The sequence below is a fragment of the Dermochelys coriacea genome, chromosome 8, assembly GCF_009764565.3.
Source record: "Dermochelys coriacea isolate rDerCor1 chromosome 8, rDerCor1.pri.v4, whole genome shotgun sequence".
NCBI classification, from domain to species: Eukaryota; Metazoa; Chordata; order Testudines; family Dermochelyidae; genus Dermochelys; species Dermochelys coriacea.
This window is the reverse complement of record NC_050075.1, coordinates 102,744,353-102,816,441: the sequence shown is the minus strand read 5'-3', so window position 1 is coordinate 102,816,441 and position 72,089 is coordinate 102,744,353. Positions and strand designations below refer to the sequence as shown.

The window sequence follows — 72,089 nt, the reverse complement described above, 5'->3', positions numbered from 1 at the left end:
ATCTAGAAACAAGTTGCAAAATTTCTTTAAATTCATGTCACTGATCTCTGCGGTGGTAAGTGATTTTTCCTTGGCTGCTAACTAGAACACGTCTGAGTACCACTGCTGTATTGTGGGCATGGGCAGAGGGTATCATAGGCTGAGGGAGGCTGTGCAGTTCCCGGCATTCTGCCCTGGCCCTGGCTGGCTGGGGCTTAGGGTGGGTTGCCAGGCACTGGGGGCCGTGGTGTGGGTGCTTTGAGCTCCTGCGGGGGGGGGGGGGAGGGAGAAGGTGAAGGGGGTGCCTCAGGCACAAGGGAAGGGGTCAGGGGCTAGCCTCCCCCAATGGCCAGGTCACCGGCCATCCATGACTCTGGGCATAAGTATACTCTTCAACATTTGTAACCTCATGGGCTTGGTGATCATTGCAGCCGTCAAGAAACAAGTCTTTGAGGCAGAGTAAAACCCAGCTCAGCCAGCACATGTCCTAGGATACAAGTTCCAGAAAAGGTTTGGCTGCTGAAGTTGAGTACCATTTGAACTCTCATATCCACCTCTTTCTGTAGCTTCCTGGTGGTTGAACAGTCCCATAACATATGCACCAGGGTCCATTTTTCCTTATTAAGCACCACAGACATCAGAAGATAAGGACTTACATTGTGTGACCTCAGTGGCATCCAGTTGTGGTATCAAGTATAGCCTGAGATCCACAGAGGCATTTTTAACATTATGTGACGTGCACCGTGGCAGGAAGTTAGACTAGATGACCTATGTGGTCCCTTCTATGATTCTACCATTGGGGTTCTTTCACATACAACTGAAGACTAATGGACTTCCTCTTAATTCATAAATCATAGAATGGGCATGAGCCTGGGGAGTTTATGAAGCATTTCTAAGGTTCTTGGTAGTTCTGGGGCCTTGGGCAGTGTCCAGATCAAATTGATCTGTCAGCATTTGTTTTAGCTGTAAGTACTGCCTCTCTGCTGAGGGTAGCAGGTCATAGTTTTGCTTCAGCAAATCCCTCATCATTCACTAATCCTTATGATGGCCCTACTCAGTCAATTCTTCCAAATTATAGACTCCCCTCCCCGCAATTTGTAAGTCTGGGTTTTCCCATACAGGTGCTTTTGCAGGAAGGTTAGGCTGAAATTGGTACCTCTTAGCTAGGATAGATCAAACTCTTCTAAAGGCAGCTACCCCACTTCAGGCTCTTAAGTGAATTTTTGAAAAATATAGCAAAAGAGTTAGCCCATTCTTTGATATCTACCAGTCCTCATGTTCTCTCTTCTCAGTAATACCCTGGTAAATTGTTTTCTTGTCTTTTGTCTCATGGACCACATATGACAATTTTGGATCTTTTCAATACTGCACAAGCTGCTGCTTGAGTATGAAGAAGCTGAATATGAATGTCTGAAAGTGAGTTCACGCCCATGACACCAGTCTCCATTTCCCTCTTGTTGCACTTTCAAAAAAGCACCTTCATGCTTGTCTCCCATGCTGGCCCTCATGGTTGGGAGGAGTTCCCCATTAACACCAACCCATTATCCTGCTTCAAACTTTCCTTGGCTGTGATGCCTTCAAAATACGTGACTGATGGTGTACTGAAATCACAACCTATCATGCTGACTAATATTGTCTTATTGTTTCCTTGTACACCCCCATCTATCTGCATACATCTGTTGTCTCTTGTCTGATACTTAGACTGTAAGACATTTGGTGCAGGGACCGTTGTTTTGTTCTGTGTCCATGCAGCACCTAGCATGATGGGGTCCTGGCCTGTGACTGGAGTGCCTTGGTGCTCCACTAAAACAAATAATAACTAATGATCATTAAAAAGACTGTTGGAGTTGATTAAAAATGCCAAGTGGCACCGTAATACTCTCATGCCAGCTGGCATTTCAGCCCTGACACGGAGACATATTTGGATAGATCATAAACACATAACACCATATATATACTTATTATTAAATAATTCCAGAACAAAACACCTCACTGCAAACAATTCTGCCCCTGAAGAGCCAATGAGAGACCAAACACAAGACAGGTGTTAGTCATGCTGCTTAATGCACTACAGAATAGTCATTTTATTCTATTTACATTTTTTATACTTCACCCATCAATTTGGTCTCTGAATGACTAATGAGCCATTGCTAGTTTGTAATAGTCTCTGGCGATCATTTTTTGACTCTGGAAAGACTCTTGCACTCTGTAGGAAGGAGGTTTTGTCAACAATCTTATTTTCCTCTGCTGTCCCCACCGACCCCCTTATTGCCGCCATTTCAGCAAGATGAAAATGATGTAGGCAAGGTGGTGATTTGGAACCATAAATACTTCTATGACTTTCCTGTTGGGTGGAGAGTTTCTTGGTGTATTTAAGGATCAGCTGCCCTGATTATGCTCAGGCCATATCATATCAGAGAAGGGAAGAATTATTGCATTTTATTTCTGAATGGTCACAAAAATGCCAAGTGTAGTACAGATCCATCCCTTCATAGGACAGCCTGGTTCTCCAAATCTATTACAAAGAGCTCACCGTTCCCTATAGCCAGCTGTGTGAAGTTGTTTGATAACAACCACTGACTGTTATAAGCTCAGTACTGTTAGCATGGAAGAGCCCATGGTCTTTCAAGGAAAGATACCAGTCACCCCTTCCATTGCAGTAGCAGCCATAGCTTTGTTGCAAACCTCATTTTCTAGAATGCTACATACAGATATGTCCCTAAACAGGAATCTTCACTCCAGACCTTTGAACTTGATCTGTTTGGGTAAAATGGAACCCAGAACCAAACCAGCCCCCATTTGGGGTTTATTAAACCAACCAATGACATTTTGAAAAACATAAAGCAAACCCACACTCAGTTTGCCCATGATGATCTTTCATCCTCCACCCTCAAACTGCGCTGGGTCAATTAAAAAGAAACCCAGCTCTGAATCAACTCTGGTTTTCGCTCTGAGGGTGCAAAACCTAAGCCCAGCTTCCCAAGACAACTAGGAACGTTGGAACTGCCAGAGAGGGTCAGACCGCAGGTCCATGTAGGCCAGCGTCCTGTCTGAGAGTGGCCTGCACCAGATGAAGGTGCAAAAATCCTCACATCGGGCCGATGTGGGATAATTTGTCTTCCATTTTAGGTCTTAGCCACTGTGATGATTAGAGCTTGTTGCTCCTAGTGCCTTCAGAGAGGGATTGGTTTAAATCCTGAAGTGATTGGTTTAATTCTAATTTGGATTTAGCCACTATCTAAATCATTGATGAAGATATTGAGCAGAACGAGACCCAGAACTGATCCCTGCAGGACCCCACTCGATATGCCCTTCCAGTTTGACTGTGAACCGCTGATAACTACCCTCTGGGAACGGTTTTCCAACCAGTTACGCACCCACCTTAGAATAGCTCCATCTAGGTTGTATTTCCCTAGTTTGTTTATGAGAAGGTTATGCGAGACAGTATCAAAAGCCTTACTAAAGTCGAGATAAAATATATCTACCGCTTTTCCCCTATCCACAGGACTTGTTCCCTGTCAAAGAAAACTATTAGGTTGGTTTAACATGATTTGTTCTTAATAAATCCATGGTGACTGTTACTTACCACCTTATTATCTTTTTGGTGTTCACAAACTGATTGCTTAATTATTTGCTCTATTATCTTTCTGGATGCTGAAGTGAAGCTGACTAGTCTATAATTCCTCGGGTTGTCCTTATTTCCTTTTTTATAGATTGGCACTATATTTGCCCTTTTCCAGTCCTCTGGAATCTCTCAATAGGTAGCTTTGTACTTCTAGACCCTCTTGATGGCTCCATCACAAATTTGCTCAAATTGAAATTTATTTTTGTAACTCGCTAGTGATGTGGGAATCGAAAAAAAATAATCAGGCACCAGTAATAGGGATTATGCAAGCAGACCTTAGCTAGTAATTTTATTGCCGATGGATGAGGCAGAATGGGATTCAACTCATTCTTCCACTGCTGCATGGACTCTACAGGGATAAGGGAAGGTAAAAATTATTTCAGTCATAAAGGGTCAAATTTCCAAAAGCGCTTAAGTAACTTAGAATCATAGGTGCCTATGGGACTTTTGAAACTGGGACTTAGTGCTTTTGAAAATGCTGCCCAAAGTCACTAAGTAAATGGCTAAAAGAAAAGGAGTACTTGTGGCACCTTAGAGACTAACAAATTTATTAGAGCATAAGCTTTCGTGAGCTACTCACGAAAGCTTATGCTCTAATAAATTTGTTAGTCTCTAAGGTGCCACAAGTACTCCTTTTCTTTTTGCGAATACAGACTAACACGGCTGCTACTCTGAAATAAGTAAATGGCTGTGACCCTAAGGCTCCATCTATATTATGAGCTAGGGGTGTGATTGCCCTGCTTGCATCAGCATTCTTGCACCAGCTCTCATCATGCTAGCGCGACTATAAATAGCAGTGTAGCCAAGGTGGCACATTTAATGACAGAGGAAGCACTATCTAGCTGTGCTGAGTACACACCCACTGGTTTCAGGGGGGGTTGTACGCAGCATGGCTAAGTGATGTCTCTGCTGATTCTACCTGTGCTACCTTGGCTACACTGCTACTTATACTCATGGTAGTTTGACGAGAGCTAGCGCGGGTATGTATACAAGAGCAGGGGAATCACCCCTCAAACTCATAGTGTAGATGTAGCCTTAGACACACAAGATCTATAAAGTAAGAAGGAGTCACTTTTCTGGTCATAACTACACTTTAATCTAACTATTAAAGTAGCTGGAATTTAACTCAGGCACAGAAAGAAAAATTACTTTGGGCCTCTACCATAAATGAAAGGTGCAATCACATATCTTGTTCTTATTTTAAAGATGGCATCTCTAAAATGTAAATAACCAGGCATCATTTTCCTTTCTGCCCAATTTTGTTGCATAAACATTGAAGGTACCTTGGGTATATTTTAAAAATGAAAGGACGACATCTCACCAAATCATCTTGTTCCCTCTTATCCCTGTCTCCTTTTTTAGGTTAAATGGGAAGACCTGATCACAGAGGAGAAGCTGGAGGAAATCTCTGAGCCAGTTACCAGGAGGCAGTATTCCGGGGCAGGTCTAGGTGGGTGAGGGGGCATGTCTAGGGCGGGAGGGGATGTGTGAGGGCAATGCTGCATGTTGGCCCATTCCCCAGCTCATAGAGAAACAGTCCCCACCCCCATGCAGTTCCAGGAAGTCACCTGCACCCCATCCCAGCCCTGGGATGAACTTGGCCCTAGGTCATAGAATTTAAGGCCAGAAGGGACTGTTACAACTATGTAGTCAGGAGAATTTAGGTTTGAGTCAAATCTGAAGTGAAATTCTTGGCTGTTTCTTACTTTACTCAGCCCTTGTCCCCCTCATGACTGGTGCAGTGAGATCCAGCAAGATCTGTGAACATAATGTCCAATGGCTGGCTGATTTGCACCCCTGAGCAGTATCCTGGCTTTACCAGGATAAAAATGGAGCTGGATTATCCAATGAAGATCTACGTGCCGAGGTGGACAATTTCATGTGTGAGGGGCCCGATACCATGGCCAGTTGGATCTCCTGGCTTGTACATTGCCTGGCCCTGCACCCAGAGCACCAGCGGAGATGCAGGGAAGAGATCAAGCAAGTTCTGGGAGACCGGGATACAGTTCAGTGGTAAGATGTCACATTGTATTTGATGACTTTCCCTCTCAAGATCATTTTCAGGGGACTGATCTATTCTTGAGAGCATTATTCACAAAACCAAGAAGCTCGGCGTCTCTTTGGACACTTTATGTCATTGTGCATCTTGAAGGGCTGTATGTTGTTATCAGTTTCATAGGACTTTCATCTTCCTAATTATGAGTGCTAGTAGAATCATTTCAGGAACAAACGGTTTAAGTCAAATAGCGGAGGCCCAGAGTTTATCCTACATTAAAAATACCAATCAGAGAGGTGCATTCCCTGGATTTTGTGTATCTGTCTTTAAAATCCCACTATCCCACCAATGAGAAATTAAACAAAAAACAGCTACTAATTCAATGAAACTCGTACACTATTATTTGTGTGCTCTATGCACCCTCTGCTGGACCTGTAGAAGCATTTACCAAACACTGTTCCCCAAACAGTGCTCATACTATCAGCAGCACTGGGGTACAAATAGGGGAGCAAATGGTAAATCTGTTTAAAACATAGTCGGCAGGTGGAGAGGGGGAAACATTTTCCAGACAGAAAACGACAATCTCGCTGGCACTGAAATTAATGGCAGTATTCCTCTTGCTTCCGAGATCAGGATAGGGCTCAGAATGGGTAAAGGGAAAGAAATTGTACTGTGAGGCTTCTACATAACAGTCAGAATAATAGAACCTCCCCTGAGAACGAAGCACATAGGAATTGTCACACCGGCTAGGTCAGCTGCTTGCAAGAGTAGACACACCAACATCAGTGGGGTGCGCTCACCAATGTGAGTAAGACTGTGGTTCCCAAACTTTTGGGCCTTGAGTCTCCTTCAGGAGAACAGAACCAACCATGCCCCCCTGCAAACCCGCCGTAGGGTGACCCCTCCTGGGGCACCCTCCAGCCTCAAGCCACAGAACGAGAGGTGTGCCCAGCCTCACTTTCCCTTTGTTGTCCGACCATGAAAGGAACATCATCTCTCAGACCCAGGTTTTTAAAGGTATTTAGGTGTCGCTGCACAGCGTTGCAACACCTAAGTCATTTAAGAGCCTACCTCTTATTCTGAAAAGTGATTTAGGCGCTTAGCAATCTAAATCCTACTGAGGCCTGGTCTATACTACAGAGTTAGGTTGATGCAAAGCAGCTTATGTCCAACTAACTCTGCAAGTGTCTACATTCAAATTTCTCTCCTCCACTATACCGATTTACTAACTTCACCTCCACGAGCAGCATAGAGACAAGGTCAATGTAATTAGGTTGTCAGTGTCCGTGTAGAGACCATGTTGCTTTCATTAACTGTCGCTGGAGATCAGAAGCTGTCCCACAATGCCACTCACTGACAGTTCAATTGGTGCAAGTGCTCCTGGTGAGGATGCGCACCGGTGCCCTCTCTTAAGCCCAGCTGGGGTCAGATGACCAGTCACAGGTAGACTGGCCTCTTTTCTCTTAAAGGGCCCATGTCAGCCCCAGACAGTTATTAACGGCTTGCACATTGAAATTATATATCTCCCATGTACCTCTCTCCTCCTTCCATACAATTTGAGCAACAGAGCTTTATGCTATGACCCTTCCTCTCCTTTTTTACATGAGCACTGAAATAGTTAACTGTGCTGACATTTAAAGTATCACCTTCCGCATCAGTGAGACACATGGAGCAGTTCACACCTCTCAGAGCTGTTCTTTCCGGGGCTCTCTGCTGCATCAGTCACTCTCACTTCACATTTTGAAGGTTCCCTCCTCTATAATAGCTAGAGACTTACCTAAGAAATAGAACCGGATGGGACCTGCTGGGTCATGGAGTCCAGTCCCCTGATGTCACAGGCAACCCCATCACACAATTCCTTTGCTTTTAAACAGAAGCTGAGACTCTGGAGGACAACTGAGGGTTAAGCCACACCCTTCCTTCTCCCCCCAGCTAGTCCCTACTGCCCCCCATCCTCTACAAAACACTGGAGAAAGCGGGGCCCAATCTTGCCCTTACCTAAGTTTGAATATGTAAAATCCTATATAAAATATTGAATATGTAAAATCCTATATTTCCAGATTCCCATACTCCCCACATTCATCATATTGATCTCCTCTCTCACCTCTCCACACAGTACCATGATATTTTCACTAACTGTTGTTCAATATTAGAGCTTTTTACAGGCTTCCAGCCCATCCTGGATCATGGGACAAAAAGGCTGGCATGTGATCAAGCAGCACTTTCTGGGTCTTTTACTCCAAATTCTTTCCCTAAAAAATGAGATTAGGAAGGTTCTTAGTTTGTAATGTGGGTTGCTCCTTGGGCAGGTTGTTGGCACATAAATCAGCAAATGACAGGACTCCATAACAAAGGAGCATATTGATTTTCCCGCACACAGTTCACTTAAAAACCATGAGCCAGATCCTCAGATGGTGTATATCGACGCCACTCTGTTGGCATCAATGGAGCGCCACCATTCTAGATGAGCTATAGATTTGGCCAAAGTAATTTCCAGAAGCTGAGAAGGGAGCTACTAAAAAATGAATTCAAAAGAATTTTAAAAAAATATATTTTAAAAACCCATGTGAAGATGTTGAGTGCCACATTTTCAGAGCACCTCCATCTCTGCTTCTAAATTTGCACACCCCAAAATGTGCGTGATGCAGGCTCCAAATCTGGACTGCGATCACAAATGCTGTTTGGCCATGTGACCTGGAGAATTAGATATCTAATCATCATTGTTCTCTTTGTGGAATTTTTATCTGAATCTGAGTTCAGATATTGAATAACCCCAAGATTTGGTGGCATTTGGAGATGGGGTTTTAATTAGGGGCCCAACCTCAGATGTGAAGAAGAGACAGAAGTGCAGTATTGTATTTTATAGTCTTTAAAATTGTTTGGGAGAAAAATAAATTATTGTGGTGTACCAGAGAGACAAAGTGGATGAGGCAATATCTTTTATTGGACCAGCTTCTGGTGCTGAAAGAGACAAGTTTTTGAGCTTAGACAGAGCTCTTCATCAGGTGTGCCCGTCGTTTGAATAGATCCCATATCAATATAGAGATTTGCAACTTGCAAATGGCATTGCACTCTGTGTACCGGTGTTGGGTATGTGTTGCCTACTCGACTTTCTGTACCAAGGGGTAGGTGCCACTCATTCACAGTCTCTGTCTTTGGTTCATTTTAAGAGTGACTGTGTCAAGATGCCCTACACCGCTATGTGCATTAAGAAGAACCTTCATCTTCATCCTCCAGTACCTTTTGTGTTCCGACAGCTCAGCAAACCCGACACACTGCATGATGGACATTCATTATCAAAAGTTCTGCTTATTCCATTGCCCCTTTTTCATTAAACCTTGGGAGATGGAGCCTGTGATGATTGAAATGTGGACATGTGGAATGACCCAGACTAATAATCATCAGGTAGTCCCTGGGTGGGGCCTCTGCACACCAACTGCCACCTTATGATGAGAGTCAGCAATTTCTGGCAAATCCTAAATTGAAACCTAGAATGGTACCTGTTGGAATGGGAAAAGTGAGTGCACAGGAGGAAGAAGTAGCAAACAATATTGTCACTGCCTTGGTAAGTCAGGTGGAGGAGGGTATGGAACAGTTAGCAGTGCACATTAGGGGCTGTGACTTGATCGCGGGGGAGTGGATAGAAAAGAATTTTAAAGTGAAAAGCCAAGAGTGAGAGAGTGAGTGAGTTAGCCCCTAGAACTGAGGCAGTGTGGTGCCCAGAAATGGTTAACTGCAGCAGGGAAGGGCACTCCATTTGGCAGGCAGACAAAAGCAACAGATGCTGAGGGGAACAAATTCAGGTTTTTCAGGAGCAGGTAGCAACCCCCACTCTCCTCTGAGAGTCAGGATAAAAACTAGGAGTCCGGATTTCCAGCCCTCTGCTCTAATCCATGGAGGCCCCCTCAGAGCTATTAATATAACCATTTTTCTCAAATAGTTTTGCATACCACTTTCCTTCTAATCCTCTGGGAGTTTGCTAAAATTCACGGCTACAGCTGCCGCTGCATCTCTCACCCTTCCCAGGCTGCTCTCCACCCCCTCTCCTCACTGCTGCCCTCTCTTTGTTTTAAATATTAAAAGTCATAGTTATTACAGAAACCCCCATCACAGAAAGAAATGGAGCAACTGAAAAAACCATAAGAAATAATCAAAATGCTTAAGATGGTAACATTACTTTAAATAGTCCAGTAAATTCATTATTTTAAGAGTATTTCCAGCTGTTGCATTCCTGAAGTGTTAACTTTCTTGACCATATGGTTGCCAAACAACAGAAATGTTAACTCTGCTTCTAATCTTACTCATTAACTAGTATTTGAAACATGGGTTTCCTTATTTCCACATAGTAGCGTTTTTACAATAAAAGGCATGTGAAGCAATGGAAACTGCCATACGTTAACGAAATTAATATAACAAAGTGGGCAAATAACTTTATAGGAATTTGTATCAATTCTTATTAAAAGTTTTAAATAAAAAGGGAATAACTTGCCTATTTAAATATTTAACTCTTTTGTTTACCTATCTGCTTTCTAAAATGCATTGCCTTAATAACTTTAAGCTCGTAATGCTTTATCTTGTACAGATATAAATGCAATTCTGGCACCATTCATCTTTAATTGTAAATTTGTTCTGTATGTTGTCCTCTCTCGTCATATGTTACGGGTGTGACATGACTAATTTTTTGTTTGTTTTAATTCTGTTGCAACAAAAGCCAATTTGATACCCATTTTTAATATAAGTGGTATCACACTATTTTAATATTATGGTTGGATTATAACCATCATAATGGTTTTTAGATACATTGGTGGCATAATGGTGAGCATAGCTGCCTTCCAAGCAGTTGACTGGGGTTCAATTCCCAGCCAATGCAGGGATATGAGGTTTGCAGGGAGGGATAGCTCAGGGGTTTGAGCATTAGCCTGCTAAACCTAAGGTTGTGAGTTCAATCCTTGAGGGGGCCATTTAGGCATCTGGGGCCAAAAATGGGGATTGGCCCTGGGGTTGGAGTAAGATGATCTGCTGAGGTCCCTTCCAACTCTGATATTCTATGATAATACCAATTAATTTTTGCAAAGCCTAAAAAGGCCTCAGTTATCGATATATGTACATAGATTTTTGCCTCAGTTACTATTGTAATTACAAACCAAAAGGTTTCTCTTTTATTAATCAAACGCTTTTTATTCAAATTAAAAACCTCAACATTAATGCAAAGTCATATTAACAAAATGTCAATTCCTTTTGGGGGTTTTGATAAACTTGTTTGTGCCGTTATTGAATATTAAACTATAATTATAGGAATGTTATAGCAAAAATGTCAAAAAATATAATGATATTTACTAGGACTGGTTATGTTGCAAAATGTTAAAGTGAACCAAACAATTTCAACAGGTTTCCACATTTGTCTCCCAAACAGAACCAAGTGTCATGAAAATTTAATAGCTTCAAGGAGTTTGCATTTAAAATGAATTTGGGTTTAATTTTTATGTTATGTTAAAAAGAAGTAGTGGTTATTAAAGCTTGTGCTTTCAAGCAGTTAACAAAAGGGGATTGCTATCATAAACAAATAACTACAAAATTCTGTTACTAACTCTTCTCCTAAAACAGAAAACTCAGCAGGGGAAAGCAATACACCCTCTCACAGAAGATAAAAAGAAAAGGAATACTTGTGGCACCTTAGAGACTAACAAATTTATTAGAGCATAAGCTTTCGTGAGCTACAGCTCACTTCATCGGATGCATTTGGTGGAAAAAACAGAGGAGAGATTTATATACACACACACAGAGAACATGAAACAATGGGTTTATCATACACACTGTAAGGAGAGTGATCACTTAAGATAAGCCATCACCAGCAGCAGGGGGGGGAAAGGAGGAAAACCTTTCATGGTGACAAGCAAGGTAGGCTAATTCCAGCAGTTAACAAGAATATCAGAAAAAGAAAAGGAGTACTTGTGGCACCTTAGAGACTAACAAATTTATTAGAGCATAAGCTTTCGTGAGCTACAGCTCACTTCATCGGATGCATTTGGTGGAAAAAACAGAGGAGAGATTTATATACACACACACAGAGAACATGAAACAATGGGTTTATCATACACACTGTAAGGAGAGGTTTCAGAGTAGCAGCCGTGTTAGTCTGTATTCGCAAAAAGAAAAGAAGTACTTGTGGCACCTTAGAGACTAACAAATTTATTAGAGCATAAGCTTTCGTGAGCTACCGATGAAGTGAGCTGTAGCTCACGAAAGCTTATGCTCTAATAAATTTGTTAGTCTCTAAGGTGCCACAAGTACTTCTTTTCTTTTTACTGTAAGGAGAGTGATCACTTAAGATAAGCCATCACCAACAGCAGGGGGGGGAAAAGGAGGAAAACCTTTCATGGTGACAAGCAAGGTAGGCTAATTCCAGCAGTTAACAAGAATATCAGAGGAACAGTGGGGGGTGGGGTGGGAGGGAGAAATACCATGGGGAAATAGTTTTACTTTGTGTAATGACTCATCCATTCCCAGTCTCTATTCAAGCCTAAGTTAATTGTATCCAGTTTGCAAATTAATTCCAATTCAGCAGTCTCTCGTTGGAGTCTGTTTTTGAAGCTTTTTTGTTGAAGGATAGCCACTCTTAGGTCTGTGATCGAGTGACCAGAGAGATTGAAGTGTTCTCCAACTGGTTTTTGAATGTTATAATTCTTGACGTCTGATTTGTGACCATTCATTCTTTTACATAGATACTGTCCAGTTTGACCAATGTACATGGCAGAGGGGCATTGCTGGCACATGATGGCATATATCACATTGGTAGATGCGCAGGTGAACGAGCCTCTGATAGTGTGGCTGATGTGATTAGGCCCTGTGATGGTATCCCCTGAATAGATATGTGGACAGAGTTGGCAACAGGCTTTGTTGCAAGGATAGGTTCCTGGGTTAGTGGTTCTGTTGTGTGGTGTGTGGTTGCTGGTGAGTATTTGCTTCAGATTGGGGGGCTGTCTGTAAGAAAGGACTGGTCTGTCTCCCAAGATCTGTGAGAGTGATGGGTCGTCCTTCGGGATAGGTTGCCATGTACATTGGTCAAACTGGACAGTCTCTACGTAAAAGAATGAATGGACACATTCTACCTTGCTTGTCACCATGAAAGGTTTTCCTCCTTTCCCCCCCCTGCTGCTGGTGATGGCTTATCTTAAGTGATCACTCTCCTTACAGTGTGTATGATAAACACATTGTTTCATGTTCTCTGTGTGTGTGTGTGTGTGTGTATATAAATCTCTCCTTTGTTTTTTCCACCAAATGCATCCGATGAAGTGAGCTGTAGCTCACGAAAGCTTATGCTCTAATAAATTTGTTAGTCTCTAAGGTGCCACAAGTACTCCTTTTCTTTTTGCGAATACAGACTAACACAGCTGCTACTCTGAAACCTGTCACAGAAGATAGTGAGCATCTATTTTAGCAGTCAAGCACACTATTTATTATCAAAAAATTAATAAAGCACATGTTAAGTGAAAATGACTGCTTAAGCAACAACTGTAAGAGCATCTAAAACAGATATAGTTAAGCTAAAGAATTGGGAAAATCAGAACAAAAGCACAGCTTGCACTATAGAAGATTTGATTCCTATTATATTGTAAACAAGCTAAGTTAATGTATTAAATTTGGGTTATTGAAAACAAGAGAAATGTAAAACGAAAAGACTTGATTGTTTTAACCAAATTAAGCTGTTTAAGGGTGTATCTGAAATATTGAAGACACCAAAAGATATCAGTGCACAGTGAAGAAACCCCGAGGTGTCAGAAGAAGAAAAGATAAAGTGCTTTATAAACAACAGACTGGTCAACCACATCTTAACCTACCATATATGGACAATGTCTGAGTTGTATTCCTAGATCAGCCATTGATTCACTGGGCAACTCCTGGGTGAGTCACTAGAGACCTCTCTTCTTTAGTTTGCCCCAGTGCAAAATTGGTCCAATGACACCATAGCAAAGGTGGAGGAAAAGGGAAGGGTGGGGAAAGAATGACTGAAAAAAGAGAGCAGAAGAGAGAGACGGGTGGGGTAATGAAAGAAATAGAACGAGATATGGTGCTGTCTGGAATTAATAAGAGGGCAACTGTATCTCTCTACAAATTCATGACCAATACCAATATTTAGATCAAACCCCTTTTCCTCCCAGTGCCGTTTTACAAAACATCGTCCTGGGGAACTGGAAGGAGAAATAGAATTGCCCCTGGAGTGCATCATCACACAGTGAGACTGTCAGTAGCTTCCTAGACCTTTAGGCAGAACAGACCATTCTAAACATCTAGTCTGACTTTAGTCATGCCAGGTCACCTGTCCAATCAGAACTTTCCTTACTAAGGAAAGTAGCAGGGTCCAGAAGCTTAGTCCCACTCAAAGCCAGCACATAGGAAGTAAGAAGTGTGGTCTTCTGATGAAGCCACTGGCCTGAGATTCAGGAAACCTGGGTGTAATTCCCAGCTCTTCCCCCTGGTTTCTTATGAAACCTTCAGGAAATCACTTAATCTCTCAGTGTCTCAGTTTCCTCTCAAAGAAAAGGTGGACTTGTGGCACCTTACAGACTAACGAATTTATTTGAGCATAAGCTTTCGTGAGCTACAGCTCACTTCATTGGATGCATGTAGCTCACGAAAGCTTATGCTCAAATAAATGTGTTAGTCTCTAAGGTGCCACAAGTCCTCCTTTTCTTTTTGCGGATACAGACTAACACGGCTGCTACTCTGAAACCTGTCAGTTTCCTCTCAGTGAGCGGGATGTAATAGCACTACCTTCCCCAGTCTTTGTTTGTCTTGTCTGTTTAGACTGGAAGCTTTTTGGGACAGGGACTGTCACTTACTATGTGAACATCAGATAACACAACGGGGTCTTGATCTCGGATGAGTTGTTGCAGTTGCTACCAGAATACAAAGAAGTAATAGTAAGAAAAGTCTTCGGGAAAACTCTCTCCTTTATGCCCGGCTCTCACTGCGGCATCTGATTGGTGGCTTTACAATGCTATAATCCCAGTTATACAGCCAGTAGGCAGCAGTTTACTAAACCACAAGAAGACTAGAGTGAGTTGTGAAGCCAAACAATCACTTTAGAGTGAAATGCTCCTTTTAGTTTACAATGGAACTGACTATTTCTGTTTCAGGTGTTTGACCCATTGAGGATTTTCTCCACAGAGCCCACCCCTCAGACATTCTCATGCCTTCCGACCTTTGGCATCTCTGACTTAAAAAGAAAGGAAAGAATCCCTATAGAATCAGTCTTCCCTGCACTTTGATTAATACAATTTGGAATGAAAACATCACAGAGGTCTCTGTGACTTCTGTAGCCTCTATGATGTAATATTAGTCTTAATTATCAGCATAAGAAACAACCTAGATGACTTTCTAAAACCCTTTGTTCTATTTAAATAATATGCTAAAACCTTTCTAACATTTGAGGTATGTGACACAGATTCCCTTTTATTAGTATGCAGTTTTGGGAAAAATACCAGTAAATTTAGTCTGACATGAACTCAGATACTATTTTTGGTTACAGAGTAGCAGCCGTGTTAATCTGTATTCGCAAAAAGAAAAGGAGTACCCGTGACACCTTAGAGACTAACAAATTTATTAGAGCATAAGCTTTCGTGAGCTACAGCTCACTTCATCGGATGCATTCCGATGAAGTGAGCTGTAGCTCACGAAAGCTTATGCTCTAATAAATTTGTTAGTCTCTAAGGTGCCACGGGTACTCCTTTTATTTTTGGTTAAAAACCCAGGATCAGGCCTAAGATCCACTTTCACTTTGTGAAGGCTTATCGGCCATCAAAGCAAGCAATTCACTCACCCTTCTGGCTGATGGTTATAGCAGTAATAAACAGTTCTGATAGATAAATAAAACAAAGAATACTGTGCTAACACTATGCAAATAGTGGCTTCATAAGCACTGATAAGATTAGTTTAGGTCCCTTTGTGGAACCAGATCCCTCAAAGGAGAATACATATTATACAACTCCTTCATAAACCTTTAACTGTATTCTGCACAAATAATGATCTACCATCAATCAAAGCATGCTAAGCTGAGATAGCTGCCCAGTGGACTCTTAGGAGAGGAAATAAATACCCTTCAAACTTTCAGTACACTAAATTCTCTAAAACACAAGGAATAGAAGCTCTAACTGCTGAATGAGATCTTCCCACATCCAAGAAACAAATCTAGTCCATTTCAAACAATGAGGCTGGGTCAGCTCATCCTGTTCCAAGTAGGCATAGACAACCTGTTGGTTATAAACAATTGGGGTGGTCATGCCTACACAAGTGCTCCCACTGCCCCCATTGGAGCTGTACTAGGAGTATCTACAATAGGAAATTTCTAAGAGGAAAATGAGACTGTATCAAAGGCCTAAGAGATCTTAACCCTAGATCTGTGGAGGATGTAAAGCATCTTCCCACTGAGTTCAGGGCTAGGTCCCTGCATCTAGATGAACTGCACTTAAAGAACCCAGGGCAGGGGAAGAAATGCTATCTATATGAAATTTCCACTGCCTTGAGCAGCCTAAGGGCTGCTTTAAATTATTCTGGCAAGAGCAGTCCCATAGGGATTTCCCTACGGACTGGGAATCACTGGAAGACAGAGTACAAAGAAGTAATAGTAAAAATAGTTTAGTTCTGCCCCTCATGCTTCTGGCCGTCCCAGAAAAGTCCCATCCAGCTTTGGGTGAGCAGGTGGCATAGAAGTGTTTATGCCAGGTTTGCTGTACCCAGGGACTCATCATGTGTCAGAGCCAACACGTTGGGAGAGATGTCTGTGCCCTTTTTACCACCAGGCAAACACAAAGTGACCAGGAACTGGCTCTGAGGTTGCCCGGTCATTTACAAGATGCCCATGGACTCTCACAGGATCTAGCCTTTTGTAAAACAGAAGCACATACTTTGTCTAGGCTTCAATGAATTCGAACACAAACACTCACCTCTTCTTTAAGGTTAAGTAAGTAACAGCTGTAAATTCCTGCAGTTCCATTAGCCTTAAAAGACAGCAAATAACAGATGGATGGGACAGTTCCCTAGCTGATACAGCTGCATTGAAGTCAATGGAGCCACTCTGATTTACATCAGTTGAGTGTCTGGCCCAGATGACCTTGGGACTCAGAAGGACAAAGAATTTTAACTCAATTCTTAATTGCTCGTTTGTTCTAAGCTGAGGAATGCACTGGGGCCTAGAGACCTTTGAGCTACTGGACTGGTTACATGACCATGGGCAAGTCCGTAGGTCAAGTTTTCGAAATTGGGGGCTTGTTTCTGATCTCACTTACGACAGAGTAAGTCTGGTGTAATCTCCACTGAAGCCAATAGGGTCACACTGCTATATGCCTGGTGAAAGCGACTGGAGAATTTGGCCCTTGGCATCTAAGGTTAGGCACCCGATTACAGTTTTAGTCTCCTTGCCCAGCCAGTCCCAGTATCCTCTCATGACCACTCATAGTCCTGTGACTTTATTAATATAACCTCAGGTTTCAGAGTAGCAGCCGTGTTAGTCTGTATTCGCAAAAAGAAAAGGAGTACTTGTGGCACCTTAGAGACTAACAAATTTATTAGAGCATAAGCTTTCGTGAGCTACAGCTCACTTCATCGGATGCATAAGTGAGCTGTAGCTCACGAAAGCTTATGCTCTAATAAATTTGTTAGTCTCTAAGGTGCCACAAGTACTCCTTTTCTTTTAATATAACCTGTGACTGTATAGATCATTGGTGCAACCACTGTTATATATTTGCAGCAAATATTGTACAAAGGTTGTTGTGTAAGGTGTCTATGGAAAGGTTATGATTTGCTAATTATGGTTATGCTATCTGTGTGTGTATCATTTTTGTAGTTGAAGTTATGAATATTGGCTATGTACTTGTATATCAATGTCTTTTGATTCTGAAGTAACCTTAGTGAAGCATTTGGTCAGCTTCTTGAGAAAGGAATTTGCAAGTTAAGTGCCCAATCAAGAAACACTTAACTGACAAAAGACCTTGGAAGACTCCAATCCACATAAGAAATCTTCCTGGGGACGTTCAAGGTAGCATGTGAGCAATGGCTGCCACCTGTAAAGAACTGCGTCATGCATGGACATGTGGCTTGCCCATGTGACTCCAGGCTCCATCTTGCTGCTGTGGTCTTTCACAGGGCAGAGGATATAAAAAGCCCTGGAAACATTTTGTCCATTTTGTCTTCAATCCTGCTTCTTGCCTCAAGAGGGACTTTGCTACAAACTGATGTTCTGAGCAAAGGACTGAATGACTCATCCCAGCTGTGGATGTGCTCCAGAGACTTGATATGAACCTGCAGTTTATTCTATCACTGCTACAAGCCTGAACCAAGACCTTTGCCATTACTGTATGTAATTGATTCCTTTTAACCATTTCTAGCTCTCATCTCTATCTTTTTCCTTTAATGAATAAACCTTTAGATTTTAGATTCTAAAGGATTGGCAACAGCATGATTTGTGGGTAAGAGCTGATTTGTATATTGACCTGGGTCTGGGGCTTGGACCTTTGGAATCGAGAAAATATTTTTTATTTATGGGGTATTGGTTTTATTTATGGGGTATTGGTTTTGTCCCCATAACAAGTGGCACTGGTGGTATACTGGAAAACTGGAGTGTCCAAGGGAATTGCTTCTGTGACTTATGGTTAGCCAGTGGGGTAAAACCAAAGTCTTCTCTGTTTGGCTGGTTTGGTTTGCCTTGGTGTTCAAAGGAACCCCAGCCTTGGGCTGTAACTGCCCTGCTTTAAGCAATTTGTCCTGAATGGGCAGTTTTAATTGGGGCCCACCAGAACCAACATTGTTACAAGTCCATGTTTCTCTTCCTCCTCCTCTTGGTTCCTTGTTCCAAACTGCTCCCCTCTCTCTAGGATCTGAGTCTTGTTCCCTGATTCTAAACATGGAGGTCACTCCCCCACAGTGCCTGCATTCAGCGGGCAGACACCGGCATGGCGAATGTCAGCCCGAACAGTTTAAGAAGAGCAACTGAAAATGGTCTGATAATGGGAAGTGTTGGATAGCACCCCTATGACTGAGGTTATCAGCCCCCCCCTCCGATATTATATATATACATGTCTATATGTGTGTGTGTATAAATACATACAAAGGTCTCTGTCTATATATGTAAAAAGTACTTCCCCTGCTGGTTTAACAGGGTATGAATATACTGATCTTCAGACCATGGTGCAAAGTCCATCTGTTTTCTTGTGTGTTGTGTGGAGGGGCTCAGCACTGGACTGATATCAGTTTACCTCTGGCCACTGAGCATTTCTCCTCATGCCTGTGTGATCACTGATAGGTCGCACTATATTTACAGTTTCCATCTGGGCGGTTTAGCTCTGTAACAGGATATCTCAGAGCCAGTCCAGCTCTGGCTCTTCACTCCAGCTCCCACTGCACAGAGGGATAGGGGCGTGTGTGTAGATTGTGAATTCTGTGTATATGCAAGAGAGACAAAGGCTGACAGCACCATGACATCTGTGCTGGACAGCCTGGGGCCCTCTTGGGCCTGGCTGCATGTGGACATCTATCAGATCTTTTACCTGGCTGCTGTTTTTTGCCTGATCTATGTGCTGCTGAAAGTGATCCAGTTGTGTCGGAGGAGACAGCAACTGCTCAAAGCCCTCGATTGTTTCCCAGGCCCACCGAGGCACTGGCTGTACGGCCATGCCCATGAGGTACAGTCTACTTATGATACTACTTGATAATGTATTAGGGAGCCTGTTGGAGTGTGTGTTACAAACGAATGAAGTCTTGGTAATCTCAGCACACTTCCCTGCTGTCCTGTACTTGCAGAGAAATGGGGAGATGTCATTGGTTTTGTGTGTGAACGGCAAAGGACACCATTACCATTGGAGGGGGGGCTGCATTTTTCAGTGCCCAACCTTCAATACCTATGGCTAGATTTCTTCAGAGGTGCTGAGCACCCTCAACTCCAATTCAACCAGGCTCAAGGTACCTTACTTGGGCACCCAAAAATGGAGGTACCCCCAAAATAGAGGCCACTTTTGAAAACTTGGGCCAAAATATTGTAAGGCTCTGCTGTAAGAAGGATCAGTGCCAATTCTCACAGACACATCAGCAGCTGCCAGTGGCTTCCTGGCGGGTCTTACATCAGAGGGGAGCTATCCCAGCTGGAATTTTACCTCCTGGGTTTTGGAATTCATACCTCTCTCTATTTTACTGTTCATACTGATCTCGCTATATTTAATGCTTTGAATATTTTGTACTTCTGTGTGTGTGTGTGTGTGTGTGTGTGTGTGTGTGTGTGTGAAATGTACTAGACAGTCTCTGCCTTCCTCGATGTGGGATGGACTGTTCCTTTCAATGGAGGCTGCTTATCTTTGGGAACCCACTCACTTTTTTTCTATGCCAAGTCCAAGCAGAGAGGAGAAGGGAGAGTCTCTTGCTAAACAAATGTACCCAAGATATTTACCTCCTAAATATATTTATCCAGTTTGAGAAAAGAGCCACTTCTTTTGAGTCTTTTTCTCTTTGCCCTGGAAGTGTTTTCTCCTTGAGGGCTGTATTTATTTGTTGAATCATCAGAACTTTTGAGTGGACTTGGTAACACTTGTATTTGCCATCCTAAGCATGATGAGGCTGCTTTAGACTCTACAGAATAGGGTTGTGAGGTGTCCGGTTTTTTACCAGAACAACTAGTTGTCAGGGGACCTTGGTAGATCCTGGCAGCATTGCTGACCGGGCTGTTAAAAGTCCAGTCGGTGGCACAGTGGGGCTAAGGCAGGCTCCCTGCCTGCTGTGGGTCCGTGTGGCTCCTGGAAGCAGCAGCATGTCCCTCCCTCTGGCTCCTATGCATAGGGGCAGCCAGGGGGCTCCACGCACTGCATCCCCAAGCACCAGCTCTGCAGCTCCCATTGGCCAGGAACCGCAGCCAATGGAACTGTGGGGGCGGTGCTTGCAGACAAGGCACAGAGCTACCTGGCCATGCCTTCATGTAGGATCTGGAGTGGGGGCACGCAGCTGCTTCCGGGAGCTTCATGAGGTAAGCACCGCCTGGAACCTGCCCCCCTCACCCTGTCCCATGCCCCAACCTCCTGCCCCAGTCCTGATCCCCCTCCCATCCTCAGAACCCCTCAACCCCAGCCCAGAGCGCCCTCCTGCACCCCAAATCCCTCATCCCCAGCCCCACACCAGAGCCTGCACCCCCAGCTGGAGCCCTCACCCTCCATACCCCAACCCTTGCTCCAGCCCAGAGCTCTCTCCCACACCATGAACCCCTAATTTCTGGCCCCAGTCTGGAACCTGCAACCCCAGCCCAGAGCCCGGACTCCTCCACACCCCAGCCCCCGCCTCAGCCCAGAGGCCCCTCCCATACTCCGAACTCCTCAGCTCCACCCCCCAGCCCAGAACCTCCTCCATCACCCCAAACCTCTCATCCCCAGCCCTACCCCAGAGCCTGCACCCCCAGCCAGAGCCTTCCCCCACCCCATCCCAACCCACTGCCTCAGCCCGGAGTCCCCTCCCACACCCTGAATTCCTCACTTCTGGCCCCACCTCAGAGCCCGCACCCTCAGCCAGAGCCCTCAACCCCTCCCGCAGCACAGCTCCCTGAACAGCCCAGTGAAAGTGAGCAAGCAAATGGGGGTGCGGGAGAGCGAGTGATTGGAGGGGGGATGAAGTGAGCCTGGGGTGGGGCATTGAAGAAGGGGCAGGGCCTCAGAGGAGGGGCGGGGCAGGGGCAGAGCAAGGGTGTTTGGTTTTGTGCGAGTTGAAAGTTGGCAACCCTAGATGTGAATCATACTAATTAATACTTGTATTTATTGTTTCTCTTATAGTGGCACCCATAGACCTCTCTTTAGTTCAGGGTCCCATTGTGCTAGGCACTGCCAAGAGTTTACAATCTAAGTAGATGAGACAGGCAAACAGTAGGAGAAAGGAAATCATATTATCCCCCTTTGAGACACAGAGGTCCAGACTGGAATGATCTTTCCTATGTAGGCTAATGACTTTATCACAAGTACAGCAACTGAAATCAATGGGACTATTTGGTGGGCTGGGGAAAGGTGCTACTCAGACTATCACAAACTGAGCAAGGGGAGTTAACTGATTTGTCCAAGGTCACACAGGGAGTCAGTAGCAGAACTGTGAATTGAACCTAAATCTGCTGCGTCCTAGTTCAGTCCCTAAGCTCTTCAGGTCAGGGATTGCCTTTTTTTCTGTGTTTGTACAGCTCCCAGCACAATGCGGCTCCACTCCTGATATATTTGGGTGCTACCATAATATAAACCTTTATTAATACTTAACCACGAGACCATCCCTTCCTGCATCTCTATTTTCTCCATAAACAGTACTTTTTTTTCTTTGTAAAAAATCATTACAGCTTCAAGATCAAGAACTCAACAAGATCATATCTTGGGTAGAGAAATACCCATGTGCTCACTCAGTATGGTTTGGAGGTTTCTTAGGATTCCTGAATATCTACCACCCCGAATACGCCAAGGCCGTATATAGCAGAGGAGGTGAGAACATGCAACTTTATTTCTGAGTTATACGGAAAAATCGTTTTAGGATTACCGTTGCTAAGTGCTCATGCCACCAAAGTCCAGTTTTAGTGGAGCACTGGTATCTTTAAATCTGTAGCCTTGTTATAGAACTATTTGCTCCTACCTATTAACATCCCTCACCCCAGACACGCCCCAATTTGCATCCTTATAGAATTCCTCTCCTGTTTGGTGGTTTACACTCTGTACATATTTGGACACCATTCGGCCCCTGCAGGCTGTTGCTTAGCTAAGTAACATGTATCCAGCTGTTTTGAGCTTCCTTAATGACCCCCATACATCATTTCTGTTGCTTTTCTCTGAACTCCCAGCCAGTTTCTGAATAGCTTTCTGACAACAAAGGGACCCCAGCTGGACACGGTCACCTCAGTTCAGCCTTGGATTGACTAGGCACAGGGCTAGGATTACCCTTTTCTCCTCTGGAGGTTGTCCCTCTAGCCAATGGCTCTGAGGCGCAGCATGGTGGAAGCTTGCATGGCACATTGAGTTAATTTGTGTGAACATATTGGCCTCTAGTGGCTAGCTGCTGTGAGGATATGACTCTCCTTCATCACAGCCAAAGAAGGTGCTTCTTTAATTCAAGTGGTGTTGGTGCTGAAGGTCTCAGGGGTGAACATTTGCGCTGTTTGTGTGTCGGCAGCCGCAGGTTTATTGGACCTGTGCACTCACTACCCGATCATACCTGTTCGTTGACTCTAAAGAAGACTGTCAACCCAGTGCCTTTCACGCACCTTGAGCTGATGGATTTTGCTTCTGAAGGAAGGCGAGAGGCAGAAGAGAGTAGTCTCAAATGTGGCTGCCAGGTGTTCCCAGCCTTCTGAGCTCTGCGATAAAATCACCTGTCATCCCTCCCTATCACATGTGGACTTTGTTCCAAGATTAGGGAAAGCACCTCTGTCCCAATCCGACCTCAAGTTCAATGACTTTTCCCTATACATCGATCTAAATGCAGGGCTTGTTTATGCTCCCATCCCCCCGCCCGTCTTGTCAGATTGCTTGCCTCCTCCCCAACGCAGCCAGCAGCACTGGGAGAGACTGGCTGAGATTCTGGGCCACGTGCCCAGGGACAACGGAGGCAAAGTGGGCTTGAACTGACATTTCTGTCCTTCTGTCTATGGGCTGCTCCAGCAACCAAGACTGCCTCTGGTGTAAATTCTGCAGTTGTCCCCAGGACTTCCTATGGCTGGTGATGCAAGCCACAATGGGTGTGTTGGTGCAAGCTTCAGCCCCGCCCTAGGGCACACCCCATGCACGGGGGCTTGTGGGAGAGGGACAAGGATAATGCCCAATGGATTCCCTTCATGGAGGTAATACACCCCCACCTCTGTGCAGGCTTTTATCAGAGTATGTAGGCTGTTGGAGCAGCACTGAGAATCCTGACCACTGTATCTGTCTATGGCACAACCTCCTGTTGAGGCATGGCAGATCTACAATATCACCACCCACTCGAGCTTAAAAGCCACAATCTAGCCCTTAATGGGTTCCATGTAAATGCTTTACTTTTCCCTACTGAAGTATAGGATGTCAGGGGAGGGCAAGAACTTACCACCCTGCATGACCCCTTGATTTAACTGACTTAGCTTGCATTAGAAGGCAAAGTTGTCTCCATTAAAACAAACATCTCTGGTGCATTTTTCAGATCCTAAGGCTGGTGATTTCTATGATTTCTTTGTCCCATGGACTGGTATGTATACTTTTTGGCTCTCACATTACATTACGTAACTCATTTCTGTAGGGATTGTTGGGATAACTGGGTATACAAATTTACCCTATTTGTGAGCCCAACGTGAAAAGTGACTGTTACAACAACCTATAACAGTAAACGTTGATGGATAGAGACTGAACTAGTCCACACAAAAAGGCCTCTGGATATAACTCAAGGGCTGTGTTTAGATCATGCCTGGTAAACAAGAGAAGTTGGGGACTAGAAATCAAAGGACCAAAATCGTTGTGTCAGAGACTAAGCCTAATTGGTGAATGAAATAATGAAGGGCTGGGCTCTTCTGCCCCTCATTCCCTTCTGAGGTCCTTAGAAAGAAAGAGACATTTTGGGGAAAAAGCCACCCAGTGTGATGATGGCTGATGGAAAGAAGGGGAAAGGGTGAGCTTAACCATCACGGCTGCCACCCCCACTTTCTCCTGCGTCTCCGGGATCAAGTGTGCCACCATTGTGTCAGAAGAGGGTCGTAGTGCAATGAAGTTTGAAAACCCGGGGATTAGATGAACACAGTGGTCCCTTCTAGCCTTGGAATCTATGAATCTGTGGCTTAGTCGGCCAACCATGGGTACTTTGAAACACTGCTGTGAGCTTATGACCAAAAAGGCAGCTAACGGCAATGTCCAATGTTATACCAATAAACTAAAAACCAGCAGGATCTTATTAAAGGGGATAAGACAAAATGTCACATTTATTGTGAATACAAACAGAATCATAGTAGGCAGTCAGTTATACTATAACATTTCATTCAGTTTCACATTCATTCACACATTCATTCATACACACACACAGGTTCTGCAAATTTGTTATAGTTACCAGCCTAGAGGTTGCTCATGCCAAGTTACTGAGGCATGAGGATGGAGCCGAGTCTTTGTCAGATGCGCATCCAATGCTCCAGGAGGTTGGTAGCAGAACCAGACTCAAAGTTCTCAGTTTCTAGAGTCCATTTTTATAGGAATTTATTCCTATGCCAGTCTATAGGAAGTGCTTCATCATGCTGTTGCTGAATCAATCAGAAGATGGCACATTCCTGATGGCTCCATGCTACCAGATGGTATCTTGTTCTTCGGTTCTCCCATCCTTGAGGCTGTTGGGTGGATTCCAGTCTGCCCTCCAGGGGTCATCTGGTTGTCTCCACTCTGCCCATTCTTCAGCCAATCGATACTGAACTCCTAGGCTGGCACTTCTCTGATCATTCATTTATTATCTACACCAAGCATCCATCCAGATACATCCTTTATCTCTATTTTAATCACAATTGTTAACAAAGCGAGATAAATACAACAAAAGGATGGTGAGTCTCTGTGTGCTGTCTCTGTTGTTACAAAGTATTGCTTTGAGTCCCTCTCTGTCTTAGGATCTACTAACACAATTAGCAGCTTGCAAGTTTCACACAGAGAGGGAGAGAAACAGTAACAAAAAACAAAAACAAAAACAAAAAACCGAAGAGACCTCTTAATTAGCAATGCCCTGGAATTTAAACTATGGGGAATCAAACTTACTTGTGATTTTAATACAGAACTTCTTTAATATGATTCAACACCGAAACAGCCCAAAGCTAGTACACGTTTGCCACATCTCTGAGAGGCACAGCTTACAATCTTATCAGTTAGTGTTTTTCCAGCACTGAGGTTGCAAGTAAAAGTCAACACCAGACACAGAAACTGCTATGTCTATCTTTGCTGTTCTTTTCCTTCCCCTTTGGGGTTTGTCTTGTTTTGTCTCTTAGGAAATGGGATCGGACTTTAACAACTACAACAACAATGACAGCTCCAGGCCATTTCAACTAACTTCTCTCTCCCCCCTAAGGACAGTTATTACCGTCTTTGGTACCATGTAACAGACTGTCTCACAAGGGTGTTTTTCCTTCTTAAAAGCCTCTCTCCAGCTAAAGGGAAAGGGAACAAGGGATGCGTTTACAATGAAAGCCTTACTTGAGACTTTACATTTCAAATGCTTAAACTGTTTTTTCTTCTTTTCCAGTATCATTAATAAGGGTTTAAAAGGGTTTCTAATGGTGTGTTTGCCCTGGTACTAAGCAGGCTGAGGTTTCTGCACACCAAACCCTGAACCTTGTTTGAAACTGGTTAACGTTGGACAGTGACTAGGTTATGTTAACACGCTTGGCTCTTGGACCCATTTATTCTATCTAAATTAATACAAGAGGAAGAGATCTTATGGGGTGAAACTCACTCCAACTGCTCAAAGACCCAATAATGAAGATTCATCTGTCCCCTCCCCTGCAGATGAGTCTGTGTGGGTGGGGAGAGCAGGAAGCAGCTGCTTCAGGACCCGGTGAGGGCCAGAGAAGGGATGGGACGAGAGCATCAGGAGGACAAGGTGAGGAAGCAAGCTGCCCCTTCGTAACCTCCCAGGGATCCCATAGGAACCATGAGATTTTGCTGCTTTCCACCACCCACCTATGGTCCACTCTAATTTGCATCTCATTGGCTGAGAAGTCCTGGTGTACGGCAATGACCAAAATGCTGGGAATCAGGAGCTCTAATCCTGCCTCCCTGTGGCTGTTAAAAGCCAGCTCAAGTTCAAACAGTCAGCACAAGGGCTCTCCATGTAAAGCCCCCAGGTTCCGGCCAAAGCAAAAGGGAACCTTCAGCCATCCCTGACGTATGCTCTGTGCATTACAGCCATGCCAAAGATGGCCAGGGACTCCTGCCACCTCCTCATGAGAAATGGGAGCACAAAGGTGGCCCAGGATAGGATGTGGCTTTGTAGAGTGTATACACCCCCCTGTCACCACACACACAATTTAGTTGCTTAGCATTTAGATGCTTTGTGAGTGGCACTGTATACCTAGGTGAACTAAATAAAACTGGATATATGCCCAAGAAGAGACCCAAATAGTAGAGACGGCTGCACAAGGGTGATTGACTGATGCCATTAAAGTCCCTGTTCCTGTTGAGCTAGAATCCTAAAAGCTCATAGGGAAATAGAACATAAGACTGGAAAGGACTTCTTGGGTCATCAAGTACAGTCCCCAGAAACTGCAGGCAACCCCAGCATATAATCCTGTTCTTAAATGTCTCAAGCTACATCTTCAAACCAGTTAGGTTGTTTGTCCCCACAACTCCTATGGGGACATTGTTCCAGAACCTCACTTCTCTGATTGTTATAAACCACCTTCCAACTTCCAGCCTAAGGCCAGCTCTACACTAGGGAATTACTTCCCCATAACTACATAACCAGGGGAGTGAAAAATAAACCATTATGAATACAAAGATCATTTTTTTGATTAACAACTGTCTTTCAAGGGCATAACACTGTCTCTTTGGGCTAGTCGACACTAGAAGTGCTACAACGGCTCATCTGCACAGATGCAGCTATAGTGTGTCTGGTGAAGACACTCTATGCTGATGGGACAGAGCTCTCCCATCAGCATAATAAAAACACCTCTGTGACATAGTGCTGTCCACACTGATGCTTAGGTCGGTGTAACATACATCACTCATGGGGTGGCTTATTCACACCCCTGTGCGATATAAATTATGCTGATGTAACCTATAGTATAAAAAAGCCCTTTCACAGCCCAGATTGTCTGGGTTTACTCTTGTTTCAGTGAGGCCTTTTGTTAAGCCCATATAAGCAGGCTGATTTCTTTTGTCATGAGCTGTAAGTTATGGACAGAAGTCCAAAATCTCTGCCACAATCCAGAAGGCTTAAAACTGTGTGTTTCCCTTCTCAGGGAAAGGATTAATCGTTTTACATGGACCAAAGTGGTTCCAGCACCGTAGACTGCTGACTCCTGCATTTCATAATGATATTTTGAAAACTTATGTGTCGTTGATGGCAGATTCCACCAAGGTGATGTTGGTAGGTAACCCTCTGCTCCTGTCATCATTCTTAACCTACCCATTTCCACTTTGAAAAGTAAGGCCTGTCAAGCTGCACTTTATGCTCATTCGATACAGTGAGACAAGCTGGTGTGAGATGTTCCTCACCATTTTCATCCTAGAAATAAATCACATCTGGGTACAGATGTGGGCCAATCTAAGGGACGGCCTTATACTCCATCCAGCAGTGGCCTAGTAGAGTACGTTCCAACACTGTCTTCTTACCCCTGAGTCAGTGGCGTCAAGAGGAGCAGGGGTGGGCCGTTAACATTACTGCTTCATAGTGAATTGTGATTCAAATTAGAGTCCTCAGCCCAGTGCCTGTGCGTATCAAAGGCCCAGATTCTCTTCTCCTCTACCCCAGTATAAATCAGTAGTAAGTTCAATGACATCAGTGAAATTACAGTGGTGTATGCAAAAGGAGAATCAGGCCTAATATGTCTTTAGTCATCACCTCTGCTTTCAGTTCTAATCACCACTGGCATTTTATTTTAATTAATTCACCTAAATAGCACTGTAACAAAGTGTGAAGCTAGTCCCCACTAGATGAAAGGGATCCACCTAACACATGATCTGCTAAGAAAATAAATGTAAATTCAGTATGGCAACCCCTTTCCCTGGACACTGATTCACTGTCTTCCAGACGTTCTTTCTGCTTCATGTGGCCGAAGGACCTGGGATTGCATAGCAATATGCTGGGCTCTACACTTTTTGATAAAATTTGTATTGCCAATGTGTTTGAAATGCCAACAAGAAGTTAGTCCTATAAAAGATATTCCTCTCTGGCCATGTCTACACTTGCAAGCTTAAAGTGGCACAATTGTACTGATACAGCTATGCCGCTGCAGGATCGCTTGGGTAGCCATGTCATGCCAATAGGATAGAGCTCTTCTGTCAACTTAATAAAATCAGCTCAACAAGGGCAGTAGCTATGTCATCGGGAGAGCGTCTCCCACCGATGTAGTGCTGTGCACACAAGTGCTTATGCTGGAAAAGCTGATACCGCTCAAGGGGGTGTTTTTTCACATCCCTGAGTGGCAAAAGTTTTGCAGACATAATGCTAGTGTAGACATTACCTCTCTCAACAAGAATAAAATATTATGAATAACATATGGAATGGAATTTGTTTAATGCTGTCACTCCACAAGTTGAGTGTAAATATCAAAGGGGCATCCAAAACAGTGGACTCAGGATATTAAAATCAGCTATGCCGTATCTGCAGGGTTGGGTAATTAAAGAATTACCATAAAAGAGTGAGACAAAGTGGGTGAGGTAATATCTTTGGTTGGACCAACAAGCTCTCTCACCAACACAAGTTGGTCCAGTCAAAGATATTACCTCACCTTGTCTAACTCTTTCATGGTAATTCCTTAACTACCCAACCTCATACATGTTGTCTCTTTAATATCCTTGGACCGACATGGCTACAACAACACTGCATACATAGAAGAGTGAATCATAATCAACTATTGGAACAGATTAGTGAGGAAATTTTTAATTCATCCTTGTTTGGAATCTTTAAATCAAGATTGGATGTCTTTCTAAAAGATCTGCTCAAATTCATCCACAAATCCTCCGTTTCTTCACTTCAACACCATATCCCTAATGCTCTACAGATTGCAAATGAATCCTGGATCCTACAGACAAAGAAATTATTCAAAGGATGATGGCTGGAATTTTAGTGATCTAGAAATTCCATTTGCTTTATGAATGCTGACCTCTCTTTTTTACATTAGGATAAATGGGAAAAGCGGATAACAAAGGACAAGTCGCTGGATATCTTTGAGGACGTTGGCTTGATGGCTTTAGATAGCATGCTGAAATGTACCTTCAGTTATCAAAGCAACTGCCAGAACAGGTCCGTATGAGAAGAACAGTGGTTTTGCCTTTAAGGCATTGGACTCAAACTCAGGAGCTCTGAGCTTAATTTCTGGCTGTACCGGAGACTTCTTGTGTGACTGGGAAAACAATTTAGACTGGGATTTTCAATAAAAAAAAGGAAAATGCACAAATTCCTGTGGGGGGTGGTGGTGGGAAAGTATGAAGTTGCACTGAGGTAGCATAAATGTCCCTCTTTAATTAACACTAGGGCTGTCAATTAATTGCAGTTAACTCATGCGATTAATTTAAAAAAAATTAATCTTGATTAATCACAGTTTTAATCACACTGTTAAACAATAGAATACCAATTGAAATTTATTAAATATTTTGGACATTTTGTGATATTTTCAGACATATTGATTTCAATTACATTACAGAATACAAAGTGTACAGTGTTCACTTTATATTATTTTTATTACAAACACTTGCACTGTAAAAATCATAAACAAAAGAAACAGTATTTTTTCAATTCACCTCATACAAGTACAATAGTGCAATCTCTTTATCGTGAAAACACAACTTACAAATGTAGATTTTTTTTTTACATAACTGAACTCAAAAACAAAACAATGTAAAACTTTAGAGCCTACAAGTCCACTCAGTCCTACTTCTTGTTCAGCCAGTTGCTAAGAGAAAAAAGTTTGTTTACATTTATGGGAGATAATGCTGCCCGCGTCTTATTTACAATGTCATCTGAAAGTGAGAACAGATGTTCATGTGGCACTTTTGTAGCCAGCATTGCAAGGTATTTACATGCCAGATCTGCTAAATATTCATATGCCCATTCATGCTTTGGGTATCATTCCAGAGGACATGCTTCCATGCTGATAACGCTCGTTAAAAATAATGCATTAATTAAAGTTGTGACTAAACTCCTTGGAGGAGAATTGTATGTCTCCTGCTCCATGTTTTACTCGCATTCTGCCATATATTTCTATATAGTTATATTTCTTCTATAGTTATAGAAGGCTCAGATGATGACCCAACCCATGTTGTTTGTTTTAAGAACACTTTCACTGCAGATTTGACAAAACCAAAGAAGGTACCAATGTGAGATTTCTTAAGATAGCTACAGCACTCGACCCAAGGCTTAAGAATCTGAAGTGCCTTCCAAAATCTGGGGTGTGGGGCAAGCTTTCAGAAGTCTTAAAAGAGCAACACTCCAATACAGAAACTACAGAACCCGAACCACCAAAAAAGAAAATCAACCTTCTGCTGGTGGCATCTGACTCAGATAATGAAAATGAACATATGTCGATCCGCACTGCTTTGGATTGTTATTGAGCAGAACCCATCATCATCATGGACGCATGTTTTCTGGAATGGTGGTTGAAGAATGAAGGGACATGTGAATCTTTAGTGCATCTGGCACGTAAATATTTTGCGATGTCGGCTACAACAGTGCCATGAGAATGCCTGTTCTCACTTTCAGGTGACGTTGTAAACAAGACGCGGGCAGCATTATCTCCTGCAAATGTAAACAAACTTATTTGTCTGAGTGATTGGCTGAACAAGAAGTAGGACTGAGTGGACTTGCAGGCACTAAAATTTTACATTGTTTTATTTTTGAATGCAAGTTCTTTGTATATAATTCTACATTTGTAAGTTCAACTTTCATGATAAAGAGATTGAACTACAGTATTCATATTAGGTGAACTGAAAAATACTGTTTCTTTTGTATTTTTACAGTGCAAATACTTGAAATCAAAAATAAATCTTAAGTGAGCACTGTACACTTTATATTCTGTGTTGTAATTGAAATCAGTATATTTGAAAATGGAGAAGACAACCGAAAATATTTATATAAATAGTATTCTATTATTGTTTAACAGTGCAATTAATCGCGATTAATTTTTTTAATTACTTGACAGCCCTAATTAACATACATTAAACTCCCCTTTTTTGTCTTCCCTTTAGCGAGAACACATTTCTCACAGCTATACGTCAGCTCACAGCCATGGTACAAGAGAGAACAAGGACGTTTCTGTACCACAATGACCTCATCTACTGGTTCAGTTCCCCTGGGCGTCGCTTCCGGAATGCCTGCAGAATAGTCCATTGCCATACAGGTATTTCTTTTCTCTCTTGACTCAAGACTTTCGTCTGTACGACTGAGACATTAACCACGCTCAAGATACTGGGTCTCTTAAGAGGGATGGCCTTCTGGGCAGGTATGGGGGACACAATGGAGGATATTAGATTAAAAAAGGGGGGGGGGGTATGTGGTGGTAAGAGACCTTGAATGTTCCTCAGATTACCTGGATCCTGAAATTTATGCTTTAGGGAAACTCCACTGCCTAGGAGAACCTCAGATTCTGGTCCATTAATTGAATCATACAGTGGAATCAGAGAAGAAAGGAATCTAGAGTACTAGGTCATTTAATCCAGTGGTTCTCAAACAGCGCTCATGGAGTACAAGCAGTGCACAGAGACCTGCCTGGCAATCTACAGAATGAAATATACTCAGAATCAGGCAGTGGTGGGATTGGAATGTTGCCATGGGATCGGAATATGACCCATGAGAAAATCCTTCTCTTACTAAGTGGTCCTGGAAAAAAAAGGTAGGAGAATCTATGGCTCTATTTCATGAGATGTTTTTGTGATTATAACAGGACTGGGAGTCAGGAGATCTGAGATATATTCTTGCATTTGCTACAGACTTCTCATGTGACCTTGAAAGAAAATCACATAATACTTCTGTGGCCTAAATTTCCTTACCCAGGAAAAGGGGGAAATACCACATAATGTACATACTTCACTCAAGAGTTCTGAGAATACTGAATGTAAAGAACTTGGAGAGTCTCTGTTGAAAGGTGCAAAGTATTCTGTTTTCTAGTGAGTTGACCAGTCCATTTTTAAATGTATCTAGAGATGCGGCTTCCACCATTTGCCTTCCAAGGTGATTGAATTACTAGTGAATCATAGTGACATTTTATCTAAATAATATGTTGATCGTTCTTTCCCTAGAGAAGGTGATCAAGGAGAGAAAGGAGTGGCTCAAGGATGAGCGAGAGCTCGAAAAGATCCAGAAGAAGAGGCGCCTGGACTTTCTGGATATTCTTCTATGTGCCAAGGTGAGTCCTGAAGAACACACATGAACAAACTGCGCTATACCATGTGGACATTTCACTAATTATCAATGCTCAGATACCTGAGCATTGCTGACTGCAGTTTCCTCACCAAATATTCCCTTTTCTAATCTTATTGGCTGTTGGGTGTGGTTGGAATGTCTGGACGCAATAGGTCAAATTCAAACATGCTATAAATGGTCACAAGTCCTATTGAGTCTCATACCAGGGTGAATTTATTTGGATGTGTTTGTTTTTTAATAAAGTCTATCAAAATATTTAAAAACAGTTGAAATCTAAATGAAATATTTCAAGTTTGTTGAAAAAAAATGTTATATTCAATTGAACATTTCAATTTACCAGAAATTTTGAAAAAAAAAATTGGTTTTGGTTCATCAGAAAATCATTTTTCAAAACTTTTTTCAGAATTGCAAGAGAACTGAAAAGGAGTACTTGTGGCACCTTAGAGACTAACAAATTTATTTGTACATAAGCTTTCATGAGCTACATCTCACTTCATCGGATGCATTCGGTGGAAAATACAGTGGGGAGATTGATATACACACACAGAGAACATGAAACAATGGGTTTTATCATACACACTGTAAGGAGAGTGATCACTTAAGTTGAGCTATTACCAGCAGGAAGGTGGGGGAGGAAGGAGGAAAATCTTTTGTGGTGGTAATAAAGGTGGGCCATTTCCAGCAGTTAACAAGAACGTCTGAGGAACAGTGGGGGGTGGAGTGGGGGGGAGAAATAACATGGGGAAATAGTTTTACTTTGTGTAATGACCCATCCACTTCCAGTCTCTATTCAAGCCTAAGTTCATTGTATCCAGTTTGCAAATTAATTCCAATTCAGCAGTCTCTCGTTGGAGTCTGTTTTTGAAGTTTTTTTTTTTTTGAAGGATAGCCACTCTCAGGTCTGTAATCATGTGACCGGAGAGATTGAAGTGTTCTCTGACTGGTTTTTGAAAGTTATAATTCTTGACGTCTGATTTGTGTCCATTTATTCTTTTACGTAGAGACTGTCCAGTTTGACCAATGTACATGGCAGAGGGGCATTGCTGGCACATGATGGCATATATCACATTGGTAGATGCGCAGGTGAACGAGCCTCTGATAGTGTGGCTGATGTGATTAGGCCCTATGATGGTGTCCCCTGAATAGATATGTGGACAGAGTTGGCAACGGGCTTTGTTGCAAGGATAGGTTCCTGGGTTAGTGGTTCTGTTGTGTGGTGTGTGGTTGCTGGTGAGTATTTGCTCCAGATTGGGGGGCTGTCTGTAAGCAAGGACTGGTCTGTCTCCCAAGATCTGTGAGAGTGATGGGTCGTCCTTCAGGATAGGTTGTAGATCCTTGATGATGCGTTGGAGAGGTTTTAGTTGGGGGCTGAAGGTGATGGCTAGTGGCGTTCTGTTATTTTCTTTGTTGGGCCTGTCCTGTAGTAGGTGACTTCTGGGTACTCTTCTGGCTCTGTCAATCTGTTTAATGATCCATTATTCACCCAGCTCTAGCTAAAAGGGCTGTGTTTGTCTGGCTCAGACCTGCAAGACCTGATGTCACACCAAAATTGGTTCTTCCTGAAACCTGACCCTCTTTCTTAAGTTCCACCTATGTGAATTCATTACACAGCAATGTGGCCACAGGGTGTCTAAGTGGTTGGATTTAATTAATTCCCAGCTCCTTCAAGTGAAGTTGTAAGAACGCTGCAGTAGCAGATGTGGGATAATCTGCCCACCACATCAGGTCTTATCCTCATCTCTAATAATTAGAGATTGTCTTAAACCCTGAAGCATGAGGTTTAATTGCAAAATTTTTCTATTCCAAAATTAGGATGAAAATGGAGAAGGATTACCTGATGAAGATCTACGTGCCGAGGCAGACACTTTCATGTTTGGAGGTCATGACACCACAGCCACTGGGATCTCCTGGCTCTTATACTGCATGGCCCTGCACCCAGAGTACCAGCAGAGATGCAGGGAGGAGATCAAGGAGATTCTGGGAGACAGAGAGACCATTCACTGGTGAGACACCTCATTTATTGCACATTGCACATTGCTTCCTCTTGAAGATTGGATCAGATAATGCTGAGACTTAAGAATGTTCCAGACTCTGCTTTTAATCATTAGACATTAAGACTTGGGATGGGAGTTTGAAATTTTGTGAACATCTCAAGTTAAATTTTAGGCATGTGCAGAGTTTGAGAATATAAATCTGGAGTAACTCTTCAGACTTCAGTGGAGTTACTCCAAACTTACACTGGTGCTACTAAGAACAGAATTTGGCTCTAAGAAATAACGTGCCAGACCCTCAATCAACCCCACTGAAGTCACTTAGTGCTCCAGGTCATTTTTGCTGATAAAAATTAACTGGGCATCTGGCTTAACATGCCTGTTCTGTCTCATCTCAGACACTTTAGATGTTTATTGATGAACTGCACCTTAAGGTTTTGGTGATAGGCCTGTCATCCCCTACTCATGATAATTGTTGGTTTGGGGCATTAACTGCCATAGGTTTTACAATTGACAAACAACTACAAATAAAATGCATTAAATAAGTGCCAAAAATTATCAGTGAGATGAAAGAAGTCTATGGCAGAATTAGTGCCCAAGTCATCAATGAAAATAAATAGGGAAGCAGAGATCTGTCACAGTTTTCTAAAGCTTACAGCTGGCAGAAATTTGGGATTTCCAGTTTGAGAAATGTTGGCACTTTGAATTTTGACTGTGTTCCGAATCAGAACAAAAACAAATTGTTCAAAATTTCTTGTGAACTGGAAATCCCCCAAACCATTGTTCTAAAAACACTGACATATAGTTAGGGACCCCAGGGCTTCCAGTACCTTGGGTCAGCTGGCTTCCTGGGCTGCTGGGAGTCTGGAGTCCCTGGGATCCCTCACCCTGTGGCAGTCTGAATGGAAAGGCTTTCCCACAACATCCAAGAACATAAGAATAGCCCTACTGGTTCAGATCAAGGGTCCATCTAGCCCAGTATCCTATTTTCTGACAGGGCCAGTGCCAGGTGCCCCTAGGGACTGAACAGAACAGGTAATCATCAGGTGATCCATCCCCAGTCGCTCATTCCTAGCTTCTGGCAAACAGAGGCTAGGGACATCATTCCTGCCCATTCTGGCTAATAGCCATTGATGGACCTATTCTATATGAATTTATCTAGTTCTTTTTTGAACCCTGTTATGGTGTTGGCCTTCCCAACATCCTCTGGTAAAGAGTTCCACAGGTTGACTGTGCATTGTGTGAAGAAATACTTCCATTTGTTTGTTTTAAACCTGTTGCCTATTAATTTCATTTGGTGACCCCTACTTCTTGTGTTATGAGAAGTAGTAAACAACACTTCCTTTTCTACTTTCTCTACACCAGTCATGATTTTATAGATCTCATCATATCTCCCCTTAGCCGTCTCTTTTCCACGCTGAAAAGTCCCAGTCTTATTAATCTCTCCTCAGACGGAAACCATTCCATACCCCTAATCATTTTTGTTGCCCTTTCCTGAACCTTTTCCAATTCCAATATGTCTTTTTTGAGATGGGGTGACCACTTCTGCACACAGTATTCAAGATGTGGGCATACCATGGATTTATATAGGGGCAACATGATATTTTCTGTCCTATTATCTATCCCTTTCTTAATTATTCCCAGCATTCTGTTCCTTTTTTTGACAGCCGCTGCACATTGTTTTCAGAGAACTATCCACAATGACTCCAAGATCTCTTTCTTGAGTGGTAACAGCTAAGTTAGACCCCATCATTTTATATGTATAGTTGGGATTATGCTTTCCAATGTGCATTACTTTGCATTTATCAACATTAAATTTCATCTGCCATTTTGTTGCCCAGTCACCCAATTTTGAGAGACCCTTTTGTAGCTCTTAGCAGTCTGCCTGAGTCTTACCTATCTTTAGTAATTTTGTATCATCTTCAAATTTTGCCACGTCACTGTTTACCCCTTTTTCCAGATCATTTATGAATATGTTGAATAGGACTGGTCCCAGAACAGACCCCTGGGGGACACCACTATTTACCTCTCTCCGTTCTGAAAACTCACCATTTATTCCTACCCTTTGTTTCCTATCTTTTAACCAATACATGAGAGTACCTTCCCTCTTATCCCATGGCAGCTTACTTTGCATAAGAGCCTTTGGTGACGGACTTTAGCAGAGGTTTTCCGAAAAACTAAGTACACTATATTCACTATATGGTCACTATTACCAAACGGTCCAGCTATATTCACCTCTTGGACCAGATCCTGTGCTCCACTTAGGATTAAATCAAGAATTGCCTCTCCTCTCGTGGGTTCCAGGACCAGTTGCTCCCTAGTGCTATATTCTTATTATTAGAGTATGGAATTTCTATCCATAGAGATTCTATGGTACAGTTTGATTCATTAATGATTTTTACTTCATTTGATTCTAAGCTAAGAATCTGAGAGCCTTATCCGGGTCTTCCAAGGCTTCCAGGCTCCTAGCTCCCCAACAGAGAGCCTAGAAGTCCTGGTATGGCAGGGCTGCTCCAGAGCTGCAGACTACAAAAGCTTGAGTTTCCTAGCCCCAGGGCAGTCTCGAAGGGCAGTCCCACCTGGCAGGGACCCCGGTAGTTTTCCAACATAACTGCCTGAGATTCAGCAAATGGTCTTTGAACTCAAATCGCATTTGTGAAAAATTGTAGGTTTGATGAACTGGCATTTTCCAGTTAAACTCGGTTTCATCAGAAATTTTCCCACCAGTTCTACGAAGGATGCATTTTATCAAAAAACATCTAAGATGTCCAATAACTTTAGAGGGACAAGGTGACCATATTTTAAAAATAAACATAAAAGTTGGACTCTTTTGTGGTGACTTTTTTGGAATTGTGAAATACTCATCGAAATTACATATTTTTTTAAAAAAGAAAAGGTACTTGTGGCACCTTAGAGACTAACAAATTTATTTGAGCATAAGCTTTCGTGAGCTACAGCTCACTTCATCAGATGCATTTGGTGGAAAATGCAGAGGGGAGGTTGATATACACACACAGAGAACATGAAACAATGGGTTTTATCATACACACTGTAAGGAGAGTGATCACTTAAGATGAGCCATCACCAGCTGCAGGGGGGGAGGGAGGAAAACCTTTCATGGTGACAAGCAAGGTAGGCTATTTCCAGCAGTTAACAAGAACATCTGAGGAACAGTGGAGGGGTGGGGTGGGGGGGGGAGAAATAACATGGGGAAATAGTTTTACTTTGTGTAATGACCCATCCACTCCCAGTCTCCACCAAGCCCAAGTTAATTGTATCCAGTCTGCAAATTAACTCCAATTCCGCATTATCTCGTTGGAGTCTGCCCTTGAAATTTTTTTGTTGAAGAATAGCCACCCCCAGGTCTGCAATCGAGCGACCAGAGAGACCAAAGCGCTCTCCAACCAGTCTTCGAATGTCATAATTCTTGACATCTGATTTGTGTCCATTTATTCTTTCACGTAGAGACTGTCCAGCCCGACCAATGCACATAGCAGAGGGGCATCGCTGGCACATGATGGCATACATCACATTGGTTGAGGGGTTGGAGCAAATGATCCATTGTCTACAGCCAAGCTCTACGATATAACTGCATTTGCTCCAACCCCTCAGACAGAGACAAACACCTACAAGATCTCTATCATGCCTTCCTACAACTACAATACCCACCTGCTGAAGTGAAGAAACAGATTGACAGAGCCAGAAGAATACCCAGAAGTCACCTACTACAGGACAGGCCCAACAAAGAAAATAACAGAACGCCACTAGCCATCACCTTCAGCCCCCAACTAAAACCTCTCCAACGCATCATCAAGGATCTACAACCCATCCTGAAGGACGATCCATCACTCTCACACATCTTGGGAGACAGACCAGTCCTTGCTTACAGACAGCCCTCCAATCTGAAGCAAATACTCACCAGCAACCATACACCACACAACAGAACCACTAACCCAGGAACCTATCCTTGCAACAAAGCCCGTTGCCAACTGTGTCCACATATCTATTCAGGGGACACCATCATAGGGCCTAATCACATCAGCCACACTATCAGAGGCTCGTTCACCTGCGCATCTACCAATGTGATATATGCCATCATGTGCCAGCGATGCACCTCTGCCATGTGCATTGGTCGGGCTGGACAGTCTCTACGTGAAAGAATAAATGGACACAAATCAGATGTCAAGAATTGTGACATTCGAAGACTGGTTGGAGAGCGCTTTGGTCTCTCTGGTCGCTCGATTGCAGACCTGGGGGTGGCTATTCTTCAACAAAAAAATTTCAAGGGCAGACTCCGAGAGACTGCAGAATTGGAGTTAATTTGCAGACTGGATACAATTAACTTGGGCTTGGTGGAGACTGGGAGTGGATGGGTCATTACACAAAGTAAAACTATTTCACCATGTTATTTCTTCCCCCCACCCCACCACCCACTGTTCCTCAGATGTTCTTGTTAACTGCTGGAAATAGCCCACCTTGCTTGTCACCATGACAGGTTTTCCTCCCTCCCCGCCTGCTGCTGGTGATGGCTCATCTTAAGTGACCACTCTCCTTACAATGTGTATGATAAAACCCATTGTTTCATGTTCTCTGTGTGTGAATATCAATCTCCCCTCTGTATTTTCCACCAAATGCATCCGATGAAGTGAGCTGTAGCTCACAAAAGCTTATGCTCAAATAAATTTGTTAGTCTCTAAGGTGCCACAAGTACTCCTTTTCTTTTTGCGAATACAGACTAACACGGCTGCTACTCTGAAACCATATTTTTTTAATATGTGTACTGATCTCACCTACTTCTAACTTCTAACTCCACAGCCACATGGACATATGTTTCAGAGTGGAAGACTTTCCCTCCCAGTAACTTAGTGCCCTGAATGAGTTTCTTGTGTAACCTTGAAGGAGTGTTGTTAAACGTGCACTTTGAGGAAAAGAACACCTTTGATTGCACCTGCAGTTTTTAACTTTTCCTTTCACTGGAAATTGCATTCATTACATTGAATGCTTGTTCCACTGGACTGGGGCTTCTGGTAAAAACAGAACAAATGGTACCTGACGTAGCAATAAGTCTTGGACAAAGCATTTGTAAGTTATTAAAAATGTCTGATATGGATGAAATGAAAAACAAGGACATTGTGGGTGTCCCAAACAGAGTTCCTGAGACAAGAGAACGGGAGCTGGTTGAAAAATGCAAATAATTTTTCGTGGAAAATTTAAGAACATTACTTTCAAAATTTCCCATATTTTGTTTTGATTTTTGAAGACAAAACAAAAACAAATCTTGAAGAAATGTCAGTAAAAGATTTTTGTTTTCATAAGCTAAACCTAAGTATGTGTACCAAAACCTGAACAATTTTATTGAACATTTTTCAGTTTTTAGTTTCTGTTTTTGAAAAAACAGAAAATTTCAACAACAAAAAAATAGATTTTCATCAACACTTTTTGGTTTGGTCAATCCATACAAAATTTTCCTCAAAAACTTTCATTTTGATCAAAAAGGCATTTTTCATTAAAAATATTGTAATGAAATAATATTGAGTTGCTGTAACCATGGTATCAGATACGTAAATGATCCTGGTTTTGGAAATCGGGTACTCAGTTACAGATTGAGAATCCCACTGAAGCTGGTAGCGTTGCTCCAGCTGAACACGCTGCTGGTGAGAGCAGAATTTAGGCCTTACAGCTCTTTGGATATGGAAAAACATAACAGCATTTCCCAGTTTTAGTCAGAACTCAGAAGTCTTCTGTTTGAAGAGGACAAGAGGGAACTTCTTTTACACTGTAGATTCCCTTGAGGGTTTGCAATCTTAAAAGATTCACCGAGAGAAACAAGAGGTTGTGCAGGCAGCCTTGTATTTCTGAATAGGGGAGGAGGTTCCCACATTCAGACATATCTTTGGTTTCTTTTCAGGAATGACCTTAGTAACATGCCCTACACCACCATGTGCATTAAAGAGAGTCTTCGCCTTTACCCTCCGGTACCTCAAGTGTATCGACAACTCAACCAACCAGTCACATTTTTTGATGGGAGGACTTTGCCAGAAGGTCTGATTCTATCCCTTTCCCTGTGTTCTTTATAAATTTAAGGGGTGCAACTTTATATATAGTAGCTAATGAGCATTGCATGTGCATTTATCAGCTAATTATGGACCCAAGTGATGGCATTTGTTTCAGGATTAAGAACCCATTTCTAAAGCTACAGGGGTTTTGACTCCAGAGTTTTAGTTTACTCCAGTTAGGAAAATAAGTAGAGAAATAAGAGTCTGAATCTTGGTTTAGTTTCTGAACCCTGCAACGTTTGCGGTGGACAAGGGAGGTGTCTGATCCAAGTTCTGATTTGGCCCTTTGTACAGAGAAGAGCAAGCCATGAAATTCGGATCAGGCTAAAGATTCTGATTCCAGCCACTTCTGTGCCCGACTCAGGGTACTTCTATACTGCAGCCAGTGGTGTGATTTGCTCCTCATGTAGACATCCCTGTGCTAGCTGTAACCTAGCTAGCTTGCTAAAATTAGCAGTGAGGATGCTGCAGTGCAGGCTGTACAAGTGAGTACGTACCCATGGCATCAGGTGGGCTTGTGCAGCCTATGCTGAAAATCGCACTGCCATGTCCTCTCTACTATTTTTAGTGAGTTAACTAGATTAAAGCTGGCATGGGTATGTCTACACAGGCCACAAATCACACTCCCATCTGCAGTGGAGTTGTATCCTCAAATTGTGTAGTGGGGCAGGAATACAAAAATATAAATGGAAAGAAAATATTGTAGCAGGTGATTTTCTTCTCATGAGATCTTTTCTCTCATTCTTACCAGGTAGCTTAGTGTCTCTGCACATTTACGCTCTTCACAGAAACCCCACAGTATGGAAAGATCCAGAGGTACATTACTTTGCTTCTTTTGATATTTAGTTTCCTTTTGCCTGGGCACAATGGAAGGAACTTGCTACACCATCCCTCCTCACCCTCCATTGGGGTAGTGTGGCTACATACAACCAGCATCTTGGGCCAGGTTTTAAAAGTACAGTCTGGCCTTCTATATATGCAGAAGTTCTTTATTGGATTGTTTGTTTCAGATGTAGGCTTAGGGCTAGTTTCTTCTCTCAGTCAGACCAATGTAAAACCAGAATACATTTAATGACTCCAATGGAGCTATTCAGGATGTACACCAATGCAACTGAAACCAGAATCTCTTGCCCTTTATCTGCACTGATAATGAAGATGGGATCCAGACTTCTATTCATTTAGAAAGGTGTAATTGCTCTGAACCTTTAAAATCCCATCAATGAAGGTTCTCCTTAGCAATATGAGGCCTCATTCTCCATCATACAGCTTTGTACATCAGGAAGTCATTTTTATCCCAGTCAGGTGGGTTTGGCACATTGCACGTATGATTGAATAGATAAGATGCAAGCGTGGGTCGGCACTGTGTCCGTGTTAAAAATTTTGAGGTCCCTGGGCACGGACCTCAAAATTTTTACTAGGAGGGACACATCCCCGCCCCCTGGAGGCAGCCCTCCCCCATCCCCCACCAACGGCTTCCCCGCATCCCTCTGAGCTGCGGAGCATCTGTCTTGGCCGCTCTGCAGCATGCTGCCTTCAGAGCAGAGCTTCGTTCCGCCCCCCCACAGCACGGACCCAGATCCCAGCCTATTGGCTGCCCTCCACTGCACAGCCCCCCTCAGCCTAGCTCCAGCCCTTCGGTTCCACTCCCTGGATGCACAGCCCCCCGCAGCCTAGCTCCCCAGCAAGAGCAGGGATGAAGGACAACGGAGGTGAGCCCCTCCCCCAAGAATTTGTTCCACCCTGGCCCCTGCTCACAACAGATCCCTGCCCACAACTGGGGCCTGCCCCTTGGAGGAGATGCCCTGGTCAGGAGGCAGAGGAGATGCCCACCCACCCTGGGATAACCCCTGCCCAGAGGGGGGTGCCCTAGTTACAGTGAGGGGAAGGGAAACCCTGCTCCACTGAGAGACCCCCCCCCCACCTCCGCTTCCCACATCCTGTGACATGATGGGGGAATCTCCCATGTAAGGGACATAAACAGGGGAGAGGGACCCCCTTGGTCCCAGACACGGGGTAAATGATGTACTCTGGTCAGTGGGAGGTGCTCATCCTCCTCCTGCCCCCCCATCCTCCCATAAGGCACATTATTTAAACAAGAACAATAAAAAAGTAAAAACAACAAGGAGTCCTTGTGGCACCTTAGAGACTAACAAATTTATTTGGGCATAAGCTTTCATGGGCTAGAACCCACTTCATCAGATGCATGGAGTGGAAAATACAGGAGCAAGTATAAATACATGAAAAGATGGGAGTTGCCTTGCCAAGTGTGAGGTCAGTCTAACAAGACAATTCAATTAACAGTAGGATACCAAGGGAGGAAAAATAACTTTTGTAGTGGTAATGAGAGTGGCCCATTTCAAACAGTTGACAAGAAGGTGTGAGTAACAGTAGGGGGAAATTAGTATGGGGTTTTGTAATGACCCAATCACTCCCAGTCTTTATTCAGGCCTAATTTGATGGTGTACAGTTTGCAAATTAATTCCAGATCTGCAGTTTCATGTTGAGTCTGTTTTTGAGGGTTTTTTTGTTGAAAAATTGCCACTTTTAGATCTGTTATTGAGTGACCAGGGAGTGTTCTCCTATTGGTTTTTGAATGTTATAATTCCTGATGTCGGATATGTGTCCATTTATTCTTTTGCATAGATACTGTCCAGTTTGACCAATGTACATGGCAGAGGAGCATTGCTGGCACATGATGGCACATATCACATTGGTAGATGTGCAGATGAATGAGTCCCTGATGGTGTGGCTGATGTGGTTAGGTCCTATAATGGTGTCCCTTGAATAGATATATGGACAGAGTTAGTACCGGGGTTTGTTGCAGGGTTTGGTTTCTGGGTTGGTGTTTTTGTTGTGTGGTGTGTAGTTGCTGGTTAGTATTTGCTTCAGATTGGAGGGCTGTCTGTAACATACCTAAAAGTGGCAATTCTTCTTCTTATTATTTACTAGCTAGCTACGTTACTGGTTTTTTTTTTCAATGTGGAAAATTTTGCATTATTTTACAGGTTGAATAATGACTGAATGACATAACCCCACCACCAATGTCCGACACTAAGTCCGGTAATTTTGTCACATGTCCATTGTCCAGAATGGTGGTGCCTACCCCTGGATGCAAGTCAGTGCAGAATAGGGCCCAGTTGTACCCTCAGTTACAGAAGAGAAGGGGGATAATCTAAATAGCTGAGGGAAGAAATGGGATCTTACTGTGTGAACACAGTTGCCAAACTCAGCAGTAGCTTTGTAATTAAAGGTCTTTAGAGTACAAGTGATCTTTTCTTCTAGGTGTTTGACCCCCTGAGATTTTCACAAGACAACTTCTCTGATCAGCATCCCTTCGCCTTTATGCCCTTTGCTGCTGGACCACGGTGAAGTATTAATTAATTATTTGTGTGAAAACTACAAACAGAAAACCGAAAACCACAATGAGGGGAGAGAAAATTACCTCATGTACCTCTAATTGTTCTCAGAAGTGATCATTATGATAGATTGTCCATTAGTGCTTGATCCCAAGTCCATTGACTATAAACTTATTATTTTTATTATAGTAGTACCTAGAGGCACTAACCAATATTACAGGGCCCCATTGTGCTGGGACCTGTACATACACATAGTAAGAAACAGGGTAACCACTGATGAGAGTGTGTTAGACGTTCCCCTCTCTGCCCAATCTGCAGAAGCTACTAGTCTGTTACAATCCCACTTAGAGAGCCCAGGTATTTATCTCAGGATGTATCAGTTCATGCTTTTAGCTCTAGAGATCCCTGAGTCAATTCCCGATGTGTCAGTCAAGGTGGCGGCCATCACAGTAGATCCTGGCTGGAAGAGCTTAAATTAAAATAGTCAAAGGGTTGGAGGGGAAACTGGGGTACAGAACAGGGACATGACTTACCCAGGGTCACACGGCAAGTCAGTGGCAGAGTCAGTAGTGGAACCCAGGTCCCCTTCACTTTCTGTCCACTAGAGCAGCTTTCTCTCTTTACACTCTGGTGGGTTTGGGTCAGACCATTAATAACTTAGCCCATAAATCTCCCTTACAGACTGAGTATTTTTCCTTCTTTTCTCAGCAACTGCATCGGGCAGCAGTTTGCCATGACTGAGTTGAAAGTGGCTCTTGCTCTAACCCTCCTCCGCTTCGAACTCGCACCTGACCTGACTACACCTCCTAATGAAGTAACTCAGCTTATCCTGCGCTCCATGACTGGAATACACTTGCAGTTAAAGAAACTTTCCTAATATCTTTGATATTTCATGCTGAAACTATCTTTGATACTTTTTTCAGCAAAGCTTGCAAGTCACAAGACTTTTTTAGTAGATTTGCTCATCTTAAATCTGAGGAACAGTAAGTTACCGTACTAGTGTGTGTGGGGCAGGGGGATAGAGACATTCTTTAAGGGTGAGGCTGGGTGGAGACCTTCTTATGGGGCCTGATCCTCAGCCAATGTAAAGTGACATAGCTTCATTGACTTGGAGCTATGCCGATATACACCAGGTGAGAATTTGGTCTATGATATTTATAAATATGCCATAGACTGTGACACGAACGAAACTACAACAGGAAATCACTGGTTTTGAAATCCAGTGCAGGGAGGGCATAATTATATTCTGTATAGAGAAACTTTTCTCTCTTTTGGTTTTTCAAATGTCCTTTGTCTACTCCTTCCCACCCACCTTACAAAGCAACAAGGATCTTAATGTTATGTCTGCCAGTGTAAAGAGGGGGGAGTATTTTCCTCTTCGCTCTAGGAGGTGAGCTTCCTATTAATTTTTGGGCTAAGATGGAAAAATTGGTGGGAGCAAGATTTACCTGTTAAATGCAATCTGAGTTAGTCTATGGTAAAAGCCAGATTTTGATCTCTCTTACCCAGTTGTAAATCCACTGTATAATTCCATTGAGCTCAGTGCTCTGGATTTGCAACAGAGAACAGGATTTGTGTTGCAAATTGTGTTGTGTGATATGTGGAGATCCATATTTACTAAATTGGGTGCAGTTTTATCAGGAATGGGTCTGTCAATCCCTTCTGGAGTTGAATCCCTTAATAAAGAGTTGTGGTGTTTTTTGAATCCTCAATTACTTGTCCAGGTTTTGTTGAGAGCATTTCAATAAACACATTAATAATCCTCAAACACTAGGTGACATATTCTGGAAGGTAAAATGCTGAGATGTTTGCTGTTCCCAGGGGCTACCCATGACAACTTGATTCAGGTCAGTAGACTTTTCTGGAAGCAGAACCCTGTGTTGTTAGGGGAGCAGGACAACAAAGTAACATCAATGATCAAAACCTAAGTTCGGAAACAACATTATTAACGTCTAGGCTGAAGACTGTGTCAGGTATGGCCAGCTGTGGGGGTTGACCAGAAATGACCAATAAGTGTCCTAAGCAAGCAATAAATTAATGTAATGATGGGTGAGTTTTACATCCAAGTCCATGTTGACGTGAATGCTGAAGTCTCCCTGAAGAATGAGTTTGGAGAATTTCAACACCAGTATAGAGAACAATGTTTCCATCTTGTTTGCACCATTATGGAGAAAGCTACCTGAGTCCAAGACTCATGCCTGATCCACTGAACCAAGGTGCCTAAGCCAAGCAGAATGGGACTTTTCAAAAGTACCTATGTGATTTACAAGCACCAATCCCATAGAAAATCAGTGCCACTTATACTCTTAAGTTATCTGGACACTTTGGAAAACCCCACCCACAACCTCTCTGTCTCATTTTTCCTATCTTTAAAGTGGGCTAACAATAATTGTGAACAATCCCATGGCTCTTTTGCTTACCTCTGCAAGACCCTCCTACAATAATGTCTGTACAGTTTTAAGGACTGGACTTTCTTCCAGCATTTCTTTACTTCATGGTCTAATTTCAGTTCATTGTGCAGACCCAGTATCCTCTCCAGGGTTAAGATTGCAACCAGGATCCTATTACACATTTTGCCAATGATCCAGCTAGTCCAGTGTTTGGACTCCCACACTAGCGAGTACCTGCTTCTATGTAGAAACCCTACAGTAGGCAGCTATGGAATAACATTCTTCCAGGGAAAGTTTCTCCCTCACTCCCATCAGCCATAGTTTGGTTTATGCTCTGCAGAAGAAGTCTTTCTAGAGCTTCCAGACTTTTCTTTGTCATTTTTCATCTCTACTATTATATCTTCAGACATCCCCATTATTCATAACAACATCCAGTCATTTTTTAATAAGTTCTTTGTCTCAATGATATTTTGCAATGGTACTTAATTGCTAACTTGGCTGAGCAAAGAGGAGACCAGACCTCCCATCCTTTGCTCTCTCAGGGAAAGGGCCAGTCCTGGATCTTGGCAGAGACCGCAGAATGCCAAAGCCCTGCCAGAGGACGGTAGGCCTGACGTAAGACCATTGAGTTTGTCTGGGGACTATTTGCTTGTTTGCCTCAGGTTGGGAGAGGACTGAGCGGGTCTACAAAAATTGTTCCAAGGCATTTTGGCCCAGGAGCGATGTGGGGAGCTGCCTTATTAAACTCTGTGGCTTCTTTCACCCTACTTGAGCCTGTTCCATGATTTGTCAGGGACCCTGAAGAGTTTGCGGCCACATTGCACCTCAGCCCCCTCTGCGATCTGCTCAGGGTCACCCTTTTAGGTATTGGACTTCTTAGCTGTCACCTTTCTTGGGGAGGGGACTTTCCCCTCCAGACCAGGGATTTAGACTTGAGGTCCCTGTGACTATAGGCCTGCTATTCATAGATTCATAGATACTAAGGTCAGAAGGGACCACTCTGATCATCTAGTCCGACCTCCTGCACAGCGCAGGCCACAGAATGTCACCCACCACTCCTATGAAAAACCTCACCCATGTCTGAGCTATTGAAGTCCTCAAATCATGGTTCAAAACTTCAAGGAGCAGAGAAGCCTCCCTCCAGTCAACCATGCCCCATGCTACAGAGGAAGGCAAAAAAACCTCCAGGGCCTCTCCAATCTGCCCTGGAGGAAAACTCCCTCCCGACCCCAAACATGGCAATCAGCCAAACCCTGAGCACATGGGCAAGATTCACCAGCCAGATACCCAGGAAAGAATTTTCTATAGTAAATCAGATCCCATCCATCTAATATCCCATCTCAGGGGATTTGGCATATTTACCCTGAATATTTAAAGATCAATTACTTACCAAAATCCCATTATCCCATCATACCATCTCCTCCATAAACTTATCGAGTAGAATCTTAAAACCAGATAGATCTTTTGCCCCCACTGCTTCCCTTGGAAAGTTATTCCAAAACTTCACTCCTCTGATGGTTAAAAACCTTCGTCTGATTTCAAGTCTAAACTTCCTGGTGGCCAGTTTATACCCATTTGTTCTTGTGTCCACATTGGTGCTGAGCTTAAATAATTCCTCTCCCTCTCCTATATTTATCCCTCTGATATATTTATAGAGAGCAATCATATCTCCCCTCAACCTTCTTTTAGTTAGGCTAAACAAGCCAAGCTCCTTAAGTCTCCTTTCATAAGACAAGTTTTCCATTCCTCGGATCATCCTAGTAGCCCTTCTCTGTACCTGCTCCAGTTTGAATTCATCCTTTTTAAACATGGGAGATCAGAACTGCACACAGTATTCTAGGTGAGGTCTCACCAGTGCCTTGTATAACGGTACTAAAACCTCCTTATCCCTACTGGAAATGCCTCTCCTGATGCATCCCAAAACCGCATTAGCTTTTTTCACAGCCATATCACATTGGCAGCTCATAGTCATCCTATGATCAACCAATACTCCAAGGTCCTTCTCCTCTTCCGTTACTTCTAATTGATGCGTCCCCAACTTATAACTAAAATTCTTGTTATTAATCCCTAAATGCATAACCTTACACTTCTCACTATTAAATTTCATCCTATTACTATTACTCCAGTTTACAAGGTCATCCAGATCCTCCTGTATGATATCCCGATCCTTCTCCGAATTGGCAATACCTCCCAGCTTTGTATCATCTGCAAACTTTATTAGCACACTCCCACTTTTTGTGCCAAGGTCAGTAACAAAAAGATTAAATAAGATTGGTCCCAAAACCGATCCCTGAGGAACTCCACTGGTAACCTCCCTCCAACCTGACAGTTCGCCTTTCAGTAGGACCCGTTGCAGTCTCCCCTTTAACCAATTCCTTATCCACCTTCTGATGTTCATATTGATCCCCATCTTCTCCAATTTAACTAATAATTCCCCATGTGGCACTGTATCAAATGCCTTACTGAAATCTAGGTAAATTAGATCCACTGCATTTCCTTTATCTAAAAAATCTGTTACTTTTTCAAAAAAGGAGATTAGGTTGGTTTGGCACGATCTACCTTTTGTAAAACCATGTTGTATTTTGTCCCATTTACCATTGACTTCAATGTCCTTAACTAATTTCTCCTTCAAAATTTTTTCCAGGACCTTGCATACTACAGATGTCAAACTAACTGGCCTGTAGTTACCTGGATCACTTTTTTTTCCTTTCTTAAAAATAGGAACTATATTAGCAATTCTCCAATCATTCGGTACTATTCCTGAGTTTACAGATTCATTAAAAATTCTTGCTAATGGGCTTGCAATTTCAGGTGCCAATTCCTTTAATATTCTTGGATGAAGATTATCTGGGCCCCCCGATTTAGTCCCATTAAGCTGTTTCAGTTTCGCTTCTACCTCTGATATGGTAATATCTACCTCTATATCCTCCTTCCCATTTGTCATGCTACCATTATCCCCAAGATCCTCTTTAGCCTTATTAAAGACTGAGGCAAAGTATTTGTTTAGATATTGGGCCATGCCTAGATTATCTTTAACCTCCGCTCCATCTTCAGTGTTAAGCGGCCCCACTTCTTCCTTCTTAGTTTTCTTCTTATTTATATGGCTATAGAACCTTTTACTATTGGTTTTAATTCCCTTTGCAAGGTCCAACTCTACTCGACTTTTAGCCTCTCTGACTTTATCCCTACATCTTCTGACCTCAATTAGGTAGCTTTCCTTGCTGATCCCTCCCATCTTCCACTCCCTGTATGCTTTCTGCTTCTTCATAATCACCTCTCTAAGATGCTTGCTCATCCAGCTTGGTCTACAACTCCTTCCTATGAATTTTTTCCCCTTTCTTGGGATACAGGCTTCCGATAGCTTCTGCAATTTTGATTTAAAGTAATCCCAGGCCTCAACTGCCTTTAGATCCATAAGTTCTTCAGTCCAATCCACTTCCCTAACTAATTTCCTTAATTTTTGAAAGTCAGCTCCTTTTGAAATCAAAAACCCTAGTTGCAGATTTATTTTTGTTAATCCTTCCATTTAGTTTGAACTGAATTAGCTCATGATCACTTGAGCCAAGATTGTCCCCTACAACCATTTCTTCTATGAGGTCCTCGCTACTCACCAAAATTAAATCTAAAATGGCATCCCCTCTAGTCGGTTCAGCAACTACTTGATGAAGGAATCCATCAGCTATCGCATCTAGGAAAATCTGAGCCCTATTATTATTACTAGCACTGGTCCTCCAGTCTATATCTGGGAAGTTAAAGTCTCCCATGATCACGCAGTTTCCATTAGTATTTACTTTATTAAAGACATTAAAAAGGGCTCTATCCATAACCAAATTAGATCCCGGAGGTCTATAGCACACCCCAAGCACTATCGTAGGAGAGGCTTTACTAGTTTTCTTCCCCAATGTAATTTTTGCCCAGACAGACTCTGTCTTATCCATTGCATCGCTTCTTATTTCTTTACATTCTAACTCATCGTTGATATACAATGCTACTCCACCCCCTTTGCCTTTGTTTCTGTCTTTCCTAAACAGCACATACCCTTCAATACCTGTAGTCCAGTCATGACTACTATTCCACCATGTTTCTGTTATCCCTATAATATCTGGTTTCACTTCCTGCACCAGTAGCTCTAGTTCCTCCATTTTGTTACCTAGACTCCTCGCATTGGTGTATAAACATCTTAATTTTTGCTGTTTGGCCTCGCTCACATTTTGTACCCTATTAGGCACAGTCATTCTACAGCCAGTATAACCTATTAGACTAGTATCCACACCGCCCTCGCTCCTTATATACATTCTCCTACCCATGGCTGTATCCTTTCTTACTTCATCTTCTTCCCTCTCAATGCTAAAATCTGGCGTGGAGATTTTCTGGACATCTCCCATCCATCTCCTCCCAATTCCTAGTTTAAAGCTCTCTTTATCAGTTGTGCCAGCCTCGATCCTAGAAGTCTATTTCCTTCCCTACTCAGATGAAGTCCATCCCGAGAGAACTGACCTCTGTCCGTGAATGCCTCCCAGTGGCCATACATCCCAAAGCCCTCCTTATAGCACCACTGCCTAAGCCATCTGTTGACAGTCATAATCTTGTCACACCTTTGTTGCCCTTCTCTAGGAACAGGAAGGATCCCGCTAAAGATCACCTGAGCCTCAATTTCCTTAAGCGTCTTCCCCAGCCTAGCATAGTCTCCCTTGATACTTTCCAGCGAGAATCTGGCTGTATCATTTGTTCCCACATGAAGGATAATTAGGGGATTCTTTCCCGCTCCCTTGAGGATCCTTTTCAACCTCAGGTCTACATCCCGTATCTTAGCACCCGGAAGACAGCACACCCTTCTATTCTCAGGATCAGCTCTAGTTACAGGCCTGTCTATTCTTCTCAATAAAGAGTCCCCGATCACATAGACCTGCCTTTTCCTGGTGACAGTGCTATTCTCCAGTCTCTCCCCTGTTCCCTCTGGCTGCAAGTTCTTTCCATTCCTATTTTCCCTTACAATTCTCTTCAACCCATCCTGTATCCTCCTGGGGCTCATATTTGGTGTAGTCTCCCTTGACTCTTCCCCTTTTTCTATAGGGCTAGCCTCTCTTCTCTTCTTCCTTACCCTTCCACCTTCAGCGACTACCTGCTGAGCCCCTTCTTCATTTTCCAACTCTGCAAACCTGTTCCTAAGCTCTATTTCTTCTTCACTAGCCTGTCTTTTTCTCTGCCTGGTTCTTTGAGTCACATGTTTCCACTGACCACTTTCTTCATCCAGTCTCTCCTCAAAATTCCCCAGCCCTGCTTCCATCCGTGAGTCTGAGCTTTTCCCTTCAGATACCTCATATCTTTGCTCCATCATCTGCTCAAACCCCTTCCTAAACTCAACCAGACTTTCCACCTATTAATCCAGCACCTGTGATTTGCACTCTCTCAAGGGCCATAGATGGTGTTACCAGTGACCAGACAACTTTCACAAAGCACAGTGCATTCATTTTAGGACAAAAGGAACACAGAGAAAACATATAATAAAATAGTCTACATGCATGCTAAGCTCACTAGACAGGATCTCATGTCTGTCAGAATTAAGAACCAGGAGAAGACAGGGGAAGGGCAAAGTGCTCCCTCTTCTGCTTTTCTCCTGCTTTCTAGCCCCCATCTAGACTCAATCACAACACAGCCTTCCCCACTCCCGACTGTCCCAACAGCCAGCTCTCTGGGGCATGGCTGCTTCAAGAGTCAGGAATGGCAAGGACCCCACTTTGACAGCTCTTCCAGATACCCAATATGATCAACATTCATGCCAATGCCAGAAAGGCCTCTCTGCCTTTGGACCACAGTCAGTTAGGCTGGGCATCATAGCATCCAGCTAGAATATTGAAATCCTCTTGTGATGGGTTGTGTTTGGCCTTTTTGGCTCTCTTCTGGAGCAGCCATTTTGGAAAACCTCAGAGATCTTGTCCTCCAAGGGCTAGATGGGATGGCAACAACCAGTCAGGGTCCTGGTGCCGTAGATAAAAGGAGCTGCCTGGACTTGGTGGGGCAGTCCCTGACTGGGCCCAGAGAAGAGAAGGCAGGTGCCCCTCTCTGGCCACAGGGTCCTGACAATAGATGGAGTTCATGGCTAGCTGAACCTGCACAGCTGGGATTGCAGAGAGAGGAATCTGGGGGTGCTCGCTCTGAGCTAGGGCTGGAGATAAAGGGCCTGGTTGGAAGAAGCCCAGCGAAATATCAGCGATGGATTTGGAGCGGGCAGTACCTGGCTGCTGTGCAGAGGGCCCTGGGCTGTAACCTGGAGAAGTGGGTGAGCCAGGTTCCCTTACTAGCCACAAGTAAAATGGTGTAAACCCCAGAAAGGGGTGGGACTTGTATGGGAGCCCAAACAAAGGGCTGAATTTAAAGGGCCCAGAGCTAGGGCTGAAGACCCTAGTGAGAGCAAACAGACTGTTTATTTACTAGATTCTTGAATGCCACAGAAGGGTCATTTAGAGTTTGTGGCTTGTCTGGAGTGCCAAGCCATAAAAGACCTGCCAAGGTTGTCTGGCAGCCTGCAGAGGGTGCCAGGGATGAGAAAAGACTGGTGGTACCACACATAGCAACTAGGAGGCAGTCAAGAGGTGAGTGCCCCTTTTCACGTTGCCAGTTACACAAAGAAGGGAAGTAACGTGTATTTCAAACTCACTCCATGTTGCATAGAATCCTTTCCTCATTCTTGTTTATATGAACATAAGAATGGACATACTAGATCAAACCGAACATAAGCATGAATATAGTGGATCAGACCAATACTCCATCTAGCCCAGTATCTTGTTTCACACAGAGGCCAGTGCCAGATGCTTCAGAGGGAGTGGACAGAACAGGGCAATTTTCGAGTGACCCATCCCCTGCCATCCAGCACCAGCTTCTGTACTTAGAGGTTTAGGGACACTCAGAACTGGGGTTGCATCCCTGGCCATACTGGCTAATAGCCATTGATGGACCTATCCTTCATGAACTTATCTGAATTATGTTTTAAATGCAGTTATACTTTTGGCCTCAAAACCTCCCCTGGCAACAAGTTCCACAGATTGACTGTGTGTTTTGTGTACAAGTACTGTCTTATGTTTGTTTTAAACCTGCTGCGTATTAATTTCATCAGGTGATCCCTGGTTCATGTGCTATGTGAAGGGGTAAATAACACTTCCCTCTTCACTTTCTGCACACCTGTCCTGATTTTATAAACTTCTATCATGTCACTCCTTAGTCATCTCTTTTCTAATCTGAACAATCCCTGTCTTTATAATCTCTCCTCCTATGCAAGCTGTTCCATGCCACTAATTATTTTTGTTGCCCTTCTCTGTACCTTTTCCCATTCTAAAATATCTTTTTTTGAGATGGGATCACCAGAACCTCATGCAGTATTCAAGGTGACTTTATATAGTAGCATTATGAGATTTTCTGTTTTATTCTGTATCCCTTTTCTAATGGTTCCTCTAATTCTGTTACAATAAACGAGGTGAAGGTGGCTCTTGCTCTCACCCTCCTCTGCTTCGAACTCTCGCCTGATCCAGCTAAAGCCCCTCCCCCCCAAGGAAAACACATCTGCTCCAAGAACGAGATTCACCTACACCTAAAGAAACTTCACTGACACTAATATCCCCAGGACGGAGGTGTGAAATACAATAGGCTTAATTTTGATTGAATAATGCTGTCAAAATAGTCAGTGCATTAGCTCTGCAGATACAGCTCTGATAATTCTTCTGTGTGATTATCCCAAAATATGAAAATGGGAAGTGGGCCTGGGGACAAGTCTATTAATTTTTATTTATCATCTTTGTAGTTATTCCCCTTCCCGTATGGGAGTAGCTATGCTAGTATAGAGTACCCTTATATTGATATAACTCTACCTGACACAGAGGAGGGGGGCGATTTCACTGTATGTGGTTTTCAAATAACATACCCCTTTTTCCAAATAATGTTATCTACTGCATACCCTCATCTGAGATATGGTCATAATATACCTATGATTAGATTATCAAGTTTTACCAATTAAAATGTGTTGTCTGACATTACAGGATTTTTCTTCTCTACCCCTGATGAGAGCTCATATACCCCTACGGGTACCTATACCCCAGGTTGAAAAACACTGCTTACCAGCATAGTCAAAGCAGTACAACTTTCTCGTGTATGCAAGTCCCACTGTAGGGCAGAAATGTGTGTGGCAGAACCTAGATCTCAAATGTTCAGTAAGCAATTTCATCAACATGAGAGATCTGCCCTGTTCATCCAGATTCAATTCAAGGGTGAAACCTATTATCCACTTGTATCTATCTCAGTTATCTTGAGATTTCACAGCCGTGTCACTGATGCACACATTCAATAGTGAGTATTAAACAAATTCTAATGTACTCCTGCTAGTGCTTTAGGTTTCCAAATACAAGTTGAGCAGGATTCAGGCTCTCAGATCTGATGCTCCTGCTGTATCCTTATGTGATGTCCTTACCCCCTCTAGTGTCTGGAAGGCTGAAATATTATCATTTGAACTACAGTAGTGCCTAGAGGCCCTGGCTGAGACTGGGGCACGGTGTTGTAGAAACACGGTGTTAAGGTAAATAACTTCCCAACAGGAGGTGCTACACTATGATTATGTATTGGAAATTAGACTCCTGCTTGAAAATCCAGGAAACTCTAGATATGTCTGTAACCCACACACCTCCAGGTGTGGTGTTCTGCCCCACTGTTCCTCTGATATTCTTAAAAAGAAAAGGAGTACTTGTGGCACCTTAGAGACTAACAAATTTATTAGAGTAAGCTTTCGTGAGCTACAGCTCACTTCATCGGATGCATTCGATGAAGTGAGCTGTAGCTCACGAAAGCTTATACTCTAATAAATTTGTTAGTCTCTAAGGTGCCACAAGTACTCCTTTTCTTTTTGCGAATACAGACTAACACGGCTGCTACTCTGAAACCTCTGATATTCTTGTTAACTGCTGGAATTAGCCTACCTGCTTGTCACCATGAAAGGTTTTCCTCCTTTCCCCCCCCTGCTGTTGGTGATGGCTTATCTTAAGTGATCACTCTCCTTACAGTGTGTATGATAAACCCATTGTTTCATGTTCTCTGTGTGTGTGTATATAAATCTCTCCTCTGTTTTTTCCACCAAATGCATCCGATGAAGTGAGCTGTAGCTCACGAAAGCTTATGCTCTAATAAATTTGTTAGTCTCTAAGGTGCCACAAGTACTCCTTTTCTTTTTGTCCCATCTAGTGGCACTTAGACCACTTAGAGCGAGATTAATGAGTCTGCTCTACAGCCTTAGCTAGAAGCTATATGGTTTTTAACTCATGCAGTAGAGGCTCATGCATTTAGCTCCAGAGGTCCAAGGTTCAATCCCGACAACCGGGGATCTCTTGGTGTTACAAGTGGCAAAACATAAACAAGCCTACATAAATATTGTCTTAGCACTTGCCTCAAGAGTTGGGTAGGCCCAACTTTTCATAGGCACACACCCTGTTTCCAGAGACCTGAGTTCTGTCTGCTTTCCTGCAAGCCCTGCCTCTTCCCCTCTGCTCAGCAGATATGTACTTTTTAACAACTTAACAGTTCTGAAGTTCTTTGTTTGAGGCCAGCCCCCATCTCTGAGCCAGTTCCTGGTTGAGGTCTGGCTCCCTCTGCCCAGTTCCCAGGCCAAGCAGAGCTCTGGATCTGCTGGGGCAGCACAACGCCCCGGCCAAAAGACAGGTGACTTGTGCCTCCCTTGGCACACGCTTGTTCCTCCCCAGGGAAGTGCAACCCATAGTGAGAACCTCTGCTCCATACCCACGGTGCATACACTGCTGCTTAATTACATGACATTTCACTTATAGCCAAGACTGTTGTTAAGAATGTAAAGTAAAAGCAGGTCACCAAAAGGTAACATGCCTTAGACTGGCTCCTCCAGACAGGAGGTAAAACCGTGAATCTCTCTGCTGGGATGTAAATTCAGCACTTTAAGGGGACACAATGGCTGTGCATTTACATGTGAAGTCACATGTTAATGAAGAGAGGTGAAGTCAACAAAAAATGAGCACACAGGAAAAAAAACAGCCCTGGAGGGTTATCATGTCTAGGAGTAAAGACAAAGAACTTTGGGTGTATTTCTAAAAGGCAAAGAAGGCATCATGGTATCCTATGGTTAGGAAGTAAATGAGCAGGGACCCTCATTGGAGTGCTTCAGCTGACCTGCCTCAATAACATATCTGTATTCATGAAAATGGGATCTCTTCCTGCCTTGACTAAAAATGTTGCAGAGGACTTGGAGTGCAATAAACAGCTTTAGACATGCAGGTAAACTGTTAGTTAAGTTTAGTCTCTAGAAAACATGTTATGATTTTGTTTTATATGTAACCACCTGTTTCCGATATTCTTACTAAATATTCCTGAATCTCTATACTTTAATCCTAAATTTATTCTTGTTTTCACTATAAATATATCTCAGTGTTGTAATATTAAGCAGAATGCTGGTCCTGAGAAGAATCTTACAAGCTGGTCTGAACTGTTCCTTTGGTCACAGCAGGCCTGCTAGTTTTGTGAGTATTCAATGGAGAAGAGGCTCGACACTGAAGGGAATGTTCAGAGAGTGCTTGGACATTGATGTGTGCCATTCACTAACCTGCACAAAGGGAATGAAGCCTGTGGGGCCTGCAAGGTAGTGCTTGTGCTACCAGAGGCTGTTGGTTTCAGGGAGCTGAAGCATGGACAAGACTGCATCATGCTAAGGGCATGTAGCAGTGAGGTGCTTTCCAACCCTGGGTACCCCTGCGGAGAATCACAAATACATAATATGCTTGATTTGCAGGCTGCATCCAGAGCCCACTGAAGTCAGTGGAAAAACTCCCATTGAGTTCAGTGAGGGCTGGATTAGCCCCTAAATGCAGATTTATTTTAAGTCCATGTAGAGGTTGTAAAAGGTTACACTGCACTTTCACCTCTTACTGGGCTCAAGGCAGGGGTAACTGTAAAATTCTATGGCCTATGTTATACATGTAACCACTTCCTGGGGCATCCCTGCCCCACTGGTGGTGGAGTCCTTTGTTCCATGCTCCTCAGGATCTCTCTGACCTCCACCCCAACCCAATGGGCCCTAGGTTCCCAGCAATTAGTGCTTCCACCTAGTGGCTAGGTATACAAAGGACTAACAACCCCTTGTCTGCTAGGACATTAATTAACTAGTACATTGAATCGAAGTCCACATAAAAACAAACAGTTTAATCCCTGGATAGGAACAAGGTAAGCTAAAACAAGGGGACGAGAACAGGGAAAGGACTCAGGGATGTAAATAAATAAGGATCTAACCCATCTTGCCATAACTTCTAAAAACCAACAACAAAAATCAGTGTGACCCTTATACCAGAGGCTATAGGCAGTAAAAAGGGCTGGTTCGAATGTCTAAGGTTTCTTCTGAAAATGTAGCAAACACTGGCTCATGCCCGCACCCAGAAACCTAGTAAAGCTACATACCCCTTGAGAGGCAATATTTCTCCTCCCAAGCACCGAGTCCATTGTACAAAACAACAAACTGTGAGTAAAGTTTTCTTTATCACGGGTTGGCAGAATTCAGACAGGTCTATCTCCAGCCCCAAAGGAAAGCGCTGCCTGATCTGCTCCAGGAACTATACCACTTCGCCCAGCTGAACTGATTATTCCTCTCATTCTTGGGTAGCAGGCACCCTCACTGGAGTGCCTCAGCTGACCTACCTCCATAACACCTCTGTGTATGCCACTGTCTGCAAAACCATCTCTTCTTCATGAAAGCTACCTCTCCAGATACAGATCAGTGACATAGCACCTGGACACAGGTCTTGCCACCACAGATGGCATTGCCCTCATAAGGTAGCAGCCCCTTCTCCCTCTCTCATATTGTCGGGGCTCCAGTACCCAACCTTGCCAGACTGCAGTGATGGTTAGGGTAACCCATAATTGCAGGCACAGTTGGTGCAGTTCTCCTGCTTTTTTGTTACCCACAGGGATAACAGTGTTTTACTACCCCTAAATTTACAAAGTAACTGAATTTTGACCACAGTTCCCCAAACTGCCACGGGAAATGTAAATGAAGCCTGGCCCATCCTGTCATTTCCCTTGGCTAACCAAGAAATGCCAGCAGACAGCTCCCTCCCTGGTGAAACTTCTGTTATTTGGAGCTCTCAGCAGCTCTGGGGCACCGTGATGGGATACACTCACCAGAGCGGCACCTCCTGCTGGCCGTCTTGGGGATTAGCTCTCTCAGCCCTCTTCTGGCAATGCCTCTCCCACCGTCTTCCCTGCCTGCAGATATGCCTGATTCCAGGAACCAGAAAAAGAAAAAGAAAAAGAAAAAGAAAAGGGTCCCCTGGCAAAGAGCCAAGTGGGTGTGGGCGCGGCTCAGCAGAATCACAGCTCGGAGGTGAAGGTCATCAGTGAGCATGTGCAGTAAGGGGTGACGGGGTGAGTCAGTTAAGCCTCTAGCTGGTCAGAACCCACTCATGCTGGTCACAACTGGTTTTCAAGGACAGAGCTGTCAATCAGAATTCTGAGCTAACGGTCAATTCTGAGCTGTCAATCAGAATTCTGAGCTAATGGTCAGTTCTGAGCTGTCAATCAGAATTGTTTCAGAGCTGTCAATCAGAATTCTGAGCTAACGGTCAATTCTGAGCTGTCAATCAGAATTGTTTCAGAGCTGTCAATCAGAATTCTGAGCTAACGGTCAGTTCTGAGCTGTCAATCAGAATTCTGAGCTAACGGTCAATTCTGAGCTGTCAATCAGAATTGTTTCAGAGATGTCAATCAGAATTCTGAGCTAACGGTCAATTCTGAGCTAATGGTCAGTTCTGAGCTGTCAATCAAAATTGTTTCAGAGCTGTCAATCAGAATTCTGAGCTAACGGTCAATTCTGAGCTGTCAATCAGAATTCTGAGCTAACAGTCAGTTCTGAGCTGTCAATCAGAATTCTGAGCTAACGGTCAATTCTGAGCTGTCAATCAGAATTGTTTCAGAGATGTCAATCAGAATTCTGAGCTAACGGTCAATTCTGAGCTAATGGTCAGTTCTGAGCTGTCAATCAGAATTGTTTCAGAGCTGTCAATCAGAAATTCTGAGCTAACGGTCAGTTCTGAGCTGTCAATCAGAATTGTTTCAGAGCTGTCAATCAGAATTCTGAGCTAACGGTCAGTTCTGAGCTGTCAATCAGAATTCTGAGCTAACGGTCAATTCTGAGCTGTCAATCAGAATTCTGAGGTAACGGTCAGTTCTGAGCTGTCAATCAGAATTGTTTCAAAGCTGTCAATCAGAATTCTGAGCTAACGGTCAATTCTGAGCTGTCAATCAGAATTGTTTCAGAGCTGTCAATCAGAATTCTGAGCTAACGGTCAGTTCTGAGCTGTCAATCAGAATTCTGAGCTAACGGTCAATTCTGAGCTGTCAATCAGAATTGTTTCAGAGATGTCAATCAGAATTCTGAGCTAACGGTCAATTCTGAGCTAATGGTCAGTTCTGAGCTGTCAATCAGAATTGTTTCAGAGCTGTCAATCAGAAATTCTGAGCTAACGGTCAATTCTGAGCTGTCAATCAGAATTCTGAGCTAACAGTCAGTTCTGAGCTGTCAATCAGAATTCTGAGCTAACGGTCAATTCTGAGCTGTCAATCAGAATTCTGAGCTAACAGTCAGTTCTGAGCTGTCAATCAGAATTCTGAGCTAACGGTCAATTCTGAGCTGTCAATCAGAATTGTTTCAGAGATGTCAATCAGAATTCTGAGCTAACGGTCAATTCTGAGCTAATGGTCAGTTCTGAGCTGTCAATCAGAATTGTTTCAGAGCTGTCAATCAGAAATTCTGAGCTAACGATCAGTTCTGAGCTGTCAATCAGAATTGTTTCAGAGCTGTCAATCAGAATTCTGAGCTAACGGTCAGTTCTGAGCTGTCAATCAGAATTGTTTCAGAGCTGTCAATCACAATTCTGAGCTAACGGTCAGTTCTGAGCTGTCAATCAGAATTGTTTCAGAGCTGTCAATCACAATTCTGAGCTAACGGTCAGTTCTGAGCTGTCAATCAGAATTGTTTCAGAGCTGTCAATCAGAATTCTGAGCTAACGGTCAGTTCTGAGCTGTCAATCAGAATTGTTTCAGAGCTGTCAATCACAATTCTGAGGTAACGGAGCATGTACGAGTGAGGAAACTGTCGCTAGGAATAGGGAGCTATATAAAGGAAGAGCTGGATGGGGTCTCAGGCAGGATTGAGTCCCAGCGGCCAGTGCAGTGGGGTCTCTGTGGGTTTCCCACTTCCACAGTTGCTGCATCTTCTGGGGACTCGGCCTCTCTTGTGGATTGGGGGGCTCTGGGTCGGCTTCAGACCCTGTGACCAAGAGAGTAAAAATGGCTGCCTCTCTGGTGGCTGTGGAGAGAAACAACCAGCCGTTTCCCCCTCAGGCTCTCCGCTCCTCCCCCCAGTCACACAATGCCCCCGAGCCCTGTTGTTCACCCAGCATTGTCAAGGAGGCTTGTCATCCTGCCACAGATCCGGGTGTCTCCCTCCAGCACAGCCAAACCAGGCAGGCTCAGAGACAGTCCCAGTTTATGTCTCTATGCTACTTTCTGTAGGAGCAGCATCTATAATGCTCCCAAAATGGCAGGGGCTACATACAGGAGGGGAGACTTAGGGTGACCAGACAGCAAGTGTAAAAAATCGGGACAAGGGATAGGAGGCAACAGGTGCCTATATAAGAAAAAGCCCCCAAAATCGGGACTGTCCCTATAAAATCAGGACATCTGATCACCCTAGGCAGACTAGATGATCTAATGGTCCCTGCTGACTTTAGAATCTCCTGCTCTACCCTATCTGTCAGCAGATTTTTCAGAGCTGAACTCCCCAGGGCAGCTAATGGTTCTATCATTTTGTAAATCTGCTCCATTGGTAAATCAGCATAGCTGCAGTGGAGGATCTAGTTCATAGGTTTTACTATAGAGATAAGGTGGGTGAGGTAATCTCTTTTATTGGACCAACTTCTGATGGCAAGAGAGAGAGAGAAGCTTTCGAGCTTACAAAGAGCTCTCCTTCAGGTGTGGGAAACACAGAGTGTCACAGCTAAATACAAGGTAGAACAGATGGTTTAGCATAAGGAGTTAACACTATTTCAAGGGAGCATTCAAGGTGATGTGGCCCTTTAACATCTCTCCAGTTATAGGGGCAAAAAAGCTGGGGGGGCGGGGGCTTAATGGGTTATAGATTGTTATAATAAGCCATAAATTCAGTGTCTCTATTCAGTCCATACTGCTCTAACTTTGCTAAACACTAAAAATCCTGTGACCAATATAGCTACAACTATGCATGCAGGATTTACGCTGCCATGAAGAGCTGTTTGAGGTGCATTTTCTGATCTGTTTCAGAGTAGCAGCTGTGTTAGTCTGTATTCGCAAAAAGAAAAGGAGTACTTGTGGCACCTTAGAGACTAACAAATTTATTAGAGCATAAGCTTTTGTGAGCTGAGCTGTAGCTCACGAAAGCTTATGCTCTAATAAATTTGTTAGTCTCTAAGGTGCCACAAGTACTCCTTTTCATTTTCTGATCTGTTTATGTTCTGAGGCAGAGGAAAATGATTACTCCTTCCTCAGCTACATGGCTACCCAGAGCTTTATCGGTTATACAATTATCCAGCCTCTTTTGCATGAATTAGAGTCAGAGACAAGCTTCCCACAAAATGCTCATTGCCTTCTAGAGGTTATTCTTTCAGCAAAAAGAAAAAATCACCCATAGTTCTTCCGATTTGGGCGGTGCTTATAATCCATTTGAAAAGCACCTGAGAGTCTAATCTTTGCAGTCAGGTGTGATAAGAGTGTGTCTGACTCTCTGCATACAGTCAGTACAGAGTGTAGCAGAAGCTGACAGGGTTGGGGCTTTTTTATACAGTGCCTGCCAATGAGGGCAGCAGCATGAAATCTGTACTGGAAACAGTAATGAACCCTTCTGGGGTATGGCTGCATGGAGCTGTCACCCAGATTTTTCACCTGACGGCGGTGGTGTGCCTCGTCTGTGTGGTTCTGAAAGCAATCCAATTGTACTGGAGGAAGCAGAAACTGCTCAACATTTTTAAAAGTTTCCCAGGACCTCCCACCCACTGGCTGTATGGCCACCTTAAAATGGTAAAGTAGCAACTGGGACTGTAGTGTGTGTGTATGTGTGTGTGTGTATGTGAGTGTGTCCACCTTAAAATGGTAAAGTAGCAACTGGGACTATAGTGTGTGTGTGTGTCCACCTTAAAATGGTAAAGTAGCAACTGGGACTATAGTGTGTATGTGTGTGTCCACCTTAAAATGGTAAAGTAGCAACTGGGACTATAGTGTGTATGTGTGTGTCCACCTTAAAATGGTAAAGTAGCAACTGGGACTATAGTGTGTATGTGTGTGTCCACCTTAAAATGGTAAAGTAGCAACTGGGACTATAGTGTGTATGTGTGTGTCCACCTTAAAATGGTAAAGTAGCAACTGGGACTATAGTGTGTGTGTGTCTGTGTGTGTGTGTGTGTGTGTGTGTGTGTCCACCTTAAAATGGTAAAGTAGCAACTGGGACTGTAGTGTGTGTGTGTGTGTGTGTGTGTGTGCACCTTAAAATGGTAAAGTAGCAACTGGGACTATAGTGTGTGTGTGTGTGTGTGTGTGTGTGTGTGTGTGTGTCCACCTTAAAATGGTAAAGTAGCAACTGGGACTGTAGTGTGTGTGTATGCGCTCTCACATGTGTCTTCCTTGTTTCCATAAGTCAGAAGTTTCTTTACTTTCCTCTACCCTCCCACTAATAGGAGTCTATTGCATTATGGTCATGTTTACTAAAGAGAGGTCACAGGCTCTCTGTGGTTAAGGCAGAGACTTGTTTTCTCCTATTAAACCCTCCAGAAAAGGCCAGTTCAGATTCTGCATGCATGGTCTGCAGCCTATAGAGAGATTTTCACTCTCTTTGAGTTACCAGCACACGGCTCAGAACAGAGAGAGGTGTCTGGCAATGTTCTGAAAATTCTCCCAAGCCGTAAGAGCAGCTTGTCCTGCACCACTTCAGATGAGGTTGATCTGAAAGACCTCAGTGAGTTCTAGGTCCTGTAAGATAGGAAAAGGCACATCTATGAAGTTTTTCATGGGTGCATTCGGAACATCAGAATATCCCAGCAAGCTCTTTGGGAAACAGACAGGAAGGCAAAACAATGACTGGAGATATGACACCTCCCAGCAGTGCTTAATTTGTAATGAAAGAGCTGCCAGGGCTCAAGCAATTTTTTTATGTTCACAACTGATGCAGCAGGCCCGCCCAGAGGTGCCAGGGCTATGAACTGCTAAACCTAGAGGTGCTGGGGCTTAGCTCTGGCACAAATTAAGCACTGCCATCCAGTACACACTTCTGGGTGGCTGAGAGACAATGCCTGAGCTGGGGGTGTCTTGAGGAAATTAAGGCTTCCATCACAGGATGGCAATCCTTTAGGTAGGCTAGACATGCACATAGTTGGTGTTGGTCCTGCTTTGAGCAAAGGGTTGGACTAGATGACCTCCTGAGGTCCCTCCCAATCCTGATATTCTATAGACTATTGTTTTAAATCCTGTCCATGTTATGCTATGCTTCATTCCTGCTGTTAACATTAAACTATACTTTGGTTTAAGTAGGCTGTCTGGTCACTAGCTCTCAAAGGGAAGAACTTGCGGTTGCCAGAACCAATGGGGTCTGCATGGGTGATCCACAGGGTGCTGTAACCTAGAATCCAATTTAAGAGTGGGAGGACTGTTGGAATTCTCCTTTTGGGAGCGAGACGACGAGTTGAAAGAGGGATTCCTTAAGCAACGCTTAACTGTGTAGGCTAGTTCTTATGGTTCCCCCTGGCCTTGTCCTTATTCATCCACCTCTACCGGCCTTTCTAATACACAGGGGGGACCTCTGCACTTGGAGTGACTTGAAAAACTTGTACAATGGCATCTTTACAAAAATACAAACATGCACTCCTGCCTAGGCCCGCTAGCTATTGTCTCATCTGACTAATCCAGTCCCCTGACTGTAGCACGGCTCTTCCCCATTCTGAGTGTGCTGCTAAAGATCTGTCTTGAACTACATCTCCCTTTAACTAACAATGCAGCTTCAACAAGAGGAAAATCTAGACAACCCACACAAGTTGTCAGTCACAACTAGGTCTGTGCTTAAATCCCAGGTGCTGGTGTAAATGGGCATCGCTCCAGTGCCTTCAATAGGGCTTTTCCAATGTCCATCAGCTGAGGATCTGGCCCTGAATGCTCATTTGAGCTAGATTCTAGATGTGCTATATGGGAGAGCTCAGACAGAAAGCTCAAAGGCCCAGGATAGACTCGGTCTGGTGTTCTGTGGGGATGGGATGAGGAAACACAATGGGGGGGAGATAAGATCCAGATGGGGATCTGAAGGCAAAACAGGGAGAAAGGGGATGGGATGAAAGAGGAATTGCTTAAATAAGAACTGTCTGGGCTAGTTCTTATGGTTCCCCCTGGCCTTACCCATATTCACCCACCTCGATCTGCCTTTCTAAATAACAGGGGACCTCTGCACTTTGAGTGATGTTAAAAGCCTAGTCAATAGCATTACTAAAATGTAGATGTATACGTGTTCTTGGCCTATTAACTATTGTCTTATCTAACTAATCAACTCCCCGGACTGTTCCCCATTCAGATAAGTGCTGCTAAATATCTGTCATGAACTACACCTACCTTTAATTTACAACACAGCTTCAACAAGAGGATGAACTAGACAACACAGCATCCTGGGCAGAACAATACCCACACTGTTACCACATATGGCTTGGCGGTTTCCTAGCATTCTTGAGCATCAACCACCCTGAATATGCTAAGGCGGTATACAGCAGAGGAGGTAAAGACACTGCGTCTCGTGATATCCTGTCCCTCTAAATGTTTGAGCACTCCCCTCTTCCCAGTGCTACGCCTCACTTTCTTGTTAGTTTCAGTTTTTCAGCGAGAACAATAAAGCAAGCACAGCACAAAGTTGTTGTTTTTGTGGATACAGACTAATACGGCTACCCCCGATACACAGCACAAAGCAGTGTTTCTAGCAGCTCCCTGTGTGTCTCTCTCTTTCTCTGCTGGGTCCAAAAATATAACACATCTTATATCTGAGTGATCGTGATATCATTCCACACTACAAATGCCACTGAATGCTATTATCTGTAAAGCAGAGGTCTCAGAAATGGATATTTACTTAAGGGTGAAGGGAAAAGCATCTATTCAAAGAAAACTCCATTGTTTTAAGATGGAAACTGTTATATAATGAAATCAGAGTATTTTGTGAGCATTTTGATCAACTGTTTTCAATACTCACACAGAAAATGATCACTCTCCATCTGAAGAGCAATTAATAAGTGCTGAAGTCCAAACAGCTAAGCAGGTTCTGGTTCCTGATATACAGGGCCTGCAATTATTTATGCCTGCAACTTTGCGGGTGGAAAAAGGTAGACCTATTAAGACCAGTCTGAAAATGCAGCCCTTAATATCCATTTCAATCTGTATTGCCCACACTCCAGAAAGGTTGGCTCATTGGAAAATACCTGGAAAATGACAACTTGTGTTCACTAGAGCTGTAGCCTCTTCCTCAGTGGGCCAAGCCTATTCAGCTAATAGCACCATCACACTTGAGTTATGGTTTTTACAGTGCAGACGGGACTTGAGTTAGGGGCAGCACTCAAGTTGTAACTCGAGCTAACTCTCCATTGAATATAAAGCCCAAATTAAGTAATGGCATTAAACAATCTTCTGTACTTATTACACATAATGAGAATCAGGGGCTAATGAGTCAATATTCCTAAAGGTTAGAGCGAGTCTGAGCAGACACAAGCTGGAAAATGCAGACTGGGAGGTGATGTATTTATCTGAAGGGGTTTTAAGAATAACCAACCCAATTTGATTTCAGAGTAGCAGCCATGTTAATCTGTATCTGCAAAAAGAAAAGGAGGACTTGTGGCACCTTAGAGACTAACACATTTATTTGAGCATAAGCTTTCGTGCGCTACAGCTCACTTCATGAGATGCATGCAGTGGAAAATACAGTGGGGAAATTTATGTACACAGAGAACATGTAACAATGGGTGTTACCATACACACTCTAATGAGAATGATCAGGTAAGGTGAGCTATTACCACCAATTTGGTCTTTCCCCAGTGCTCTGATGCTCGATAGATGGATGAATGAAGGAGAAGAACATGCTCTAAATATAGAGAATTGTGGTCATCTTTTTTTTTTTTTACTAAGGCTCCATTTATAAATAGTCAGTGATTAGAAAGAATGGATGTATTAATAAATGGCTTGTCAATTGTTATAGAGGAGTCCAAGAGGTCAATAGGTTGCTTATAGCCATCTATTGTGCCTTTTTCTGATGTGGCTATAACCCCCTATAACAACATATATTACTCTGTTACATGCTTACAATGTCTGTCAGACATTTATTAATCCTTTAGAATCTATGAATGGAACCTTAATATAAAATGTAACAGTTTTCCTGTATGGAGATTGTCCTTCCCAATACACATTTTGCTACTAATGAGAGCATGATTAAAGCTTAGAAGTAATTATAATAATTGTTTGACTAACATAGGATCAGATTTTGATACCTTATTCACTGTGAGTAGCACCTTATTCACCTTCTATATCATTTTTAAGTAATAATATATTTATCTTCTCTATTAAATTCTACAGACCCTAAGCCTCTTGTGACATACAGTTTCCTGGTTCCCTGGATTGGTTTGTACTGTCATATTTCATTCTAATTTATTTCATGTAACAATATTGCTGGTGATATTCGTGAGGGAAGCAGCACCATTTATTGTGCCACATAGGTAAAAAGCGATAGCATTTAATCACTAACTCACAAAAAAAATGGTGACAGTAACTGGAAAGGTGTGAATGAAATGCAGGAAAGTGGGGAAATCAGAGTTCAGATTGAGAAATGGAGCATAAGCTCCATCCCTTTACTCATGTCATCATTGTAACTAGCTATTTCAGAGGTTTAATTCCAAGCACATTAGATACAATATTTTACACATGATATTATGTGGTAAAACATGACAAACGTAAACAAGTATCAGATCATAGAATCATAGAATCATAGAATATCAGGGTTGGAAGGGACCCCAGAAGGTCATCTAGTCCAACCCCCTGCTCAAAGCAGGACCAAGTCCCAGTTAAATCATCCTAGCCAGGGCTTTGTCAAGCCTGACCTTAAAAACCTCTAAGGAAGGAGATTCTACCACCTCCCTAGGTAACGCATTCCAGTGTTTCACCACCCTCTTAGTGAAAAAGTTTTTCCTAATATCCAATCTAAACCTCCCCCATTGCAACTTGAGACCATTACTCCTCGTTCTGTCATCTGCTACCATTGAGAACAGTCTAGAGCCATCCTCTTTGAAACCCCCTTTCAGGTAGTTGAAAGCAGCTATCAAATCCCCCCTCATTCTTCTCTTCTGCAGACTAAACAATCCCAGCTCCCTCAGCCTCTCCTCGTAAGTCATGTGCTCTAGACCCCTAATCATTTTTGTTGCCCTTCGCTGTACTCTTTCCAATTTATCCACATCCTTCTTGTAGTGTGGGGCCCAAAACTGGACACAGTACTCCAGATGAGGCCTCACCAGTGTCGAATAGAGGGGAACGATCACGTCCCTCGATCTGCTCGCTATGCCCCTACTTATACATCCCAAAATGCCATTGGCCTTCTTGGCAACAAGGGCACACTGCTGACTCATATCCAGCTTCTCGTCCACTGTCACCCCTAGGTCCTTTTCCGCAGAACTGCTGCCGAGCCATTCGGTCCCTAGTCTGTAGCGGTGCATTGGATTCTTCCATCCTAAGTGCAGGACCCTGCACTTATCCTTATTGAACCTCATTAGATTTCTTTTGGCCCAATCTTCCAATTTGTCTAGGTCCTTCTGTATCCTATCCCTCCCCTCCAGCGTATCTACCACTCCTCCCAGTTTAGTATCATCCGCAAATTTGCTGAGAGTGCAATCCACACCATCCTCCAGATCATTTATGAAGATATTGAACAAAACGGGCCCCAGGACCGACCCCTGGGGCACTCCACTTGACACCGGCTGCCAACTAGACATGGAGCCATTGATCACTACCCGTTGAGCCCGACAATCTAGCCAGCTTTCTACCCACCTTATAGTGCATTCATCCAGCCCATACTTCCTTAACTTGCTGACAAGAATGCTGTGGGAGACCGTGTCAAAAGCTTTGCTAAAGTCAAGGAACAATACATCCACTGCTTTCCCTTCATCCACAGAACCAGTAATCTCATCATAAAAGGCGATTAGATTAGTCAGGCATGACCTTCCCTTGGTGAATCCATGCTGACTGTTCCTGATCACTTTCCTCTCCTCTAAGTGCTTCAGGATTGATTCTTTGAGGACCTGCTCCATGATTTTTCCAGGGACTGAGGTGAGGCTGACCGGCCTGTAGTTCCCAGGATCCTCCTTCTTCCCTTTTTTAAAGATGGGCACTACATTAGCCTTTTTCCAGTCATCCGGGACTTCCCCCGTTCGCCACGAGTTTTCAAAGATAATGGCCAAGGGCTCTGCAATCACAGCCGCCAATTCCCTCAGCACTCTCGGATGCAATTCGTCCGGCCCCATGGACTTGTGCACGTCCAGCTTTTCTAAATAGTCCCTAACCACCTCTATCTCTACAGAGGGCTGGCCATCTCTTCCCCATTTTGTGATGCCCAGCACAGCAGTCTGGGAGCTGACCTTGTTAGTGAAAACAGAGGCAAAAAAAGCATTGAGTACATTAGCTTTTTCCACATCCTCTGTCACTAGCTTGCCTCCCTCATTCAGTAAGGGGCCCACACTTTCCTTGGCTTTCTTCTTGTTGCCAACATACCTGAAGAAACCCTTCTTGTTACTCTTGACATCTCTTGCTAGCTGCAGCTCCAGGTGCGATCTCTTGCTAGCTGCAGCTCCAGGTGCGATTTGGCCCTCCTGATATCTTTCCTACATGCCCGAGCAATATTTTTATACTCTTCCCTGGTCATATGTCCAACCTTCCACTTCTTGTAAGCTTCTTTTTTATGTTTAAGATCCGCTAAGATTTCACCATTAAGCCAAGCTTTGAGCCTTAACCTTGAATTTCCTTGTCTGGATTGAAATTAGACCTGGTTACACTTTTTTGTACATTAAGTTTTCTCCTCAAAAAATATGGCTTTGTTGAAACTGAAATTTGTGTGGAAAAATATTAATTCTGACACAAATGTTTAGCTTTCAGCAGGAAATTTCTCAGTGAAAAATGTTCTGTTCTATATTAAAATACCATTTTGTTTTGGTTGTTTTAGTTGAAACAAAACAACATTTTAAGTTTACATTTAATTTTAGAAAAGTTGATTCAAAATTAATTTTGGTTTGGTTCCCACAGGAAAACTGAAAATTGTTGATTAAAAAATTTCAAACAAAGATTTTTCATTTGAAATTTCTCACAGGGGAAAAAAATGGTTTTCCAAAAAGCTCTAAGTAAAATCAAGGATGTTTAATGATGTCACTCAGCAAAAGAAGTACTTCTTCACATAACACAGTATCAACCTGTGGAACTCATTGCCAGGATAAGTTGTGAAGGCTAAAAACCTAACTGGGTTCAAAAAAGAAATAGATAAGTTCGTAGAGGATAGGTCCATCAGTGGCTAATAGCAAAGATGGTCAGGGATCCAACCCCATGGTCTGGGTGTCCCTCATCTCTGACTTCCAGAAGGTGGAAATAGACAACATTATCATTGGATAATTGCTCTGTTCTGTTCATAGCCTCTGAAAAACCTGGCATTGACCACTGTTGGAAGACAGGATACTGGGCTAGATTAGTGGCTCTCAACCTTTCCAGACTACTTACCTCTTTCAGGAGTCTGATTTGTCTTGCATACCCCCAAGTTTCACCTCACTTAAAAACTACTTGCTTACAAAATCAGACATAAAAATACAAGTGTCACAGCACTTCCTGAAAAATTGCTGACTTTCTCATTTTTACTATATAATTATAAAATACATCAATTGGAATATAAATATTGTACTTACATTTCAGTGTATAAAGCAGTATAAACAAGTCGTTGTATGACATTTTAGTTTGTACTAACTCCATTAGTGCTTTTTATGTAGCCTGTTGTAAAACTAGGCAAATATCTAGATGAGTTGATGTGCCCCCTGGAAGACCTCTGCATACCCCTGGTTGAGAACCACTGGGCTAGATGGACCAGTGGTCTGACCCAATATGGATGTTCTTATGTTCTAAAGAAAAACTCTCATCTTTCTCATGAATACACCAGATAGAACTGAGCAGATATTCATTCATATTATGGCTGGATTGTAATCATGCCTCCTGAAATGATCAATTGCTTAGTAGGAAGTGATCTAACCAGCTCTTTTGCACTGTGCTCCTCCACAGGGCAAGGATTGTTGATCTTAAATGGGCCAAAGTGGTTCCAGCATCGGAGGCTGCTGACACCAGGGTTTCACTATGATATTTTGAAACCTTACGTGACCATGATGGCAGATTCTGTCCGAGTGATGCTGGTAGGTACTGTCATAAGTTCAAATCTCCTAGTGCTCCTTCCTGATTTAAGAACCTTTACCTAGTAGATTAGAAGGATGTAAAAACATTTAGAATGTTCTCCCCGGTGCATGCTGGGTCAGCTCCCAAAGCTGCAGCACTGTAGGACAGTGAGCAGAAGAGAGCCCATGCTAACCCACTGCACATCTCCACACAGTGACCTGTGATGACTTGGCAGATAATGAGCCCTGTTAAAGGTGCTCCTGCCATCTCTTAGCCTCGTGCAGCCCAGGGTTTAATCTCAAGACTGTCAGTGAAACTGGCTCAACCATTAAAGATCACAGTCACCTGCCCACAGGCCCAACGTCCCCAGATGAAGGAGGTGGCCCAGACCCAACTGAATGGCTGTAACCAGGATTCTGTACTCCCAGGAAAATTTCTTTCTTCTCGTTACTCTCTTCCAACAGGATAAATGGGAACAGCTGATCACACAGGATAAGTCAGTGGAGCTCTTTGAACATGTCAGCTTGATGACTCTCGACAGCATCATGAAATCTGCCTTCAGTTACCAGAGTAACTGCCAGATGGACAAGTCAGTACCGGGTGATGTCAAATCCTGATGAAATTTTCTTGTTGGCCTTAAGTGACTTTAAATTCAGTGCGGTGCAATTGTCCAAACTGGGAACTACACAGATGTGATAGAAGTAGTGGATGCATTAGCCTATTGATCTTCATGTCACTAACACAGGGGAATACTGCGATCGGGGTGCTGGGACTGATTCACCACCTCTTACAGCCTGCCTCAGGATCGAGAAGTGCTGGTGTCTTTTAAATGCAGAAGCTACTAAAGTATTGATGCCACCAGCTGTTCTTTATGAGAATTAGGTGTTGTTTGGTGGAGGTGGTAACAAAAGTGAGACAGTTGTTGTTTAACTGAGACAAGGGGCATTGTTTCAAGGCAAACCAAGAAAGCTGTTTCATATACAGTCAATCATATTATACAGCTATTTAGATCTAAGAGTAGGTAAAATCATAATGAGTCTGATCTGGAGTTGCTGGAACTAGGGGTGCTGGAGGTGCTCCTGCACCCGCTGGCTTGAAGTGGTTTCCATTATATACAGGATTTACAGTTTGGTTCAAG

At 43.3% G+C, this 72,089-nt stretch overlaps 2 protein-coding genes across 2 annotated transcripts in view; both read left to right on the top strand.

Moving 5' to 3' along the window:
• Positions 1-18,975: 18,975 nt before the first annotated feature.
• On the top strand, positions 18,976-45,476 carry LOC119860247 (cytochrome P450 4B1-like). The gene is made up of 12 exons (XM_043520257.1): positions 18,976-19,276; positions 21,943-22,081; positions 23,763-23,807; positions 27,541-27,668; positions 29,425-29,546; positions 31,487-31,638; positions 32,537-32,643; positions 34,473-34,663; positions 40,560-40,693; positions 41,459-41,523; positions 43,990-44,072; positions 44,772-45,476. Exons 1-12 carry the CDS (start codon positions 19,070-19,072, stop codon positions 44,938-44,940), a joined length of 1,542 nt encoding a protein of 513 aa, XP_043376192.1. The 5' UTR covers positions 18,976-19,069; the 3' UTR covers positions 44,941-45,476.
• Positions 45,477-58,717: 13,241 nt separating this feature from the next.
• Positions 58,718-72,089, top strand: part of LOC119860246 (cytochrome P450 4B1-like) — a 25,116-nt gene continuing 11,744 nt past the window's right edge. Inside the window, exons 1-6 of the mRNA XM_038413687.2 lie at positions 58,718-58,855; positions 62,325-62,557; positions 65,144-65,285; positions 67,121-67,165; positions 70,844-70,971; positions 71,416-71,540. Of these exons, the coding sequence (XP_038269615.2) occupies positions 58,849-58,855; positions 62,325-62,557; positions 65,144-65,285; positions 67,121-67,165; positions 70,844-70,971; positions 71,416-71,540 (680 nt within the window). The 5' untranslated portion in view covers positions 58,718-58,848. The remainder of the gene's footprint in view (positions 58,856-62,324; positions 62,558-65,143; positions 65,286-67,120; positions 67,166-70,843; positions 70,972-71,415; positions 71,541-72,089) is intronic.

Coding starts and splice junctions, on each gene's coding strand:
- LOC119860247 (XM_043520257.1), top strand. CDS start 19,070: ATGACATCTGTGCTGGACAGCCTGGGGCCCTCTTGGGCCTGGCTGCAT. Junction 22,082..23,762: donor GGCCGTATATAGCAGAGGAG/GTGAGAACATGC, acceptor TGCATTTTTCAG/ATCCTAAGGCTGGTGATTTC. Junction 29,547..31,486: donor CAAAGCAACTGCCAGAACAG/GTCCGTATGAGA, acceptor TCTTCCCTTTAG/CGAGAACACATTTCTCACAG.